General features: G+C 39.9%; 2 protein-coding genes across 12 annotated transcripts; one reads left to right on the top strand and one right to left on the bottom strand.

Annotated features, from left to right (window-relative positions):
• Positions 1–15,726: 15,726 nt before the first annotated feature.
• On the top strand, positions 15,727–38,584 carry ptrh2 (peptidyl-tRNA hydrolase 2). Of its 7 annotated transcripts, XM_020709072.2 has the most exons (4): positions 35,343–35,534; positions 36,410–37,063; positions 37,152–37,294; positions 37,909–38,584. In XM_020709072.2, exon 4 carries the CDS (start codon positions 37,917–37,919, stop codon positions 38,430–38,432), a length of 516 nt encoding a protein of 171 aa, XP_020564731.1. In that variant the 5' UTR covers positions 35,343–35,534; positions 36,410–37,063; positions 37,152–37,294; positions 37,909–37,916; the 3' UTR covers positions 38,433–38,584. The 7 variants fall into 7 exon arrangements, with proteins under 7 accessions (XP_020564732.1, XP_004076679.1, XP_020564731.1 ...); XM_023962704.1 differs by having other exon boundaries at positions 36,410–37,294; XM_020709071.2 differs by lacking the exons at positions 36,410–37,063; positions 37,152–37,294 and adding an exon at positions 35,866–35,975.
• Positions 38,585–39,480: 896 nt separating this feature from the next.
• cltc (clathrin heavy chain) lies at positions 39,481–70,405 on the bottom strand. 5 transcript variants are annotated; one of them, XM_023962699.1, is made up of 33 exons: positions 70,319–70,400; positions 70,110–70,235; positions 61,980–62,187; positions 61,604–61,606; positions 57,848–58,116; positions 57,504–57,665; positions 57,287–57,400; positions 56,807–56,980; positions 53,653–53,850; positions 53,318–53,518; positions 52,919–53,071; positions 52,688–52,810; positions 52,467–52,604; positions 52,210–52,374; positions 51,933–52,113; positions 51,569–51,732; positions 48,881–49,006; positions 48,662–48,804; positions 47,783–48,017; positions 47,566–47,688; positions 47,331–47,476; positions 47,038–47,221; positions 46,769–46,961; positions 46,188–46,345; positions 45,839–46,111; positions 45,435–45,752; positions 45,068–45,199; positions 44,870–44,980; positions 44,618–44,788; positions 44,276–44,497; positions 42,230–42,250; positions 41,259–41,334; positions 39,481–40,657 (listed from the first exon to the last, which is right to left on the bottom strand). In XM_023962699.1, exons 2-33 carry the CDS (start codon positions 70,149–70,151, stop codon positions 40,530–40,532), a joined length of 5,055 nt encoding a protein of 1,684 aa, XP_023818467.1. In that variant the 5' UTR covers positions 70,152–70,235; positions 70,319–70,400; the 3' UTR covers positions 39,481–40,529. The 5 variants fall into 5 exon arrangements, with proteins under 5 accessions (XP_023818467.1, XP_023818466.1, XP_023818469.1 ...); XM_023962698.1 differs by having other exon boundaries at positions 70,110–70,405; XM_023962701.1 differs by lacking the exon at positions 42,230–42,250 and having other exon boundaries at positions 70,110–70,405.
• Positions 70,406–72,089: the final 1,684 nt, after the last annotated feature.

The following is a 72,089-nucleotide window of genomic DNA, read 5'->3' as shown; positions in this document are numbered from 1 at the left end:
AAAGATGTACATGGATCTTTTTGTCTGCATCAGAATGGAGCAGAGCAGGGAGTTTATGGCCCACCCAGCGCATTTTCAGCATAACAAAGAAGCTCTTTTCCAAGTGGCATTTGTTTCATCGGCCCCTGATTTACAATGATTTGAATAAAGAAATACAATTTTTAACTTAATTTTCTATATATTTCTCCTTTATCAGAAAAATGCCACAAGAACATGCTAAAACACACAAAAAAAAACACAATTTCATTGGAGTGGGTCTTTACATTCCATGCAATGGTGCACATTGACATTTTGACATCTATTGCTGTGGCTTTGTTTTCATTGATTGAAAGAAAGGATGGGGATACAGTCCTTTGCATCTCATAAAAATAACAATTTAAAAAAAGGCAAGCTAAAAAAATACACCACCATAGCACCTTTGTTTCCTGGAACAATTGCATTTATGCAAAAGTACTTTAATACTAACTATTGCATGAACTACCTCCATCAATTTATCTCAAATTCCTGTTTTGTTTAGGGATGCTGAGGTCTATTCCAGCTACTCAGGGCGAAAGTAAGGAACCACCCTGGACAGTTTGACAGTACAACACAGGGTCACACACTGACAGACTCACACATAACAATGAATTGTGTCCTTCCAAATCTTTGAATGTTCAGCTGGACAAACAGCTAAACGGTGAGTTATTACCACTCGGGGGCAGTCTGGTTCTCCTCCTGTGTTTTTCTTTTACTTTGCTCTGTTCTGGAAATAGCTAAAGTGATCAATTTTTAAGCAAAGCTAAATGCTAAGACAACATAGACTGTCCAGTAAATTTATTGTCAGTTATTTCCACCTTTACCTCCTGCTTCTCCAACTGGATCAAAAGGGATTTTCCCCCAAAGCGTAGTTTCATTTCAGACAGTTCTGACTGTACGTCAACCCATCTGAGCTGTTGGATCAACTTAATCCTTTATTTTACCCTCCCACAAAGGTAAATTTGAAAGTGACATCAGCTGTTTATTTTACCAAATGAATGTGCTGCAGGCGTTTCCTAAAGTATACTGGAGTGTTCAGCATCAAGCGATCGCTGGCAATGTGAGCGGTGGTACCCAAATAAAGAGCAAACACAAATGTTATTCATGGTGGAAAGTTAGCAAAGGTTTGCAGAGCTTTATAAGCCATCCTGAGGCCGTTCAACAAAAGAAAAGACAAGAAAAATCCCCCCCCCCCCCAAAAAAAACAGGTCGGGAGCTAACTCGGATATTGGATGCAACAGTGATTTATTGCAACAAGGAGTGAGCCATCTTTGTAACCCTTAATATTAACTTTATACCTGAAGTTTTGTCAGTGAGCCACTAAAACCACTTTGAAGTGCAGATCCTCAGTCATGCAGTCCAGCTAAGTGTGAGTCACAAGCCAAACAAAGGACCCAGGTTTCTGTTGGTTTGTGTATCAAGGTGCCCTCTTTGTTCTTGAATAAAAGTAAGGCATGTCCCTGTCAACGCTAGTTGGTGATCAAATGCAATGCCTGCGGTGTCACGACTACACACAAACCCGTCCTGTTGGATACCCAGCCATAGGATGACTTCCCTTCTCTCACATGGTCTTTCAACACAATGGATTTGTGATCAGACTGCACTTATGAAGTCACCTAATCCTGATAAGTCAGGCAAAGGTGTGTGAATGCGAGTGTAATGTGAGGATCCAGTGCGGAAGTCGCACTGTCAGACCCGCTCAGAGCTTACAGTGATGGCTGGCTGTAATTAAAGCTGTGCTCCTGGTAATTGCCAACAGTCAAAACTTAATTTCAGGGGGTTTGCTGAGGAAAAATCTGTATATTCTCCACAAGCCTCCCCTTGTAACCTATAATTTAGAATGCCTAGAAGAAACGCAATACAAAAAAGTACTAAATGTTCCCTTATTTAGATGAGCCACCAGTTTACTTTTTGAAGAAACACAACTGCAAGTCACAGGTTACAAGTATGTGGAGCTACATTCGTTGTTTCTCTTTATTTACCAGCAACTGCACTCGTGTTAGCAGAAAAACCTGCATTTGTGGAAATATTGGGAAGAATGACACACAACCCCAAACACTATTGTGTCAACAGCGACATGCTCACTTTCAATTATAATGACTTTAATTCTTTGTTTTTGTTGATTTAACTTTGAGTGCAACAATTTTCATGCAACCCATAATGACTTAATGGCAACAACCATTACTTAAAGTCATTTAATGGTAGATGGCTTAGATGAGCTCTCTACTAAAATATTTACAGGATTCCCAGCTTTCAGAAGTCACAAGCATTGCGAACTATGTCTCCGTTAAAAAAAGAGGATTTGGTGGAGGGCCCTGATGACAGCTGCCAGGAGAAAACAAATAGGCCAAGTGGAGAAGAAAGCTGTTGCCTCTTTTAATTGTGATCCAAACTTTTAAATGATCTGCAACTTTCAATCTCAGGATTTGTGTTTGAGTGCAAAGATCTTTCCCCCTGAATTCCCAGCTTCAGTGATTTATTTCTCTCCAAATTTCCTTCGTGATTTTATTGTTTGCATAAAATTTATTATAAGTATCCACTCGCTACATTGTCTCTAAAAGCAGCTGGATACATGGCAGCTGGATAATACATTTGAAAAGTGTTCTCTTTTTTCCCCTTGAAGTCTCTCTTTTATCTTTCTCTATTAACCACTCCTGAAGCACAGACAATGATCTCCTGTAGACCCAGCTGGTTGAAAACACAAAAAAGGCCACAGACCAGCAAACGGACATGCCAGGAAACAGGAGGGCTGCCACTTCCACTCTGGGTTCATCAATTGGGAAGAGTTGCATGTAAGTAGACCTGCATCCCCCTCTGCTGGTGGCTCTGTAGCACCATCGCAGTTTCACTTTTCCTGCTCACCCTCAGGGATTTCAAACAAAAACCACGCCAAGAAGTTTCAAAATAGCTAAACAGTATCATTCATTCATCTCCTAATACGTTTTTTTTTTTCCCCTTTTGGGGTCACCGGGCTGCCAGAGCCTAACCTGGCCCCTCGCGGGCGAAGGCAGGGGACACCCTGGACAGGTCGCCAGTCTGTGGCGACGCTAAACAGTATCAATACCTAAATACATACTCACAGACTAGTAATTGATACCCACTGATCACGTGTTCCTTTCAGTTTCACTATGACTCTATTTGCTTGAATTTTCCTGTTAATGCATAACAAGACAGACAGACAGACAGACAGACAGACAGACAGACAGACAGACAGACAGACAGACAGACAGACAGACAGACAGACAGACAGACAGACAGACAGACAGACAGACAGACAGACAGACAGACAGACAGACAGACAGACAGACAGACAGACAGACAGACAGACAGACAGACAGACAGACAGACAGACAGACAGACAGACAGACAGACAGACAGACAGACAGACAGACAGACAGACAGACAGACAGACAGACAGACAGACAGACAGACAGACAGACAGACAGACAGACAGACAGACAGACAGACAGACAGACAGACAGGACAGACAGACAGACAGACAGACAGACAGACAGACAGACAGACAGACAGACAGACAGACAGACAGACAGACAGACAGACAGACAGACAGACAGACAGACAGACAGACAGACAGACAGACAGACAGACAGACAGACAGACAGACAGACAGATAGATAGATAGATAGATAGATAGATAGATAGATAGATAGATAGATAGATAGATAGATAGATAGATAGATAGATAGATAGATAGATATAGATAGATAGATATCTTGAAATGGTGGTTTTAATGCACCAGATAATGTTAAATCATCATAATCTTCCACTAAATCAAAGTAAAAAATGGTTAAACATCTTTGACCTTAAGACCTAATCGCTTCATTTTGATAAACATATCAGTAATTCCCTGATGATTTGATGTAAACTAGAGTCGAGAGGTTCAAGACACAAAAGCAAGTTTACAGTAAAATGCTTTGTTTTGCCAAAACAGGCCGTATTGTATTAAAATATAAAGTTTCTGTGCAGCACTGAAACCTTATATCTTAATACATCATGACCTATTCATTGTGTAACCAACAAAGGATTTTGAGGGGCGTGTGCTCTGAGCTTGCTTGACCTAATTACAATCCCAATCACAGTCCCACTTTCTAAAATAGGAGTGTTGCAGAAGCTGGTATTTCTTCATTCACACTGTGTAACTCTGATTTCTATAGATCATTTCGATGTTTTTGGAGGCTGCTGAATATTTTCTGGGAACATGAATCACCTGAATGTGCACAAGAAAGAAATAAGTGGATTTTATTAAGCTAAGCTGTACTCTTATCTATTTGCAAAACTGTCACTAAAATTGATTTTCCACAAGTATCAATCTTTCTAGAATGTTTTGGTGATAAGATGAGGAAAATATTATTTCCCTACATAAATGTCAAGGCAAGTTTTTAATTTGTATCTTATCTATAAATCATTTAATGTTTCATTTTTTGTGTGTGAGGGTCAGGGAGGTTGTGAGCATTGTGTGTTAAAACATTCCTCATTGGCCAGGCTTATTACCAGGCAATCAGAGAATATTTAAATTATTGCTCCCCCTACATCACCTACTGTAAGGAAGTTTGGGGGAATAATTACAATTTTCATTACATCCCTTATACATTTTTCTCTGCAGAGGGAAGATTGTTACACAAACCCAGGCCAGAGCAGCCCATTCCCCCTGCTTTGATTAATACTATATTGTATAAATATTGTTATCCTAAAAATGTAGATTTTCTATCATTGTTTTTATTCCGCAATAGGTACCATTTGCATGCAACTATTAACTATTAACCTGTTTAACTTAAATTTCCTGAAAATCATTCCTCAAATAGATCCTGAAGATTTGTAGTAACTTTTAATTAAATGTGGCATTTGCAAAAGGAAGTGCTCCATCCCCACTGCTGTTCGTCATGGGTCTGAACCCCTACAACAGATACAAGGCAAGACTGCGTATGGACACTAACTAAGGAATGGAGTACTTTGGTATGTGACAAATGGTAACCAGCTGCCAGGATAGCAGCCACATGTAAATATTTTCAAAGCTTATGTCAGGTTTTCAGAAGTCGGCCTAATTAAATGATAAGGATCCGGTCTGTCAACGGCTATAGCTTGCCAGTAATCAAGTGGGATCATAAAATGACCAAAAAAGACTAAAACCACTAATGTTAAAACTAGTTAGTCTCATGTGGTGCATTAAGGGTCTAACAATAAAAAATCTGAGGTCCACCCTCCACAAAGAAACAAGAAAGACCCATCACAAAATTTCCAGTTGGGCTGGCCTGGTAGGACTCTACATCTCACACAGCAGTAAATTGGAAGAGAGCAAGAGGGAAATGGAAAAACCATGGGACTGGGACGTTCCACTAACAAATATAAGAGAGGGCTGACCTGATCCTACCAGTGACTTGAAATAACTGTTCAGAAGGTGGATCATGCGGCACATGGTGTGGATTCACCAGACCAGGACAAGTGTGGAACCTGTGCATTGATGACCCCAATACAGAGGTGTTATTTGTGGCAAAGCATCTTAACCAAGAGGCTGTCAGCAGGCAAGTGATAGTTTGAAGTCTCAAGAGGTCCTCCCAAGGATGGTGGGAAATAAAATGACATGGTGCTAGCCAACTGACTGGACATTAGCTGTGTTTCCATTGACTATGGAATGGCGCAAATTGGATTTGCGATAATAAATCTGCCTGGAAACACGACCAAAAAAAACCTCACATTTATCGAAAAAAAGTTTTGGTGCTTGAAGGAGGTGGTCTCTGAGGCATTTCGAAATTGACTTATTTTGCAAAACTGCAACAGAAACCCTTTTCCAATTCTGTGAGTCTGATAGCGACGGCATTACGCTTCTAGGTAGAAACTGGCTGCTGTGGGTGCTGCACAGCGAGAGCCACAAAAGGTCCTACAGCATCACACAGCTCATCAAAAGTTGAGCAGCAGAATCCACAGCTCCTCTAGAAAATCATCAAACACTATTTCCTAAAATGGTTTAATCCGTACCAACTTCCAATTGTAAGGAGTTTGCCACTACATGACCTGAATAAGACGCCGTCGTTTCCTTTGATAGATGATTATGAGCACTAGTGCTGTGACAGAAATTTAAATGTACTAAATGTACTAATCTACTGAAAATCAAAGTATTGCTCACATCCGTTGCGATGTTTTTGGATGACTTATCGCGTGAGTTGGTTTGTGTTTAATTGCATAATTATGATTTAATGAAAAGAGTGTAATTGCAAAATTGTGTTTTTTGACATTTCTAGAATTTCGATGTTTTGTGCATATGTGGTATGGACACAGCTACTGAGGAGATGAAAAGTAGTACAAGAAAGTAGTTATAGATGCAGTCATCCTGAGTAACACTAACGCGTCTTAGCAAGAACAAACAAGAAATCTCAAGTTCTGATAGAAGAACGGGAGAAATGATATTGAAAAAATGTATTTGGAAGAGCTGGGTGACACAGTCTGCTTGTTTTGTTTTTGGTTTTCACTTTTTGATCGTGTGTGGATCAGCTGTGGCTTCTCCTTGCTGCTCCGCCCACTCACCTGTGCTTCCTGCTGGAGTTAACAGCTGCACCTTGTTAGTTGATAAAGTTTTCTGCCTATTTAAGTCACCTTGATTTATGTCTCTGTGTGGGAGCCTTTTGCATGCTGTTTTGTTATCATTTCGTTTGGCAGACGTGACTCCTTGGTTTTTCCATGTCAGACGCTTCAGTTTGCTTAGGCTTGTGAAGTTCCATTGCCACAAGCAGATGAAGCCTTTTCACCCGATGGTGGGATTGCCTCACCTGCCCAGGACTTGCGTGGCTACATGCCGGGACTGTTGAAGCTCCATGGCCGCCTGACACGTCTGGAGCAGCCTTTACCCTCACCCCGACAAACAAGACTTGGTTCTCCTGAACAGTTTGATGGCATGGATGAGGATTGCCAGTTGTGTCAGCTTTAGTTTGATTTCAAACCCAGTGAATTTCCATCAGAGAGTAGCAAAGTGGCCTATGCCCTACATTTTTTGATGGGCAGAGCAAAACGATGGGGTTGGGTGAGTGGGATCGGGCAATGCCTCATTGCAGTTCCTTCAGTGCTTTTGTCACATGGCTTTTGACGATTTTTAACCCATCTACGCCTCACTGAGAAGCTGCTTCTTAACTCCTTCGGCTGTCCCAGGGGTCCAGCACTGTTTTCGGATTATCCAGTAGAGTTCCGCACACTTGCTGTCAGCACTCGTAGGCCTAACGAGGCGCTTGTGGACGTGTTCCACCAGCGAGGGAAAAAATGAGCTACCAGCGAGGGAGGTTCCTGCAGATATGGAAGCTCCGAGTTATCTTGCCACTCAGACCGACGCATGAGGGAGAGGACCCAGGAACAATCAGTTCCTGGTTTTAGCACACGTCACCAACGTCAGCGGTCGACGCCACCTGACCTTACCCATTGTCGACCCGATGACTGGGCCCCGTCCTCTGAGCCTCCTCCAGAACCCATGCAGGTGGGCTTGGGGCACCGTCAATCTTGAAGGTCCATCCAGTGTTCCATATCAGCAAGTTGAAGCCAGTGAGGGAGAGCCCTCCTCACACAGCTGACATGAAACCACCCCCACCACATTACGTAGACTGTGTGCCTGTCTATACCATCAACCAGCTTCTTACCACCTGACGAATGGGGCGGGGCATACAATACCTTTTTGATTGGGTGTGTTAAGGACCAGAACACAGTCAGTGGGTGCCTGACAGTGGTTGGACAAGGACATAATTGGACAGTTTCATAAGGACAATCCCAACCAGCCTAGCTGTCCGTATGGTAGCTGGATAGCTGGACGTTTGTTTTACTTTTTGATCGTGTGCGGGTCTGTTGCGGCTTCTATGTGCTGCTCCGCCCACTCACCTGTGCTTCCTGCTGGAGTCCACAGCTGGATCTTGTTAGTTGATTAAGTTGTCTGCCTATTTAAGTCACCTTGATCTATGTCTCTGTGTTGGAGCGTTTTGCATGCTGTTTTGTTGTCGTTTCGTTTTGCAGAAGCGACTCCTTGGTTTTTTGACCATCAGACCCTTAATAATGGCCAAACGGAAGAACAGATTTATTTGTTTCTGTGATTAAAACCACAGTGGTTTGTACTATCTCAAAGAGCTCTCAGTTACGGGTGAGAGAAAGGGGCGGTGGGGTTGCTCCGCGTCAACGCAACTACTGCTGCTGTGCAGAAACTATGTTCTAGAAAACGACACTAGTTTATTGATTTCTGTCTTAAAACGGCATATACAAAATTAAAAGACCACTGGGGACGCTTTGAAATATCTCAAAAGTGGAGCTTTAAAGAGGGTTGTTAATGATTGGGAACACGCGTTATGTAAGATGGTGTGAAAGCACTCAGGGTTGCTTCGGGTTTTTTGTAACCCTTTGAAATGAATGAGTTTTTAAAATGCACATTAAAAATACACAATAAAAAAAACTTTTTATTAATTATTTTTTTATTTTCACAAAGATATCAGAGAAAAGCAGCTTAAATTTAAGTAAGGATTTTTGTAATAAAGTAGCAGAAGAGATGTGCTTGTTTTTGTACTTCTTTTACAATCAAAAAATGGCACATTGTATAAATCTATTTCCAAAGGACAGTTGCTGAAGAAATTACTTTTATCCCTCCGCATAATTTACTTTCTTTGTTTTCTCTGTCTTATTGCTTCCTTTATTATCTGTACAGTTTTTATACAGTCTGGATGGAGCCATGGAAGCAGAAACCCACAGTTGGTTTCCCAAGTACCACTGAGAGCAATGGCTGGGAAGGAAGAGCCAATCTTATTGCAGAGTTATATAAGCTGGAGTGCCTTAAAGGTTTGATTGAAAGCCTCATATTTCATTTACTCTATTTCTGTTTACATAAAGCTTTAAATGCTTTCTTTTAAGTCACATTCAGCATATCTTGATGTGTGAATGGCTGAGATTATGTAGATTCATGGTGGAAAAGCTCTTTGCACATGATGTTTTGTTTATTTCGCTGTTTTCAGGTCTGAAGAAACAGTAAAGGAAATATATATATTTTTTAAAGCTAAACAATCGATCTTGTGGAAAGCAGAACTTGACAGTAGGCCCTAACATTTCCTTGAAAAAACCAATATCTGTCAAGCTGTTTACAGAATGTTCAGCAGCAGCACAGAGCACCAAGGTCTGTCGTGAACTCAGTGACACCGCGGCATGCAGTACCACGGTTTCCGCCACTAGATGGCGGTATCTTCCCACGAAACTTCCCAGTGAGCGTGAGCAGGGTCACCAAGGGAAGAGTGTAAAAATACTCTCAGGTTACATGTCGGATCATCAAAGTTAAACTTTCAAAACAAGCAGAACGGAGGACAAGCACCGCAAAGTGTTCCAGTCCAGGGGTCACCAGAGTGTGACAGAGCGGACTCCCCGGTGCCAGATGGACCCTGAGCTCTGAAGACAGATGTTTGAAGTCCCTGATCTGATAAGCTGAACAGAACCAAACACCCAATTCAATTTAAGTGTGCAGAGGTGATGGTGGTGGCAGAGGCTGCATGGGAGTGGGGGCACAGGGAGGAGGGGGCATGGTTCGCTGTGCGTAAAGACGAGAACATGACGCACAGAAAAGACAAAACAGGGAAAGGTGTTGGTAACAGGGACTGACAGAGAAAGTAAGAGTAGGGGGGAACTGGAGCAGAAGACAAAAACGAAAGAAAGAACTCCGATCGGGGTCGGGAGAGTGTTTTTATCCTCATGCGCACTCAGTCAGAGGGGTCACTGAGTGCGATTGTTCTAGGTCTGTCTGTCAAAACAGCTCGTCTAGTACCACAACAGCTATTCATCTCCACCCCACTTCTGCAGACACATTCTAACACATGTGCAAATGCAAAACGCACAAGAAGCTGCAAAAGCTTCTCTTTTCCCCGGAGCCCCGATCAACCAGCAGCAGGCAGCAGCATCAACAGCGCCTTTAAAGACCTGCGTCACTGCACCTCCATCACCCACTCTGTTTTGACTCATAAACATGCAGAGACAAGTAGGAAAGGACAGGTCTGCGCAACTTCTTCCACAGAGAAGCAAGAAATTCTACCTTACCAGGTACAGGAGGAAGGTGTGAAGGCCGGTGCCGAGACCCACGGAGGAGAGGATGCCCAGGCCAGCCCAATACGCGCACCATAGTGTCTTCTTCTCCGCGAAGCGCACATACTGCAGAGGCCAGAGAGAGGGACGGTCAACCACATGGCAGAGACACATGCACGGAGCGCGAGGGAAGCAGGAGGGGGGGCACAGAGGGTGGGAGGGACAGAGAGAGCGAGAAGGTACAAGAGTGAAAGCGTGCAGAACGCAGGGCACTTGAAAGGGTGAAAGAGGGCAAGCGCGCGCTTGAGGAAGAGAGAAAGAGAAACCTTCTGCGTCGGAGCTTGTTGTTGTTGAGGTTAGGGGATCTAGCCGAAGGGTAGGAGCGTTCAGTTCTCCGAGAAGAAAAGCACTATTATTCTTTTTTTTTGGTGGCAACTACTAGCTCTTACACAACTCGCAAAGCTGAGGGGAGCCAAGACTCATCCATCTCCCTCCACTGCTGCGCCACTATCCCTCCATCACTCCTTTTACACCTCCTCCCCAGAGCCAGGGCAGGTTGTTTTTTGGAGGAATCATTGAGTGTACAGATTACGGGAACAGGGGAGGGGTCTCTGGAAGGGGGGGGGGGGGGGGGTCTCTTTCCGGAAAAAAAAAATCAATTTCCCAGGAAACCCAGCAAAACAAAAACAGTTCGCCCTGCCTGAGTGTTGCCAGGGTGCTGGGAAGTGTGGGGCCAGCCACGAGCAATTGTTACGCACTTACTGAGAAGTGATTACACAACTCTAGCCTCCCTATATAACACAGGGAAAACAGTTTCCTGGCAGCAGAGTTCAAAACAGAACAGATAAAACACTAACAAAGAGGAGGCAGGTTTAATTTTCTACAATTGGCCAGGAAACACAAAAAAAGATAACAATTGATAACAAAAAAGCTTTAAAGATAGATAATTAATGAAGCTCATGTGATGTGGGCACACACATGCAGGCATGTTTGTAGGCCTCTGTCATAACCACTTTACATAGCAATGAAATTTAAGCCACTTTGCTTGATCTCAGGACCTAAGAAGACTTAGTGGAGGGTTTTGAAGCAATTAAATCTAATGGAATAAGCAAGAACAGGGATCATCCCCCAAACCACAACCGCACCATAAAAAAACCCCATGACATTCAGTGTTCCAAAATGCAAAGTGAAACTTAAGAACCCCCCCCACCCCTAAGTCTTAAATTTTGAGCAATTTGCTGGCTCATCTGGATTGGGTTGACATGCAGTTCTGTCACCTTTTGGTGGACTCCTTCAATACGGTAGGCAATAGAGAGGAGGACGAGGAGGATCAGCAAGCCAAGCGCTGTCTGTCGATGCTGCCAGAGCCTAAAGGAAAGGAGAATCAGAATGTGAAGGGGCAGGCGTAAAAAAAAAGCAAGGAAAGGAGTGGTGTGGGAGAAGAAAAGTTTCCTCAGAGAGAAAAAAAAGAAGAGTATTGTGTCAGGAAAATTAGTAAGTCGAAGAAAAGGATTTCACTTTTCAGAAAACAGGGAGAAAGAAAGACATTTGAGAAGTGGTCCCTCTTTCAAACTGCTGTTGAAGAACAGGGTGTCCCTAATGTGAGAAATAGAGGAGACCGCACCACTTGCTTCAGAAGTGATATGAAATTTATCACAGTGTTAAAGCTGATCTGACGCAGACTTTCTCCAAGGTTCTGCTTCGCTGAGCAAAGACAATGGAAAAAAAGGAAAGACTTTTTTCAAACCAATATAAGGTAATATTCTCAAAAATTGCCTGAAGTTAGAAGAAGTTAGGATCTCTCTGGGCTTCAGCTACTTGAAACTGGTTGGCAAGGTGAGCAGAGGAGCTAAAGGTTGTACTACAGTAAGAAATGTTACTTTTAGATTAGAGCAGATTTAGATTGATTTCAAGCAGAAACGTAACAACAGAAAAAAAATACACTAATTTCCCAACAATAAATATAACCAAATAAAGATATGCAGACGATAATTTGAAAACAGTGTTTACATTGCAATTGGATTGACTGACAAAAAATAAGTACACTTTACATAATAGAAAGTGAACTTGCATTGAAAGTCCACAATGCTCACTGAAATGAGTTGAAACATTCAAAAGTAACAATAAATTAAAATTTATTGAAAATTTAATAATCAAAATCAGCCATTATTTTTGAGTTGTTGATTAACAGAATTATTTAAAAAAAACTAATGAAATAGGGCTGGACAAAAACTATGGTTCCCATAACTTAATATTTTGTTGTACATCCTTTTGAGGCAATCACTGCAATGAAACGGTTTCTGTATTTGTCAATGAACCTTCTGCACCTGTCCACAGGTATTTTGGCCCCCTTCCCATGACCAAACTGCTCCAGTTGACTCAGGTTTGACGGGTGTCTTCTCCAAATGGCATGTTTCAGCTCCTTCCACAGATTTTCAATGGGATTCAGATCTGGGCTCATAGAAGGTCATTTCAGAATAGTCCAACGCTTTTCTCTTAGCCATTCTTGGGGGCTTTTGGCTGTGTGTTTTGGATCGTTGTCCTGTTGGAAGACCCATGACCTGGGACTGAGACCAAGCTTTCTGACACTATGCAGCACATTTCTATCCAGAATGCCTTGATAATCTTGAGATTTCATTTTACCTTGCACGACTTCAAGACACCCTGTGCCAGATGCAGCAAAGCAGCCCCAAAGCAGAACTGAGCCTCCTCCATGTTTCACAGTAGGGACAGTGTTCTTTTCCTTGTATGCTTCATTTTTCAGTCTATTAACATAGAGCTGATGTGCCTTACCAAAAAGCTCCAGTTTTGTCTCATCTGTTCCCAGAAGCTTTGTGGCTTGTCAACATGCATTTTTGCAAATTCCAGTCTGGCTTTTGATGATTTCCTTTCAACAGTGGTGTCCTCCTTGGTCTTCTCCCATGAAGTCCACTCTGGCTCAAACAACGACGAATGGTGCGATCTGACACTGATGTACTTTGATCTAGGAGTTCACCTTTAATGTCTTTGGAGGTTGTTCTGGGCTCTTTGGAGACAGTTTGAACTATCCGTCTCCTCAATTTGTCATCAATGTTCCTCTTCCGGCCACGTCCAGGGAGGTTGGCTGCTGTCCCGTGGGTCTTAAACTTCTGAATAATATGTGCCACTGTTGTCACAGGAACTTCAAGCTGCTTAGAGATGGTTTGATAGCCTTTACCTTTACGACGTTTGTCTATAATTTTGTTTCTAATATCCTGGGACAATTCTCTCCTTGTCTTTCTGTTGTCCATGTTCAGTGTGGTTCACACCTTTTCACCAAACAGCAACGTGACTATTTGTCTCCTTTTAAATAGGCAGACTGACTGATTATGGGTTTGAAAACAGCTGTGATGGCAATTAAAGGACATACCTGAGTTCATCATGACCCCCTGGGCAATTAGTTCTCAGTCTTTTATGGAGGTACTATGATTTTTGTCCAGCCCTATTTCACTAGTTTGTTTTTTAAAATAATTCTGTTAATCAACAACTCAAAAGCAATGGCTGATTTTGATTATTTAATTTTCAATAACTTTTAATTTACTGTTACTTTTGAATGTTTCAAGTCATTTCAGTGAGCATTGTGGACTTTCTTTCTTTAACTGAGGGGTACCAATCATTTTGTCCACCAAAATACATATACATATATATAAATTTTCAACAAATCTGCAAGCTAGTATATTGTAAAATTAAAAGTTCTTTGTATTTTTTTTATGTGTAAATATTAGTGCAAATTCGAAACCCCATGCACCGACACACAAAAACCTTTTGTTGTGATTCTCACATCTGAATTTTAAATTCACAACATTCCCTTAATTTTTTATTTCTTCTTGTGCAACAAACAGTTTTTGAATAGTGGAAGGGAGTTTTCCATTGCTAAGTTGTGCTGTTTGAAATTTTACATGGTCATACATTTTAAAAAGGTTAGACTGATTGATGATTTGTTGATGACTCATTCATCTGTATGTTCAAGATAACCAACTTTAATTCTACTGTTGTTTATTTGAAGTATAAACAGAGAATGCAGTGAATTTTTGAAATTATTACCCCAAATGTCCATACAGTAAGGAATATATGGTTCAACTAAAGCACAATATAATAAATATCTAGAATTATATTTCAAAGAATTATTCAAATAAAGATTTTAGTATAGTTTAAAAAAAAAGGTAAGTTTTGAAAAAACACAGGGAACAGTTTAAAAAGGATATCTAACTTATTAGTATAGATATCATTTTATGTAACGGGGAAAAAAACCAATGAATAATCATATTTCAAAACAATAAAAAAAGGAAAATTGTTCCAAGTATTTCTTGTAACAAAAAGGCTGTCTCTGTTGTAAAGAATAGATGTCAAAGTCCCACTTTGATCATCTTTTGATCTATTTTCAAAGTGTTCCCAATTATCTTTTATTTATGATCATGCTGTCTTTTGTCAAAGTCAAAAAACCTGTCTCGTTTACTAGGACATGGTTTCTGCAGAGCAGCAGGAATTCATTAGAAATTCCCTTCTGTAGTGTCGACGGGACCAGCACAGACTAAGTCAAACCCCATTTCCCTATATCCTTCTGTTTACACGCTCTCCTGCTCGATTACAGCCCCTCTCAACCTCAACCTTATCAGCGGTGCAACAAAAATGGTGAGCAATATTGGAGATATCCAGTCATACAGTTTAGATCCAGATTCCAGCTCAGACGAGGAAAACATAGACATACATGGATCTATTTGTCTGCAAGTGGATGCATCAGAATGGAGTGGAGCAGCGAGCTTGTGGCTTGTTGTTGTAGGTCACATCTATAAGGTTTTTCCTACAAAACTTTTTTGTCTGCTCCTGCCTCAAAAAAATTTGAATAAAGAAATACTCAGTAATGCAATTTTCATCTTAAATTTCTTTTAAAATGACATCCAACTTTAAAAAAGACCCACAAGAACATGTTAAAAACACTATAAACACAATTTTCATTGAGTGGGTCATTATCATCATCAACATTTAAACCTCTTTCAACAACTAATGAGCAATCCTGAAAGTGCTCGTCATCTGTGATGTACTCACGTGTATTCTGGAGCTGCAGCTAAGACAGCATGTGTTTCAATGTTGGGTAAAGAGCTGGTTCCCTCTGTCAGTACGCTGCTCATAGTGCTTGTGGCTCACCACATCCTCTTGTAGTTTGAGAGTAAACACGTTGTCCTGACACACTTAACCACAAGGGCCCCACTGAGAGTACACGCTGACCTTCTTCTGGGCCCTTGGTGTCAACATAGATTATCATAAACGTTGAACACATATTGTGCAGCTTGTGCTATAGAGGTAAACCTTTACATAGTCTGGTTAGTTGCTTTTGCTGTATGGATGAGGTGAGAGCGTGTTATGAAGTGGGAGGAACCTTTTCTAATCTTTACGTACGGCAAAGCTGAGGCCTTCTTAAGAAATGCATGAGAACAAAACGTGTGATTTCTCCTGAGTGGCGCTGGAAGCACGAGGCTGAAAAGTGAGAGTGAATGTTTATCAAGATGATAAAACAGAGACATTCAAGGTCAGCTTTTGTCTGGTGCTGCTTGTACCTTTTTGTGCTGAGCAGGATACAAAGATTAAACGAAAACACATTCTTGCGTCTGTCTTTCAGCATTTTTGCAGACGAACAATTACAAAATTTGCATCATTGTTAAACAAACTCAGCTCAGCAGCTGTCAGCTTTAGAGAACCTCAAAAATGTAAATATGTAAACTGTTTTTTCTTGTATAGGTTTACTTTTCAGAAGATTTGTCGTTTGAGAGTTTTGTAATGAAACCGAATCTCTGAAGCCTTTGCCAGCCTTGCTGGGATCACAAGGAAACCAGAGGAAACATCTGCTGGAGCGTGGGTGAGTGCCATTCTGCAGAACAAAGGCAGTATTTGCTTACATCTGAACCTCATCCTCACCTCCCCATCCACCCTCTCAGGGTGACGAGCAGTTCCATGAAGAAGTAACGGAGTGTAAGAACTGGTTTCTTCCACAGCCACAGTTCCTCCCGCTCCTCCCTGTCTCTCTGCTTCATCTCTTCCAGCGAAGCTTCTACACCTAACCATCCACCCAAACACAAACACACGGACAGAATATTCACCAAAAGACATTTTCTGAAACACTTGACCACTTATGGATAAATACAAATGTGGAAAAGTCCAGTTTTTGTGCTTCTATTTCCTCTGAATTTGGTGTTCCTCAAACATTTCAGCCCTGTAAAACTCATAACATCAAACAATTGACAGAAGATTCTAATTTTGGAATGAATGTGTTTTTTTAACTCCCCAAAGATTCAAAATATAATTTTTATAACTATATATAAAAAAATAAAAAAACGCCCCTCTAACCCTCCGTGGGTGGTTTCTCCTCCAAACTCGGGTCCTCTACCAGAGGCCTGGGAGCTTGAGGGTCCTGCAGTATCTTAGCTGTTCCTAGCACTGCGTTTTCTGGAGTGAGAGGCCTGAGGTCTTTCCAGGTATCTGTTGTAGCCACTCCTCCAGCTTGGGGGTTACTGCCCCGAGTGCTCCAATTACCACAGGCACCACTGTCACCTTCACTTTCCATGCTTTCTCCAGTTCTTCTCTGAGTCCCTGGTATTTCTCCAGTTTCTCATGTTCCTTCTTCCTGATGTTCCCATCGCTTGGCACTGCCACATCCACCACAACGGCTTTCCTCTGTTCTTTATCCACCACTACAATGTCTGGTAGGTTCACCATTACCATCCTATCAGTCTGGATCTGGAAGTCCCACAGGATCTTTGCCCTCTCATTCTCTACTACCTTTGGAGGTGTTTCCCATTTTGACCTTGGGGTTTCCAGTCCATATTCTGCACACATGTTCCTGTATATTATTCCAGCCACTTGATTGTGGCGCTCCATGTATGCTTTCCCTGCCAGCATCTTACACCCTGCAGTTATGTGCTGGATTGTTTCAGGCGCCTCTTTGCACAGCCTACACCTTGGGCCTTGTCTGGTGTGGTAGATCTGAGCCTCTATCGCTCTGGTGCTCACGGCTTGTTCCTGAGCTGCCAGGATGAGCGCTTCGGTGCTGTCCTGTAGGCCAGCCCTTTCTAGCCATTGGCAGGACTTCTTGATATCAGCCACTTCAGTTATGGTCCGGTGGTACATCCCATGCAGGGGTTTGTCCTCCCATGAGGATCTGTCCTCCAGCACTGTATCCTCTGCTCTCCATTGCCTGAGACATTCACTGAGCACACTGTCAGTTGGGGCCTTGAGCTTGATGTATTCATGCATCTTGGATGTTTCATCCTGGATAGTGGCTTCTAAGCTCACTAGTCCTCGGCCTCCTTCCTTGCGGCTAGCATACAGTCTCAGGGTGCTGGATTTGGGATGGAACCCTCCATGCATGGTGAGGAGCTTTCGTGTTTTAACATCCGTGGTCTGTATCTCTTCCTTTGGCCATCTTATTATTCCTGCAGGGTATCTGATAACTGGCAGCGCGTAGCTGTTTATTGCCCGGTTCTTATTTTTGCCATTGAGCTGGCTTCTCAGGACTTGCCTTACTCGTTGGAGGTATTTAGCTGTTGCAGCTTTCCTTGTTGCCTGCTCCAGGTTGCCATTTGCATGCAGAATTCCAAGGTACTTGTAACTGTCCTCAATGTCTGCTATTGTTCCTTCTGGGAGTGAGACCCCTCCTGTGTGGACTACCCTGCCTCTCTTTGGCTACGTTCACACTGCAGGCTGAAACGACCCAATTCCGAATTTTTTGCCCCTAAGCGGCCCAATTCCGATCTTTTCATGACAGTCTGAATGACACAGATCCGATCTTTTCAATTGCGACCCAGGCCCCGTGGGTTTGCCGTCCTGATTCCGAATTGTAGCCGTTCTTTTCAATTGCGACCGCCGTCTGACCGGCCAGGCGACTTGATTCCGAACTGTACGTCATCGACAGACAACAAACGTCATCATTTTACGTTGAAGTAGGCGGGAACGAGAACATAAACATCAACCATGGTGGACGATGCTGCTGAGACCAGTCAGTGGAAGGGAAGCAGGTCACGGATTGGATTAATATTTGGGCTGATCGCTCTTTTCAGGCCAAACTCCAGGGCTCTTATCGCAACTGGGCGGTTTTTGAAAAAATTTCCAGCTAAATGGCAGAGCGTGGTGTTGAACCTTTCCCGCGATAACTTTTTTTTCTTTCTCCCCGGCTTTTCCGACCGTGCTCAGAAGCGCGGGGGACCCGAAGCGATCCTCCTCCTCCTCCCTGTTCTGGGGCCTCATTTATAAAACTTTGCGTAGGATTTGCGTCAGAAGTGGCGTACGGATGAAACATAGGACGTGCGTACGCAAAGAAATATTCGGATTTATAAAACCGTGCACACGCACATCCTACGCATCTTTCCCTTAATAAATCACAACCGATTCTAAATGCAGCGCAGCTTTTTGCGGCTTCGTGACACGCCCATATTTGTCCATAAATAGTCCGTGAAACGCCCACAAATGAATATTCATTGATTGCAAAATCATGGCAAACACCGAGAGGAAATCAAAAAAACGTATCTTCACTCAATGTGAAGTAGAAGTTATTGTTGGCGAGGTGGAAAAGAGGAGAAAAGTGTTGTTTGGAGGGCACAGTGTGGGCATTACTGATGCCAAAAAGGCACGTGAGCGGCAAACGGTGGCAGACGCCATAAATGCTGTAGCCTCACAACCATCCGAGGTTGTGAGGCTACAGCGCCCCATCGGGGGGGGGGGGGGGGGGGGGGGGGGGGGGGGGACCGGAGCGCTAGATGCATGCGCCGGGGGGACCGGAGCGCCAGGGGGGGGGGGACCGGAGCGCTAGATGCATGCGCCGGGGGGACCGGAGCGCCAGATGCATGCGCCGGGGGGACCGGAGCGCCAGATGCACCGGGTGACACGCGTGGTTCCTCCGAGTGCTCCTCTGTAACGCCGGGCCCAAAAGCCCGCAGAGGTCCAACAGGACGGCTGGAGGAAGTCAGAACCGGCTCATAAGCCACTCGTCCTCGTTTGCCAGCAAGTCTTGTTGCTGTCTAAAGATGCGTTCACTCCGAATTCTTCCATTTGCCACATCTTCTAAGAGCGCAAGATCAGCCATTGTGCGTCATTACGCATTGTGATGGGGCATTCTATTTCCATCCATTTAATTACATCTGACAAGCTACAGATGTCGGCAATAATCCATGTGGAAATGGGAAATTGTTCAGCGCAAATGTAATTTCTTGTTGCTTTCTGAATGGTTGAGACATACGCCATACATTGTTTTTTTCAAAAATAAAACTAACTAAAGGCATATGCATGAATACCATAATTCCGTAGCTTATGAAGAAATGTTTTAATATGAAGACAAATTTCCCCAGTGGACAATTAGTACATCTGTCCGTCCGTCCGCACGCCCGCACCTATCTGCTCCGCCAGACGGACACATTGACGAGAATATCAGTTTTGTACATTATTTCGTTCTGTTAACTATATTATTTATGAGGATGAATTGCACACCATGCCAATATTGCAGAACATATTTCACTTTTCTTTCTGCAAATATGTGTTCATTTGAATTTCTTTTGTAATTTTCGTTTGATCTTTTTTGTTTGTTTCACTGCTGATCGATCAAACGGGTGTTCGTGTAGGCTGTCAATTTTGAGACTTGCTTTGTGAAGTCTTCATGTTATTTCTGAGAGGCAGTATTGTCATTTTCACTTTCACGTGTTTCTTCCATCTGCCGACGGTGTCGCCGTTTCTCATTTAACCCGTTTTTGTGCGTACGCCTGGGTCAGAGCTTGCGTGGAGGACCGCACATTTTCCCGTCAAGTTTGCTTTTTATAAATCTCAACTATTGCGTAGAGAGTGGCGTACGCCTTCTTTTGTGCGTACGCAACGTTTATAAATGAGGCCCCTGATCCTTAGATTCTCCAGAACGGGTAAATAAAGAGTCCATAGCATTTAATCTGGGGGAAACCTTCTTTTATTACCGTCCTCCGTAACACACAACATGAATGCGCGCCCACGCTGCCCCCCCCCCCCCCTATTCTCTATCGCGGCACGCGCTTGCACACACGCCGGCGCGCGGCTCCAACACAAACACATTCCTATTCCACAACAGTGGGTACAGACGATCCCGACTCCAATGCCTTCTTAAAATGAGAAGATTGTAATTGTGCTGCTCCTTCGTGAAAATAAATTTAATATTACAAAAAGAGCTCCGCTTTTGACAACACTGTTGTTGACATCCATTGTTAACGTTGGCTCCACAAACAACAAGTGACGTCGTTCACCGTTGAGTATTCTTCTGGCTTCTGCACATGCGGGTCTCGTTTGGGTCGTGTCACGGTCACAATGGAGATCACAAAAGTTCGGATTTACTTGGAAATGTGAACGGTCTAGCAAACAATTCGGATTTTTTCAAAAAATCCAAATTGAGCATTAAGCCCTGCAGTGTGAACGTAGCCTTTGTCACCATCCGGCTGCATTTCTCGAGCCCGAATGACATCCCAATGTCAGTACTGTAGATCCTGGTGGTGTGGATCAGGGAGTCAATGTCACGCTCGCTCTTAGCATATAGCTTGATGTCATCCATGTAGGGGAGGTGACTGATGTTGGCCCCATTTCTGAGCCGGTATCCATAGCCAGTCTTGTTGATTATTTGGCTGAAGGGGTTCAGACCTATGCAGAACAGCTGTGGGGACAGAGCATCACCTTGGTATTTCCCACATTTGATGGACACTTGTACAAGTGGCTTCCTATTGGCTTCAAGGGTGGTTTTCCACAGCTTTATTTAGTTTCCTATGAAGGCTCTTAAAGTCCTGTTGAAGTTGTAGAGCTCCAAGCATTCAGTGATCCACCATTCAATGACATACCAATTCAGAGAAATGGTTTATAGAGAGAGAGAGAGAGAGAGAGAGAGAGAGAGAGAGAGAGAGAGAGAGAGAGAGAGAGAGAGAGAGAGAGAGAGAGTAAGTTTATATTGGCATGTGTGTTTGGGAAAAAAGGACATTTTTTACCTGCTTTTAAGTTTAATCCATAAAAAAAAAAATTTAATCCACACGTTTTTAACATGATGCAACTGTATTATAAACAACAGATGACAAACAATGCTAGCATTATTTCTATAAATTGAGCGGCCATTTGAATATATATATATATATTTATATAATAGATTATTATCACCATACATTTTTGAAAAATTAGTAATTTGAAATGAGCATGAAAAGCCCTTCTACTGCCCCTAGTGGAATGATGATGAACTACAGGGGAGAAAACATGAACCCCAATGTTTTTTTTTGGAAAATTTTGATCATAATAATAAGATAAGGGTCTCGTTATTATGTGTGTGTACAAATGTTTATAAATGACTTTGTGCAAATTATTTAGTGGATTTTACGGTTTATTCTTGACAAAATATGGCCTTGATTAAATCCTCTGCAGAATCTAGCTCCAAGTTTGTGTATATAATATGAGAAATTTATTTAAAATTTGTATCACGCCGCTTTGAGGTTTGTAACAAACTGTAAGGCCTCGACCCATCATTGTGAACTGTACTCTCGAGTGGGATGGTCTTCTCTGTCAAGGAGGTTCACACACTGGTGCATTTTTATTTATAAATCTCTTCTTGGACTTTTACCTTCCTACACATGCAGCTTGATCAAGCTGAGGACTGTGGAATCATACGGACTGCGTTCAAATGACCATTGCTCGCTGTTCCATTTGCTCATACAGAACTGGGAAAAAAAGCTTTTGTCTTTTCTGCCCCCTCCACATGGAACACTCTTCAAAAGAGCTGGAAATTATAAGAAATCATTCCTCTGAATATTTTTAAATCCAGGCTGAGATTGGAAGGGAAAGTCACTTTTAACATTACCTGTTTTACATAAGCCGTCATTTTTATTTATTTTTTGTTTTAAATGTTGACTTTTTTATTGTAAATGTAATTTATTGTTTCCCCTAGCCAGGACTACCTTAAAAAAGAGATTCTTAATCTCAATTGGACAATTCCTGGCTAAAAAAAGGTTAAATAAAAAATAAAAAAATGAGCAAATGGTAAAATCAGAGCTTTGAGGCTGATTGCTGCTGCGATTCCTTCAGGGCGTTAGCAGCAGCTATTCTTTTAGCACAGTACTGGAGTAATCCAACTAGATTTGTCCAAAAAGTTTAAATCATTCAAATAAGCCAACAGGAAAGTGGAGGATCTCTCTGTGATCGCAGTCACTTCTTCTGCTCCTGGTTTTCATTGGTCTCACAGACTGACAATGATAAGAGTAATTGAATCGGTGTAGAAGCTGCAGATGTTTTTTTCTTGTCGACAATGTTGGCCTTGCTTGGTAGCGTGTGTGCAGTCATCAAATCACAGAAATTCCTCTGAAACTTTTTTTGCTTTAGATACTTTAAGGAAAAGATCAGTATTTCTAAAAACAGTTAAAACATCCAAACAAAAACTAAAGTATTTCAAATGTTGGGATTGATCAGGATGACGTGCTGCTCTGAATGACCTGCAGAACCTCAGAATCTTCCAGAGCAACTCCTGTTTTCCTGCCCAGCCAGTTCAAGTTTCCGTCTGGCTTTGCAGGCTGTGGTTCTTTTCTTTAGTCACAACAATTTTGGCAAATCTTTCTTTTCCCTGCTGGTGTTTGTTGTTCAGAACCTCCAGCTTTAGTGCCACAGAGACTGTTGTTCTGGAGTTTGTTTAAATTCTGGCACGGCCGTAGTTCAGGGGTGTTTCTGGGAAGGGCAAAGAAAATCTCTAAAATCCTCGTGCGGATTAATTTGCTATATTGATCCATAAAGTTTGCATAATAACTGAAAGATAAGCAATCAATTTGTTGTTTTAACCTCCAAAAGAGTGAGTAAAGTTTGAATTTAAGAGGGTTCAAAGAAGGTAATTGAGATAAAAAGAGTCAGACCGATGCCGTCTTTGTGCCGCAGGAGGCCATACTTTTGTAACTGAGCAGAAATGTGAAGGGGGGCCCTGCAGACTGTAGCTGTTAGGATGCAGCTACAACTCCAAAAGATCTGTTAGAATTGTTCAAAATATTATTTGTCAATTGTGACTTTTGACGTTTGATTTTTTGAAAGGAATTTTGGGCAAAATGAATCTTTATCATGACTTTTGCTGCGGCTGCTGTGTCAGTATTTCAGTGAATACCTCCTTATCCTCTCACCACATGCCGTCAGTGAAAGTCCTCTCAGCACAAAGTCATAAACAGACTCTTTAACAGTTGTCTTTGAAGACACTGAGTATTTTCAGATGTCTCATGAGAGACAAGTCTTGATTTTTGTTGTTTTTGCTGCTTTGTTGGATTCAGTATTATTGTCTTTCTGTTTCTGCCCCCCACCCTTCACTTTCCTATCGCCCTGGTTTTATGAATATTAACATTTATCCTTTTGCAAATTGTGCATCAGTATGTTTAGATCCAGATTCTTGGATTTTTACTCCATCCATTAAGTTTCGGTTGAGTCCCGTTGGAGTTTTTGTCACATTTGATCAGAGCTTTTTCATTTTCCAGTCCAGTTTAGGTTTTTTGGTTAAAACGCTATCGTATCCTTGACAACACCCCAATTTCTATGATCCTGTTGACCAACAAGAGCTCAAGTAAAAAAGATTGTTTTACCTTTAATCAAGCAAATGCATCAACATCTATTTCTACACTCAGTTTAGTAAAAAAAATACCACTGCTAAAACAGCCCCCCTAAAAAAAAAGTCAAAAATTCTTTACATTTAAAAAAGAATCTTTAAATAAGCAAAAAAAAAAAAAAATCTGCCAATGGGATAACACTACAAAAGAGGTATAGGCCAAAAATAAGAAAAGAACACTATTACTACAAATTAGTAAAATGATCTGTCCACGCAGCAAGAAATCTTTATTTTAACAAGAAATCAGAGAATAAGAAAACACAAAGGCATTCTAAAAAGGGGGAATTAAGCTTTGCAAGGATTAAATAGTTTGCAGTGAAAAAAACCTCCTACCAGGAATAGTTATTTTTCATTAAAAAATTCTTGTTCTGAGACATGTTTTCTCAAAATTATATTTTTCTTTTAAAAACTTTCTTGATAAGATTATCTTTCTTGCAACACAAAAATAAGACTTTTTTTTTTCTGGACACTAGGGTCTTTTTTTACTTTCTTAAGATCAGGAATGAATAACCAGAAATTCTGATGTTTTCATTTATTTACTGTTTTTGGAAGTTGATACTAAGCTGTACCATGATGACAAAAGCAGTTGTTTTTTTCTGTGAGGACATCAAAGCATTTCCATGAATATGAATGTTTTTGCACTAAAGTTTCAAAGATTTTCGATCAATTTTTCAAATGAGAAACAGCCCTCTCATTTACATTTTTTGACAAAATACATATTCAATGTATTCAGTGTGTCATGTATTTTATAAGTACAAATACTGTATATCTATTTATTAAGAGTACTTATGATGGCATCATTTTACTAGTGTATATGGATGTATGTACGTCAAAGTTCCCTTAAACTTTTAATTTTCCAATTTGTCATGATTGATCATCCAAGGTTTTACACATCTATGTACAGATATTTCTTCTGTTTATTTATCTTAATTTTTTTTGTATTTTAGGGTCTGAATGCTTGAAATAAACCTATTTAATTCTAATTCAGAAAATTCAATAAATCTCACTTCGGAGTACAAAATAAAAAATAGTGAAAATCTGCTAAGCAAAAGTCTTCTAAGATTTTTTTAACAGCCTTTCATATGTTCTTTTTGGGCCACAACGATGACCAAAGCAGGTGGTCATTGCTGCTTCAAACACTAATTTTTTTACACCAAACTGACACACCAACTGAATATCAGCTTCCTTTTATTAAAAAAAACACTCCACTTAACGGTATCATGTTTTTACATAAATCAAGTAAAAAGAATGTTGTGAATGTTTCCAAACAATGGCTGCAGCTTTAAATATGAAAAATTTGTGGATTTTGTAAAATCACATCTAGGACATTTTTTGAGTCAGACCTTTAACAGGGCATGCCATGTTTCATTTGTTTACCAGGCAAACCTTATTTTAAAATAAATCAACACTTTTCACAAATATATGTCTTATTATATCACAGGCTGAGTTGCTCTTTAATTTTATTAAGACCCAACACACCTGAAGTGTGTCTTCGACCTCTGAATCAGGCAGATAAGAAGGAAATCTTCATCCAGACAGAGTCAACTTCACGAGAAACATTCAGCTAAATTTTCTCATCTAGTTTATGTTACATGCAGCTCAGCTTTAAATTATGGTTACCTGTCTGTTCCTGAACACCAGGGCGCCCCTGTGGAAGCTCACTCTCGGCCTTAGTCTCCGTCATTTTTTCATCCGGAGGTGATCCTGCTGAGACAGAAAGCAGCAACACGAGTCCAGATCAAACCCAGACTCCCATACAGCAAAGCACAAGAACCCAAAACACTCCAGGCAGGTATTTTCCTGCTCCTGCATCCTTCATCTCACTGGTAACGCGATCGGGCCTGTGCTTGACTGATTAAGCTCAGTACTCGACTGATCTGAGCACTGCTGCTAAATGCAAGTCAGGGCAGTTTTTCTGTGTGCACTTTGTCTTGAGAGTTTATCTACCTTTAAATAAAAAAATCTCCACCATGGAAGGAGAATAACAACATGTTTGTACATTAAATTGACCATAAACCCCTGCTGCCATCATTTCCCAAAAATCTACCACTTTGTTTCACTTGATGCCTTTCTGCCCTTAAAACAAGATTTAAACAAACTCTGGGCGGCTGAAAAAATGATTTAACGGTCACACGAATTACTTGTGAAATGAAGTGGCTTCGAACCAGCAACCAGCATTTTTTTCTTTGGGGTTTAGGGGTAAATTCTCTGTGACTTAAAACCTGTTTCATGTTTAAGAACAAGCAATAGATTTATGCCTTCATATGGATCAGGCTCCTTACCAATGGTTTAACTGCAGGATGTTTTCAATAACTTATTTAAGCAAAATTTTAACAAAAAAAAACAAAAAACACGCAGTCATCCTTAACTGAAATCCTATATGTTTTAGTATTAAAATTACTTTCAAAATCTTTCCACAATAAATACATGATGAATCTCAGTAAATCTCCTCATTTGACTCAAACATGCCCATCATATCCAAACCTGTTGATGATGCATTCACTGACAGTGGTCCAGTGCCGACAGATCAGTCTCATCTCCACTTCAACCTGGGGCTGGGCACGAAAACCCAGTAAATCCAGTTCAGATTCATGAGGTCTGATGTGATTTAGGATCAGCTCGGACTGTGATTTACAGGATATTCATTCAGAAAATCCAATAATCTTGATTAGGAAAAGGTTTTCGCATAACTACTGATTTAAATCAAACGAAGATGGAATTTGGAAAAAATGGAGAAGCCCTTTTTTTTTAAAACCATAGTTTCAAGAAACGTTTTGACGTCCCACTCTGATCATCTTTTGATCAATTTTCAAAGCGTTCCCAGTCTTTTAAATTATGATTTAACGCTTTTAGCCAAAATTTTAAAAAGAACTGTGTCATTTTCTAGCACTTACTTTCTGCAGAGCGGCAGGAGTTCATTAGAAATTCACCTCTGAGTTGTGAGCGGGACTGTTGCCGCAGAGCAATCCCGTCCCCATTCCCCCGCCTGTTGCTGAAAGCTCCAAGCTTTCCACACTCTCTCTCTAGCTTACAACCACTCTCACCCCCACCCTAACATTACCTGTGTGACAAATACGGTGAGCAATAGTGGAGCTATCCACATTGCAAAACAGAACCCTTATAAAAATAAGTAAAAGAATTCTACCCCCATTGGCAGATTTTCTTTCATTGTGCCAAAAAAAATAATAATCTGACAATGGGGTAAGAAAAATGTTCTGACCAAGAGTTTATGGTTTAAGAAAAAAAGTCTAGATGATTTCCTAAACCAAGATGATTTTGTTATTGAAAAACTTTCTTAATAAGATTATATTTTATTCAAGACAAAAAATAACACTTTTTCTTAAAACAAGGGTCTTTTTACTTTCATAACCCTTGTGATGTCCTATGACCCCACCCTTACATTGACGTGTTCTCCCTGCCATGACAAAGGTGGATAAAGGTGGAAAGATTTCATGTAATCCATGGAAACCAGTGAGGTTCACAAATTATTGAAGAAAAAAGGTTCAGAGCACTGTCTAGTGGGTCTAGATGACCCAACTCCCAATGTTAAAGTGCCTAGGATAGCACAAGGGCTAGTGGGTCTGGATGACCCAACTCCCAATGTTAAAGTGCCTAGGATAGCACAAGGGCTAGTGGGTCTGGATGACCCAACTCCCAATGTTAAAGTGCCTAGGATAGCACAAGGGTTAAGATTCAGTCTTTGCATTGCAGCTGTACAGTTTTGACCCAGATACCAGACGTCCATGGATCTAGTCGTCTAAAGTCTGTCAGTAAGCAGGGAGTTTGAGGCTCACCAATTTGGAAGCATTTCTATTGCATAATTAAAAATAAAAGTCAATACCAGAAATGCTTTTTCATTTTCACAATGAAACTGTGTTTGTTGACTCAAAAATAAAATGAAAAAGCAATCCGCCAAACGTCTTTTTCTTTTTCTTCTTCAACTCTGCTTATTCTGTCATGTAATTAAAATGATAAAGAAAATGGTATTTGACATTTCATTTTCAAAAAGTTCTCTGGTAAATGTGTAGCAATATTCAATTAGAAATATATAATTTGACAATTAAAATGGATTAACAGAAATGCTTTTTCATTTCCACAATGTAACTGCATCAAATGACTTAAACAATAAAATTAAAAATCTATCCTTCAAAATGCTTTTACATTTTCTACTCAAACATTTCTTATTCTGTGACGTAATTAAAAAAAAAAAACATTTGGCGGATTGCTTTTTCGTTTTCATTTTGAGTCAATTGATGAAAATGAAAAAGCCTTTCTGGTATTGACTTTTATTTTTAATTATGTAACAGAAATGCTTCCATACACCAAGCATATTTTCTACGCAGCTACAAGCTTTTCCCAACAACATTATTTCATCTGCTCTCAACTCACAATTTGAATAAAGACATTCTCAGAAATGCAGTTTTAAGCTTAATTTTCTTTAAATATGTCCTCCATCATCAGAAAAAGAACATGTTTAAGAACAATTTTCTGAGACTAGGTCTTCAAAGGTAAATTGATTCACTTTTTAACTAATCTGATCTTGTAATTCATTTGCGTCGATGACACATTTATTCTTAACTCACACATTGAAAACTGAAATAACCTGACATTTTATCCTACAACATTTTAACATAATTTTAATAACTGACTTTATTGCAGCAATGTCTTTAAAACTAAGATGCCTTACAAAAGCTGATTAAAAACCAAAAAACATGTTCTGCTTTCAGTGTCTGCATAGGGTCCTTTAAATGCAGTTTAGTAGTTTTTGAGGCAGCAACTGACACACCAGGAACAACATTCATCTTCATCCTTCCAGAACAGAAGGCCTACAAGTGTTGAAAAAAAATAAAATAATGTTTTTTCTCATCAAAGGCCTGCAACTATGTGAGTGTGTCGCTGCACGACCTCTGGGTGCTCAGGAATCTGTCAGTGAGCTTTGAGACGGTGATTCTGACGCTGAGGTATGCAGCTCGCCATCTGGAGGAATTGTCAGGTCCTCATGCAGACATTGAACCCAATCCTTCCATCCTGTACCCTGCGTTCGGGCCTCTGGTTCCTGTTTTAAACCTCACACGGCCTGCAGTTTCTGATTCGACTTGTCGTTTTCTTCAGTGGAGGATGATGCACCGCTAAAACCTGCAAGAGTCTTGCTTAACACTTTCTGGGACTTTTCCATGAGCTTAGATTTGAGACATAATTGGGAGTACTCAGTGAGTCAACAGTAGTGATCCTGAAGGATACACACAATATCTCTGAAGCTCGAGTATCACTCATGTAATGTAGCCTCAGCTCTCTCTGGGAACTGCAAACACAAGCTTTTCAACACAAATCTCACCACACATTCACAAACATGTTCAAAATACCCTATAATTTGTTCTCTGGAGAAAACAGAATTCTATGCAGGAAGAGACTTGAACTCTTGAATTCTCACATCCTGAAGCAAAAAAATAGGAAATTGGTGGAAAACATGTGCTTGCGCTGTATCTGCAGACTGTGTACTTGATGGTAAAACAGCTGATCTGATTATTAATTAGATTCAGTTGTATTTTTCCACACAGTAAACCGTTTCATAATCCCTCCGCTGCCAGGGTGACATACAGAAGCTCAGTGCTGCTCCAGCTCTGGATTGCGCAATCTCTTCTTCCAAAACAACCCAGGCTGGAGCGAGGGACAATGAGGAGTTACGCACGCGTTGGGATGAGAAACTGAATACGCTGTAATCAGCTTTCACATTTCAAACAGAGATGACCACACAGAGACAAATGGAGAGCGCTTTTGAAAGAAAAAGGTTTAAACAAAGTAGGCCTGTCATGGAACACCGCTGTCTTTGTTTTGCATCGTGCAAAAAGAGTAAACTCACCGTCTTGCTGATGTTTCATCCACAAGGTGCTCTGAGCTCAACTCAAACCCTGTGTTGGAGCCCCAGTAGCAATGTAGGGCAACAGGACTCTACCCATCATAACTTGGGTGCAGGGTGTGGGGATGAAGGGGGCCAGTGAGCGACAGAGCACTTACATGGGACTGCTGGGGAAAGTGGGGCTGGCGAAAAATAAAACGACAGAAACATTCAAAGATTTCATCTTTTGCCCAGTAAAACCCCAGGAGGGGCAGTCTAATTAAAAGGTCTATAAATAGGTAGATCATTTTCTGGAGCACCCTTCAAACAACATTTGGGCAAAGGGGGTTCAGCTAACTCCCTAAATGACCATGGGGCTTGGGATTTTTCAGGTCATCACCGCAGAAGTCCTCAGCCGTGCGTCACCATGTTTGAATATTTTAGAGCACTTCTTGTTCTCCAGCAGGTCACTGTAACCTCGGGGGTGGAGGCCGAGTCTGGCAACATGTTTTTAAGTTCCTGGAGGTGAAGAAGAAAAAACAAAATAAGAAACAACTTGTGGGGGCAGCAACAATGGAGACCAACATTCGAATAAAAACAATGTTCTTTTGCGATCTAAATCAGAGCGTAACCCTTGTGCTATGTTAGGCACTTTAACATTGAGAGTTGGGTCATCTAGACCCACTGACTAGACAGTGCTCTGAACCTTTTTTCTTCAATGATTTGTGATCTTCACTGGTGTCCATGGATTACATGGAATCTTTCCACCTTTATCCACCTTTGTCATGGTAGGAATAACACGTCAATGCAAGGTTGGGGTCATCTAAGATAGCACAAGGGTTAAATGGGACGTTGTCTTGAGTTTTTGTGGAGTTTGGGAGGAAACAGAATAGCAAAAGGCAGATGAAGAAAAACTTCCCAAATCTTCACCTGTAATATTGCTGACAGCATAGAATCCAGAAGCTAAAGTCCTGTTTTTAGAAAATTCTGTGGTATAGAATAAACAGGACTAAAACATATCTGCAGGTCTAGTCATTTCAGTCCAAATGTCTGAGTTCTGCAAACCAGTTATAAACTTAAATTAGATTGAGCTGGTAAAGCCACTGCCCTCGTCATATGAGACTGAGAATACTAACCCAATTACATGGTGACAGATGACACCTCACACTTTAATGAACAGGAACCCCTGAATGAGCTCATCTGACTGACGTCACACAGTCTTCTCTGCTTATACTGTCATGTTTGCACATTTTTCATACACACACAATCCCTCATGACAGGTGACACTCATGAAATCTCTTCAACAAAGAATCAATCTGTTGCTACACTCACTGGCCACTTTATCAGGCACACTTGTCTAACTGTAGCAGCAACTTAATAGGCAGGTAGACATGGTCCAGACAATCTGCCGTAGTTCAAACCGATCATCAGAATGGAGAAGAAAGGTGACTGGAGTGGAACTTTGAAAGTGGTAGGGTTGTTGGTGCCAGATGGGCTGGTCTGACTATTTTAAAAACTGATGATCTACCAGGATTTTCGCCCACAACCATCTCTAGGGTGTACAGAGAATGGTGTGAAAAAGAGAAAATATTCATTGAGCGGCAGTTCTGTGGGTGGAAATGTCTTGTTGATGCCAGACTGGTTCCAGCTGACAGAAAGACAACAGGAATTTAAAGAACCACTGGTTACAACCGAGGTCTGCAGAAGAGCATCTCTGAACGCACAACATGTCCAACCTTTAGGCCGATTGTCTACAGTAGCAGAAGACCACACTAGCTGCCACTCCTGTCAGCTAAGAACAGGAAACTGAGGCTGCAATTCCCACAGGCTCACCAAAATTGGGCAATAGAAGATTGGAGAAACATTGTCTGGTCTGATGAGTCTTCATTTCTGCTGTGGTGTGCGGACGGTAGGGTCAGAATTTAACAATTCAGGCTGATCGTGGTGGTGTAATGGAGTGGGGGGATATTTTCTTGGCACACTTTGGACACCTTAGTATCAATTTAGGATGGTTACAACCCCACAACCTACCCGAGTTTTGTTTCTGACCACGTCCATCCCTTCTTCTGATGGCAACTTCCTGCAGGATAAGGCACCATGTCATAAAGCTGGAATAATCTGACTGATTTCTTGAAAATGACAATGAGATCACTGGACTCAAATGGCCTCCATTGTCACCAGATCTCAATCCAATAGTTCACCTTTGGGCGGAACAGGAGATTGGCATCATGGATGTCCAACTGACAAATCTGCAGCAACTGTGTGATGCTGTCATGTCATGTCAATATAAACCGAACTATCTAAGGAATGTTTCCAGTACCTTGTTGAATCTATGCCACTAAGGATTAAGGCAGTTCTGATGGCAATATAGGGTCCAACCTGGTACTAGGAAGAGTGGCCGCCGGCCGGTGAGTGAATGTCATCAAGAAACATCTGGGGCATAGAGCGTAGGCAGCTTGGAACATGACATCTGATGTGAAAAAACATCAAACAGAAGATAAGAAAAATAGAACATAAATTAAATGTGTAAACATCTTTATTCTAAAAAATAAATCTGTAAGTTTTGGTCTTACATGGTTCTCTGTTCTACAACAGGGGGCAGCATTGGTTCAAATTTACTGTTGATCGTCATGCTGGGCCAAACTGAGGTCCTTTATAGGTTAGCAACATGAACTGATCCTTGGAGCTTCAGACGCAGCGCTTGGTTCCTGTTTCACCGTGTGAAAGTGGCTGAGCAGGAACCCAGGGTCCTGCATGGGAGGACATTCTGCTAGATCTATTTTAGTGACTGAAGCTGACCGCACACTGTACTGTGACGCAACCAAGTCCATCCAAGGAAGGGACGAACTTGAAACCATACCAGAAAAAATAACTTAAACAAAGTTTTCTGATTGATCAGAAAAGTTTGACCATGACTTTTATTTAACTTCTTTCAATAAATAAGGAGCAGCTCTTATTAAGCATCAAATTTAGGAACTTTCCACCAAACATCTGTACCAGGCTTTGGCACTGTACAAAATGTGCGCAGAATGAACTGGAAAAAAAAAACATTTAACAACCAAAAGGATAAATGAATCAAACAATTATTTGTTTATACAGCTTTTTTACACCTGGATGTAGCACAACATTTAAAAAAAAGAAATAAAATAAATGCCGAACCTCTAACACCACTACCCACCAATAATGCAAAAAGATCCTGATCCTCCCAAAAACAGGTAAAAACTAGCAATCATGACAGATATGTCTGCTTCACACAGCGATTCCCTTTGGCACCAGCAACTACAACAGTCATCGCAACCAAGCAATGACCTCCCCAAACGAGCCTGATGGAGAACAGGAAGAAATACAAATACCTGCTTAATCGGCAGGGGGTAAGAGGTCAGGAAAGAGACAAACAAACTCAGAAACACTGGAACATGTGTTTAAAGCCAAAACCCATCTGTGAAGCTCTGTTTCCTTCCTAACTTGAGTTTAATCTTTTACTATCACAGCTCTGTGAGAGCTTTTTAGAGCCACTGAGGTCAACCCTCCCAACTTCAAGGAATAAATCTATAAAAAGTTAGAACATGTAGGTACAGGCATCAATAATGAGTTGATCCTTTTCAATAATTATTTTCACTTCAATGTGTAGTTCAAGGTTTCTAAACAATAAATAAGAATGAACTGTGGGAATATTTGATTAAATCAGTTGATTTATCCAATTCAAAAATCCGACCAGCATCAACTGTAGTGGAACCTTTGTCATAAACTTAACTGTTTGACCCAGTGGCTGACAATAGACTATAATGACTGAAAAAACACCTGGACTAAAACTTTTTTTATCCTGTTGGAGCTTGTGTCATGGTAGTGTTGCGTTTGTGCTCCTCTGATGTTATTTTGGCTTCCTCTTGTGGTAGCTTTGGGTATGTCGATCCTGATGTCACAGAAACTGCTGGTGGCCCAATGTTACAGGAGAATTGTTGCACTCAGAAATGCCTTTCAAGAAATTAAAAAAGGTAGAGGGTTTCCAGAACGACATCTAAGCTGCGGATGTATTGAGCGCTTTTAATGATGAATATGTATAACCAGTACCATTGATGATACTGAAGGGAATGAATACACATGTCCGCATGTGAAAAAGCTCACCATCAAATCTTAGCGTCTTTATTGGTTCAAGAGGAAAATGGATCATGTAGATTAGAATAGAAGAAGACAAACAAATACAAAGCACAATATACTTGGTCATAGATGAATTATAAGAACAAGAGCCAGGACACAACTGCAAGATCCTCACCCTGTGGGGTCGAAATGATCACAAGAACAGTGAGCAAAAATCCCAGAACCACACGGGCGACCTAGTCAATGACCACCAGAGAGCTGGACCAAAGTAACAAAGGCTACCATCAGTAACACACTACACCGCCAGGGAATCAAACCCTGCAGAGCCAGACGTAACCCCCTGCTAAAGCCGGTACATGTGCAGGCCCATCTAAAGTTTGCTAAAGAGCATTTGGATGATCCAGAAGAGGATTGGGAGAATGTCCAATGGTCAGTTTAAACCCCAATAGAACTTTTTGGTGAGAACTCTACTCATCTGGTTTGGAGGAGAAAGAAGGCTACATTTCATCCAAAGAACACCATACCTGTAAAGCATGGGGGTGAAAACATCATGCTTTGGGGCTGTTTTTCAGCAGGACGACTGATCCTTGTATAGCAAATAATGAATGGGGCCATATATCATCAGATTTTGAGTGAAAACCTTTTTTCCTCAGCAAGGGCATTGAAGATGAAACATGGCTGGATCTTTCAGCATGACAACCATCCCAAACACACTGCCCAGGTGACAAAGGAGAGGCTTCATAAAAAGCATTTCAATGTCTTGGAGTGGCCTAGCCAGTCTCCAGATCTCAACCTCATAGTAAGTCTTTGTTGCTCAGTGGCAGCCCCAAAACATCACTGCTCTAGAGGAGATCTGTATGGAGGAATGGGCCAAAATACCAGCAACAGAAAACCTTGTGAAGACTTGCAGAAAAATGTTGATTGCTGCAATTGCTAACAATGGGTATATCACAAAGTACTGACTTGAACTTTTTTTATGGACCACATAATTATTTTCTACCATAATTTACAAAAAAATTATATAAAAAAAATATTTAACATTTGTTGTCTTTAATAGTTGAGGTATACCTATGATGAAAATTACAGACCTCTCATCTTTTTAAGTGGGAGAACTTGCACAATTGGTGGGTGACTGAATACTTTTTTGCTCAACTGTAAGTCCAGATACCCACATTTTGAAATAAGACACAATGTTGCTTTTTTTAAGAATGTAAAAGGGCAGAAAAAAGTGTTCTTCTTTCCCTTCCCTTTCATTTCCCATTTATAATAACTTGAGTACAGTTTTGTTTTTGTAGTGTTATTGAAATGAAAAGAAATGAAGGAAAAAATAAATTAAACATTAAAAAGTTGTTCAGAAACACAAATAAAAGTTAAAAGTTTAAAGATATAAATGTATTTATGTTTAACTGTTTTTGTTTGCATTTTACAGTTTTTTCATGTATTCCTTTCTGCATGTGTTTTTCTGTCTTTACATGTCCCTCTACAACTAATTGACAATAAAAAAACTGTTAAATAGTTAGAATCATTACTGTTGTATTTCATCTTGTCATCCATTTGTAAAGCTACTTATAATGAAACTATTGATTTTTACTGTTTATGAGTTTTATTGTTCTCGTGGTTTGACTTTTTAACTTTTTAATTAGGTTGTTTTCGTGTTACTTTTGTCAAAAAAAAAACATTACACGTTGCAGGCCGGTAGGTGGCGATGTATACTGTGAGGCGCTGTTTGTCGACCATCGATGACAGAAGAAGAAGACGCGTATAGAGCCAGCTCATGTGCTCTCAGTTTGTGGTGAACATAAACGATCTTGCTGGAGTGAGACTTTTAATTATATATATATTTTCAGCTGATTTACTAAATTTAAGTTCTTTGAGTTATTTTGTCGCAAAGCAAATGCTGACGAAGTGATTCTCTTTCTAATCTCGGTAAGTTAGCTGTGCTTCCTGATGCTATGAGGCCATGTAGCCCCGGTCTTCGAGCCGGTCCCACCGCGTTATGTGTCCCCCCCTTCAGGCTTTCCGTAAACACAGAATCAGAAACGTTCCGGAGTCATCAAAATGTTTTAATTTGAAATAAAATGGTTGTATGAGTTCTAGAATTAACCGGAAATAACACAGTTATCACTGGGCGAAGCCAAAGACTAAGAGCGTGATGTGTGAGAAAATATTTCCAGCTAACATGAAATGAAAGGTGTAAAAACACTGGAGACCAGCCATGTGTTGTTGTTCGGTTTATTGACAGCGGCACTGTCTCTAGGCTGTCTAGGAAAAGACAGGAAGCAGAGCTGGAGGCAGCAGAGATGAAGATGCTGAGCTTCTCTTTGGGAGAGACCAGGATGGATAGGAGCAGAAATGAGGACATTGGAGGTACAGCTTATGTTAGCGGTTTTGGAGAGGAAGTCAGAGACTGAGATTGTTCAGGCATGTCCAGAGGAGAGACAGTGAATCTATTAGTAGAAGGATTCTGAGGCTAGAGGAAGAGCAAATAGGAGGTTTATGGATGCAGTGAAGGAAGACACTAAGGTAGCTGGTGTTAGAGGATGCAGAAGACTGTTAGATGGAAGAAGCTGATTCGCTGTGGCGACCCCAGACGGGAAAAACCCAAAGGAAAATAGGATTAAATAATTTGACTGGAGGAAGGCTAAGAAAACATATTTCTTTGTTTGATAAGGATGTTTATAGTGTGGTAAACATGAGTTTTATTCATGAAAAAAGTGGAGTAACATTTAAAAATAAAAATAATGTTCATGGTGTTGCTTGTATTATCAATGCTCATTTGATTCCTATATTGTATGTCAAAGGTGTGCTTCACCCTGGATGGGTTGATCATCCATCGCAGAGCCACATACACGGACGGCCTCGCACGCTCTTCTAAAAAACATTTTAATCTTTTTTGGTTTTTCAGCTGCTCCCTTTATGGGTGATCATCCACCTCCATCTAAAATGTTTCTTCATCTTCTTCATTCACTCCAGCTACCTTCATGTTGTCCTTCACTACACCTCTTTGGTCATCCTCTCTTTCCTGGTTTCTCCAACCTCAACATTCCTTAACCATCATCATCATCATCATCATCACTGTTCCTCTTCTTACCGTGTCCAAACCCTCTAAATCATTTAACTCCAAAACATCTGTCATAATCTGTTCCATTGATGGATTAATTCCTGATCCTCTCCATCCTGGTTTCTCAAAGAAAACCTCAAGATCTTCATCTTTGCGACCTCCAGATCTGCCTCCAGTCTCTAAACTAACAACATGGCTGCTCTCACCACAGTCTTCCACACCTTTCCATTTATTCTTGATGACACCCTTTAGTCACACATCCCACCTCTAACCTTCCTCCAACTGTTCCAACCTGCTTGCAGACGCGTCTTCACCCCTTTCCAACACCATCTGCTGTTCTGGACTGTTGACTCTAAGAACTTAAAGTCCTCCACCTTCTCCACCTCAGCTCAATGTAACCTCACCGTTCCACTTCATATCCTCTCATTCACACGCAGATATTAAGCCTTGCTGCAGCTGACTTTGATTCATCTCCTATCCAGGGCAAGCCTTCCCCTCTCTAGATGTTCCTCCACCTTCCCCCACTACAAATCACAATGTCATCTGCGAACATTATAGTCCACACGTATTCCTGTCTGATCTCATCTCTAAATCTGTCCATCATACAGCAAACAGCTGATCCTTGGTACAGTCCCACATCCACCTCCAGAACATCTTACCACTGTCTTCCAGCTCTCATAGGGGTCCTGAACAACTCCAACGTTCTTCTCTGTCACTCCAGATTTTGTGGGGACCTGTGGTTCTCTTTCTCTGCATGAAACCAAACTGTTGTTTACAAATGTTGACCTCTGACCTCATCCGAGCTTCCACTCCTCTATCCCATAACTTCATTGTGACTCATCAGCTCTATTCCTATTGTTTCCAAAATCTTCATATCTCCATTCTTCTTAAACTCTGCTCCTCCATTCCTCAGACCTCCTCTCACCCTCCTAGATCTCTTTAAACAGTCCTGTCAGATTTTGATGAAACTTTTTAATAATGAAAAAGAAGAACTAAAACCTAAAGTATAAAACACAAGTCTATAAAAACAAAAAATAGTGTCTGTATCTTTACATTAGCTACATCAATTATCTAAAATGTTTGTGAATAATTTGTAAGAAAATAAAATAAAAGTTACTGTTATAAATCCACTTTAGTTAACTTTTTTTTTATGACTTTGGTGTACAAATTCAATAGTTTGTTGGTCTTTCGTCCTTTTACTTTTGTTGGAGTCAACATGAACTCAAACTGTGTTCACAGGTTCAACTATGGATTTGCTCACTGGTCCGCTGGGCGCCGGCGTTTCAGCCGGTCTGGGTTGCGGACTCCTCCTTGGATGGCTTCTTCGAGCCCGGTTAGCCCCAGCATCCCGGAGCTTCATAAAAGCTGTGGAGAGCGGTGCGGTGGAAGCAAGCGTGATGGGAGAGGGGGGCGAGTTTAAGATGGTGCTGGTGGTTCGGAATGACCTGAAGATGGGCAAAGGGAAGGTGGCCGCTCAGTGCTCTCACGCTGCTGTGTCAGCATACAAACAGGTCCAGCGCCGGGACCCGGAGCTGCTCAAACAATGGGAGTACTGCGGCCAGCCCAAGGTGGTGGTGAAGGCACCCGATGAGGAAACCCTGGTTGAGTTGCTGAGTCGCGCCAGAGCAGCGGGTCTCACAGTCAGCCTCATTCAGGATGCAGGAAGGACTCAAATCGCTCCTGGGTCTCGCACCGTACTGGGGGTCGGTCCAGGTCCGGCTCATCTGGTTGACAGCATCACTGGGGATCTGAAACTTTACTGAAGTTTTCTTCCTGAATTTTTTTTTTCCAATAAAAAATACATTTCAGAAGAAATTGGCTTGTTTTTATGAAGTTTTGTGCTAAATGTCTTCATAGGCAGAGTGTAACAATAAACTCTTGACTCTGGTTGTTAAATATTAAAACATTTTAATGCTTTAAGTGTTTGGTGCTGAGCTTTAAAACAAAGGTACCTGAACATGTGGACAGAGTGGGCTTGGCATGTTTCTATGTTGATAAGGTGACATTACATACATCCATTTTGGGGGTCACCAGAGCCTGCTGCTGAGAGTAGGTGGGGTACACTGAGAACAGTTCAGTCTGTTACAGCTGCACACACACACAGAGAGGGAATTAAGAGTTACCAATGAACCCATAAAGCAGGTTTTCGGACTGTGGAAGGAACTAAAGTCTCCCAAGGAAACCCACACATGCACAAGGAGAACATGCAAACTCCACACACAACTGCTGGGATTTGATCCAGGACCTTCTCGCTGAGAGGAAAGAGCACTACCCCGTTAAATTAAACAATTTATAAGTAACTGGTTATTTCATCATGTACAAAAAAAATTAGATTTGAAATTCAATTAAGCTGTTTTTTTGTGGGGCAGGTCATTTCTGACCCGTAGGACTATCCTATGGGATCAAGATGAACATTGACGTGTTTTCCCTACCATGACAAAGGTGGAGAGGATTGTAATCCATGGAAATCATTGAAAAAAGTTCAGCGCACCCTCTTGTGGGGTCTAGATGACCCCACTCTCAATGTCAAAGTGCCTAGGACAGCAAAAGGGTTAAATAATCTTTTCTTTCTCTAAATAATTTCTTTGACTTGTTTAAAAAGCACATCAAACTAATATAAATTAAAAAACATGTTGCTAATTTTTTTTTCCTGCCTCCAAAACACCAATATTCTCACAAACGTGTAGCTAATCCATCATTGAGGAACCAGAAGGTGGCACTGGTACATTCTTCCACCAATGAATAGAAACTGGGAAGACTAAAGTGTAATCAGGCGTTTTTGTTGTTGAAAGAAAACATTTTACACAGCAGTTGACAAACAAGAAGCTTTTATTTTTTTAAGTGAAAAACAGAGCGGCTCTTTCATTTATTCTGATCCTGATAATGCACAATCAAATATCATAAGTGCACAATTTAATCCAAGATAAATTTGATAATATAAGGAGTTAATGTTTGATTTCTTTTATACAAGCAAGCCTTTAATAAAAACTTCAACCCCACCCTCCACATGTGTTTATATTCAGGACGAGCAGGTCAACTGTATAAGTTAGATGCTGGTGAGCACACAGCGGGACCAGAACGTTTCAACATCATCTCTTGCAGTCAGTAACGGCGTGTTAGTTGCACGCAGGCAGATGTTCAGTCCCTCCTGAGGTGGAATGGTTTTCTGTTAAAGCAACGTGGAAACTTTCTCTAAAAAGATCAACAAGGGAACCTTTGCTGAAAATAAACGTTTCTGTAAATTTTGTTTCAAATATTCTTCCAAAACGAGCTGTGAGAGAGAGCTTAGGAGACGTAGTGTTTCACAACCGTGGTCAACGAAGCGGCAGTTGGTTTGATGGTGGTGCTGTAGAAAGGACCTTGACAGCAGTTTCTGTGTCGGAATATACAACGATTAAATGCATTTTACAGGGGGACAGAAAAAGCTGCTCACATACATGAAAGAAGTTCTACAATAATTTCTTCTAACAGAGTGCAAATCAGATGCTTCACAACAGACCTGTTTTTTTTTTTTGTTTTCACTTGACAAGAGATCTGGCTCCTCCCACAAGCCCCTCATTCAACAGAAACCACTTCCCACTCAAAAAAAAAAGAAGGAAATTTTAATCTAGTTATTATGGAATGTGAGAAAATTATTTGATTTTTTAATCTTTTTGACAAAAATATAGCTGAGTCCTTCATGACAAGTTTAAAAAAAAAAAAAAAAGGTTTGGAAAAGAAAAGGTTTTCAGCGATAAACTCCAGCTCCGTACAGAACCTGGAGAGACAATCATGATGTGGAGAAGGACTGTGGGAGATGGATGGATGCAGCTCCAGACTGGATGTGGACAGAAAAGGTGTGGGGGGGGGGGTCAGGGTCTTTACATGCCGTAGCCGAAGCCTGGCTGAGCTGCCGGTTGAGTAAATCCTGGCTGGAAGCCGTAGCCATACGGCTGAGGAGGGGCCACGGGTACGCTGGGACCCGCCGTCAGCATCAGCTGCGGCGTTCCTGCAACACAGAAGAAAAGCTTTAGGAAATAATCTCTGACTACTTCTTTAAAGTCCCACTTCCATCATGTTTTGATCTATCGTGTAAGCGTTTCCAGTCGTCTTTTAATTATGATTATCCTATTTTTAGACAAAAATAAAAAATATATATATATCGTTTGTCGTTTTTCTAGGACAAAGTTTCTGCACTAGCTTACACCCCCAACCTCACATTAGCGGTGCAACAAAAATGGTGAGTAATATCAAAAAACATTAATAAAAGCTGTACCTCCAATAATAAAAACAATCCCTAAAACTTTCATGAAATTTCAGCTTTTGTCCTTTTCGAACAATATGTAATGCTGAAATGTATTTAAGGCTGTACAGAAAAACTTAATGGTATTTAAATTTTCTAGTGATCATCAGGGGGGAAAAACAGTTAATAGAAAAAAATGTCAATGAATGTTCTCATCCAACCAGGTGACATCAGTCTGATGACAGATCTGACGGATGAAGCCACTTGGATGAGTGGCGAGACGTTTCAGTGGAAGACACCTTTAAGTCCAGATGCCATGACTCAACTTTAACACAACAGAAAGAAGTGAAAACAGGGTTTTTGTTACCGTAGACAATTGGTTGCGTCTCTGTTGCCTGCTCCTCCTCTTTCCTCAGCGACTCTGAGGTTTCAAGTTTATCGACCTGCATAACGGTAAATAAATCTACAATTAGGAACAAAGGCTATGCAGAAGTTTGGAGGACTGATGTCACATTCCAACAATTCAACGCCGTGAAACCGGGTCCATTATTACAAAAGTGTCCTGCATCTGTTTAGATGTTTGCATGAAGTGGCCTGATTTTTATTGTTTAAACTGTTGTGTCAATTTTCTTAAACTAAAAGGAGGCTTTCTTAGAATATCAGGAGATGGGTGGGGAGCAGATTTCTAAACATGTTTTAGCCCTTTATGAAAAAGAAGTATTCTACTAAATACCTCAAATGTCACCAGACAACTGTTCAAATCTCTGAAAATTATTTAAATATGCAGGCAGAAACTGAGATGAGCAAACAAATGATTGGCAGCACCAACATATGGGACATTTCTGAAACAAAAATTAGACAGGCAGCAGAATGTCATCTTTAAATGAGCATTCATCATTCGGTTAGTCCGGAGCCTATTTTCAAACTACACAGACTACAAGATATCAATTTCCTGTCAGCAGGGGGGTTTCAGAACTCCAGCAGTGCGATGCAGAAGAAACCAGACAAATCTTAGAGATGTACTAACACATGCTCCAACATCAAATAACACACGACCACTTCAAACAACTGGAGTCAAAGGTTTGTAGCCACATATCATTTCAGCCTTGAACTTGGGGTTAACACAGTTCCTCTTGAAAGTAAAATTTGTTTTGGTGGATTTTCTTCAAAACTCTTCAAGTGAAAAACCTCAACTTCTCTGTTTTTACAACAGATTATTTCAATCAGAGTTGAAGGTTTGGTTGAGGGTTATGTGCCTGGACATCACTGTTATAAGTCAATCCATGCACATTCAGGTTCTGCCGAGCTCAATACCAGATCAAAAGTTCGAGTTTTCACCTCATTTTCTACTGCATCAACCTGGAAGAGAAAATGTGAAAGTAGAGTGAGATTCACTGAGGATCTCATTGAGGTTTGACTGGTTTTTAGTAATTTCTGTCAAACTCCAAAAGGTCAAGTGTCCATGTTTAAACCTCTCCAGAAGCTCAATACAACACCACTCCATGTATCGCAGTAAGTTCATAAACACAGCAAAACTGTTTTTCAAATAAAAAATATGAAATAGAAAAAATCTTTTAATACATTTGATTTTTAATGTTACCAGAACTTGACGAGAACCATTATTGGCTTGTTTGGATCCATTATTCTCAATTTACTCTTTGGCGAGTCAAATTTTAGAAGTGAAAACCAAAATAGGAATGTGAAGCACTTAACCTAAAACTAAAGCACTTTTCAGTTAAAAAATGAAGCAAATATTGATTTAAGCCTGTGTGTGAAACCTGTACTAAAAGAGCAACAGCTTCCATATGTGGATTAATATTGGGACCGTCACTTAAATGGAAGATTCTGAAGTTTACTTTGACAATATAGTGCAGAGAATCATCAAATGTTAATTACTTATTAAAGAAATATATATATATACACACACAGTGGTCCCTAAGGATATCAAGATTAAACTTTCACGGTCTCGCCGGTTTTGGACTTTCTTCAAGCTTTTTTTATTCTTTTGTGTTCTGCGTCCTGATTGAGTGTAGACCATGTCAATCAATCGTCTGTACAAAATGAGTTCAGCTCACCAGAGTTACATTAGACTTTGATTGCGTTTTCATCCTGTAATCCTGGACTTATTTTCTAGGAAGGTTTGAACTTTGAGAGTAGGCCTGCACAATATACCGCAAATTTATCGTTATCGCAATATCCAGCTCTGCAATATGCATATCGCAAAAGACGGCGAATATCGCAATAAATCGCAAACCCAAAATGTGTTAAAACAATCTTCTAGCAGCTTGAAGCATTTAACGAATCAAATAAATCCCTTTATGCTTTGACCAATCAGATGGACGCCTTCCCATTGTTGACCAATCAGATGGAGGCCTATTATGTTAACCCTGGTCCTGAAGAGCCTCAACCCTGCCTGTTTTCCAGCTCTCCTTAACCAGCTTGCTGTTGATTGGCTGACTCAAGTGATTTCACATCCTGATTGACTGAACACACCTGATTTTGGTTATCATTATCGAGCAGTCTAGGGAGAATTGGAAAACAGACAGGGTTGAGGCTCTTGAGGACCAGGGTTAGCCACCCTGACGTTTGTCCCCCGTGTCGATGAGGGTCATTTGGAGTATAATTTTTAAACTGTTGCAATGAAATGGGAATGATGTTTTTGTTTATTTTTCTATTTGTTTATTTACCGCAAATTTATCGTTATCGCAATATTGATCACTAATATCGCATATCGCAAGTTTTCCTCATATCGTGCAGCCCTATTTGAGAGTTTAAAGAAAATGGTGTGAAAACGTTCATGTATGTTTAAGGAAAGTGTTCATGTATTGGAACGTAAATGTAAATCTGAATTTATTACGTTTCTTTTAACCGGCAGGGAACACTGATGTATTTTGTTACTTTAGCAAGATTGTAGTGCAGTTACCATAGAAACAAAGTACCTTAACACTGCCATCTAACTATGAAGAGAATCTAAAGTGCTCTGAATTCTTAAATTTTAAAGTTTCCAACTGCTACTAACATTCACGAGAGCGTGGTGCACCAAACCTCCACCGACCAACCTAACATTATCAGAAAGTTAGCAAGTAGGAGGCGTGCTGCTCAGATAAATTAGCCAGGGGGATTTGCACACTGAGGGTGATACGCTGACCTCGAACGAAAAGGTTTCCAAGACAAAGAATGACTGAATGGATCCAGCCCACGTCAGTTTTTGGAAACAAAGAATGCATCTCACACTTGAGGATGTCGGCGTAATTCTGGAGTTGAGTTAAGAATATGATTGCTATCAAGTTTTGCCTCATTATTATTTTTTGTGATACTTTTTGATAACTACTGTGCTAAAGCTCTTAAAATGCACTACCATGAACTGCTCCTGTCTTCACCAACCTTGGACAGATACTCCCTCATGACCTGGATGAAGTATGGCATAGAAAAGTCCATGATGTTGTGTCTCCAGGATGTCTCCAGCACCACATCTGGTCGTAGCAGGTCGTAGCAGGAGAACAGGCAGGCTGCAAAACACTCCCTCTTATTCTCCTGAAGGAACCAGGAGAGCAGCTCTTCTGCCAGCTCTATGTCCTTGGACTCTGATGCATACTGCATGGCATCCTGTCAAGTGGAGAAAAAAAAAAAACACCACAAATTTGCTTGTTAATGTTATTCTTTTAACACAATCCTTGCCATTTTTACTGATGACTTTTTCCCTAAAAACCAAAGAGGACAGAGCACCTTGTAAAGCTTGTCTTTCTTGCACAGCTCCACGCTCTGTTTCCAGCGGTTGTTGCCTTTGAAAAGGTAGGCAGCAATTCTTCTGAACTCAATTAGCTCGTGTTTCTCCAAACGTTGGGCCAAAGAGATGTTGTCAAAGTTGTCGTAGGCATCTATTGATGTTCTGAGTGCCTGATGTAAGAAACATGGAAATAGAAGTAAGCAAACGTTTATACCCACCCACATTGACATGCTAAGGCTGAAGACGCTCACCTGATAGTCCTCCTCTGAGATGAAGAGGTTGTTAAGTGCTTCGTTGACTGATTTGTTGTTGTGGTTCTGTACGGACCGCAGGTAAGGCTTGACCAGAGGCAACTGCTTCACCTTTAAACAAAGTGAAACAACCAAATCTTAAAATCAAGAAGACGACATGCATCTTTCAGTCACACGAGCAGGAGAACGAGTGGTTACCTTGGTGAAGAAGATGACAGCGCGCGAGTGGTCCAGTCTGGGCGAGAGCACCAAGAGCAAATCATTCAGTAACAAAGGCTTGAACTCCAGGTAGAACTGAATAGCTTTGTAGTACAACTCCACATTGGCCACCTGCAAAAGAGGAAGTGGAGGAATTTATTACACAGAAAATGGAAGACGTGTCAAGGCTTTACTTCTCCTCGTATGTTGACAAATCTTCAATAAAATAAATGAAAGCCACAAAAAAATAAGATTTTTAGTTAACTGGTATTTCAAGATTCCATTGGTAGAATAAGAATTAAGCAGCTTTCTAAATAGCCATCTTCTATATTGACCAATAAAACTCTATAAATGAGTGAAAATGTACTTTGGTGATGATGTCTTTGAACTGGCCCTCCTTCCAGGCATCCGTTGGGTGGTTCATCATGGTAATGATGGCATTGTCGTACTCCTCGTACTTGTCGTACAGGAACACCAGTTCAGCCCACAAATGAGCGTGCTCTGCTGCCCTTAGGACCTTCGGGATGTTAACTCTGGACCAGAAGAGCTCCAGGTGCTCCCTCATCTTTTGTGGCTTGAACTTGGAGTAAAGGATGGCGAGCTCCGTGAACATACCCATGTGGGCTCGCTCAAGGCCGAGAGCAGCCTCTAGCATGGTGATCAACTCTTCGAAGTAGCCACGGTCCTGAGAGACAAGAATGTGTGCTAAATTCTCAAAAGGGATGAACAGAAATTCTAGAAGTGGGAAATCCAGAAGAAAACCCCTCTAACCTGGTAGTAGTTGATTAGTTCCTCCAACTCGTCAGCATGAACCACAATGTGCAGGCCGCACATTTGAGCCAGTCTAAATTCCTGTCCATCCACACAGGCGAAGCACACCTCTTTCCAGGTGCGAGTGCTGTTGGCCTTGCGAGCACCATCTACAGCAGCCTGGTACTCTCCCAGGTGCACCAGGGTTGAAGCCAGGCGGCCAAAGTTGGACACATTGTTGTAAAGCAGTTTAGCCGCCTCATACATTTTTTCATCGTAGCAGCGGTCGCCAACCTGAACAATGGCAGCGTGGAGAAACAATGGTTTAGTTCTGACGCAACAGCTCAATAGGGTTTTAACTAAGACTGACCTGTTGGATGTGAGCGTTGTTGGGTCCATTGATAAATTCTTCAAGTTCAGCCAGACGATTGGTTTTGGCCAAGGCAAAGATCAGCTCTGTCTCTACGTAAGACTCGCGAGCCTTCTTTCGAGCCATTTGAAGGAATTTCACCAAGTCTTCCCAATTACCTGGAGAAAAAATTACACATACACCTTATGAAGGAAAAACTGAACTTGACTTTTTTGACTTAATAATTTACTATGGCAAATATTTTCCTTTTAAACCCTTTAACGTCAGAGAACACCACCTAAATAACATATGGTTTACATTATGAAATCAACGTAAACCAGCCGATTCTGTCAGCTAGAAAAAGGGTTTTGCGCCGTCGTTCAACACTTTATGGGTTGCATTACGGTGCAAAACCTCTTTTCTCCGCTTCACTATCCACTGGAATTACATTAATTGCGTAAACCTTTGAAGAGTTACGGTAGTTGAAAGAATGTATACACTAATGTCCATCCTCAGCACCGAAGTATGCAGGCCTACTTGACTTCTTCCTACAAAATATCTCAGCCAGGCCTCTTCCATTCAAGGTCAACAAGTCTCCTTACCACTCTTGTCAGCTGCCTGTACGACCTCCATGTAAGCAGATGGGTCATCAGCTTTAATGTAGGAGTCAATGGCCTCTTTAACTAGCTCCTTCTGTAGCTGAGCCTTAGCCAGTTGGCTCCATACGGCCGGCTCGTTGCAACGTTCTGCAAACTCGTATGCTCGGTCCAGGTTGCCAATATGCTCAATGAGCACCTGAGAGGAAGAAACCACAAAGGTAAGACTCGCTTTGTTCTTGAAGTCACAAAGACGAGTGCAAAAAGAGACAGACCTGCACAGCAGAGGTGTTGACGTCAAACTTCTTGAAGATGGCAAAGGCTTCCTCAAAGAGTTCGTTGCTAATGGCGATGTTTGCAATGTCAGGAGCATCATAGTTGTCTAGCCTGCTGATGTACTCCATCACACGGGTGCGGTCAGCTTTAATTGCAGTCAGGATCAGCAGGTTCTGCAGATTTCTAAGAAAAGGCGAAATAAAATTGCTTATGAGCACACTCAACTGCTGGTTATCCAAAAATGCAGGAGAATTTCCTGATCAACAGTTTGTGCAGCATCAGCATCAGATACCTGTGTTCACTGAAGACAGAATTGTCCAGCACAATCTTCTCCAGTAATTCAATGAGCTCATTGGGCAAGTCGGCAGTCATGAAGGCCTTAACGGTGACAGATACCTCCTCTGGGTCCTGGGTCTCCGACAGCGCTGTTTGCACCACCTGCGAGCACAAATGCAGACAAAGAAGAGCTCAGAGAAGAATGAGGAAGGAATAATGAAAGAAGGCAAAATGGTTTGACTTGGCTGTACCTGATCGATGAGTGGTCGTCTGTAGGGGTTGGTCTCGAGCAGCACACTGGCCCACAGATCCGGGTCTTTGCGTTTGACCAGGTAGCGAGACAAACTCTTGAAGAGGGAGTTCTCATTGCAGACCTGCAGAGATGAAAAGAAAATTCACAGAAATGCCATCAGTTAAAGAAGAAAAAAAAGTCAAAATGAGAAACTAGAGGGAGAAATGCATCCTCACATTAATGAGCTCCTGGTCGCACGTTCCTCGCTCATAAGCCACACAGGCCAGGTGAGGGTCTCTCTTCTCGCAGTACTTCCCTACCACACGGCTGTCATAGTAAGGGTTTTCCCGAAGGAAGCGTTCAGGGTTGTTATTGCTATCAATGTAGATTTTAGCAAGGGCATTATGGGTAGCAGGCTCTTCACAGCCTTCATGGATGCGAGACTCCAGCCAAGGCAGCAGCAGCTTCAGCCTGGAAGGGAATTTTGTTTTTGGGGATCAGCAGATCAGATCAGTTGTAAACAAAATAAAATACAAGATCAAAACTAGGGATTCACAATAATATTGTTTCCGATATATACTGACCCATAATGAACAATTATGACTCCATCCCGATAATTCGGATAAGTAAAAAATTAGTCAATAACATTGGACTTGTAATTAAAACCTGCATACTTTGACAAGTAGTAGTTTTTGTAATTCCCCCTGACAACACTTTCATCAAGTCTCCTCTTCAAGTCTTATTTAAGTCCTAATATTTGTTCTGACAATTGTAAAAGGCTTTTACTGCACAGAACTATGGCAAAGCATGAAAAAGCCAACAACGTGCGTTTGTGCAATCTTTTGATTAGTATCTTTACAGGTAACAATAGTACTGCAAGTGTATTTTACCAAATTAGAGCTATACACTTACGTTTTACTTAGAAATGATTTTTTTTCCTCAGGTATTCTTTATTTTTTTATTTTTCCTCAGGTATAATCAGATCATAAAAACTCATTATCATGCATCACTAATAAAAATAATAATTGTATCGGTAAAAACCAAACCAAAATAAAGCTTTTTTCCTCCCCAAATAAATTTGTAAATGATAATATATAATTTAAATAATAACTCACCTATTTCTCTTTTCTACTTCAGCAACTAACTCATCTGTGGAAAACTGGCCTCTGACAACCAAGATCAGGCTTTTAATGACATCCTCAGAGCAGTCCACATCCAAAAGACCTCCAATTACAACAGGCAGACGGCTGGGATTCACCTAAAAGACAAAGTCTTGCAGTGAATATTCGTCGTGGCTGTTTAGCGTGGCTGCAGACAACGAAATCAATTCTTACCTTTTGTACGTAAATCTCAATGTACTTCTGCAGGTTGTTGCGGTACAGATAGAGGACCAGGTCGTGGACGAAGTCAAAACGGTCACAAACGATGATGAGCGGCAGCTGGTCAGTCAGTTTGGCCTCCTGCACAGAACAAAAGAAATTGAAATACCGTACTTTAAAAGTCTACGCTAGGGTTGGGCGATGTCCCTTAAATTGGCCGTTGACGATGTTTGCTGTCAACCATCGGGATGGACGATGACATCGTCGGGGGGGGGGGGGGGGGGGGGGGTATTTACACATTTTTCGTTCTTATATAACTGCTATTCGTTTTTTTGCTTTTTTCATTTTATTTCCCAACTAATGACTAATCCGCGATGATCCAGTATAAACTGAGGGAAGTGACTTTAACAAAAAAGTAACAAACAAAATAGAAAAGAAGTAATCCGCTCCTGCACTTCACTAGTGAAGTGGACCGGCGGAGCGCGGATTTACAGCTTTGTGTTTTAGGGGAAGGGGGGGGGGGTACATGAGCGGTATGTGTGGGAGATTTAAGACTGCGATCCGTCCCGCAGCTCTAGGGGTACAAGCATCCGAACTCAGAACCGGGTCTAAAAGTGTGTGTCTGAGCACAGCTCGGATCGTCAGCACACACAGCGGTTTGAGCTTCAAAGCAGAAATGTCGCTCAGTCCTTAGAAAACATTCAAACAATCACGCGGATTTGTGTTTCCAGTCGTGTCCCGACTAAATAAAGGCTGATGTTATTCTTACATGTTTACGTGCAGCCAGCATGCAGCGCCACCCAAAGCTAATGTTGTTAGCCCGTGTTAGCATACTGCTAATCCTGGCTTCGTTCAGAAAAAGCACTGACCACACGGATTAAAATTCAAATGATGAGCGAACAGGTGTTTCATAATAACCGTAACATTATTAAAAGCAGGTTTAGAAGATCGTCTCGTATATTACCGAGCTGGCATGTCAATGTATATAGCCGCTCGGCGCTGTTTAACAATGTTTTGTATTGAATTGTTACATACAATAAAGTTTGAAAAAAAAAAAAGCCGCTCGGCGGAGTTTATATCCTTCCGTTTTTCAAACCCTACTGCGCATGTGCGAATGATTTATTCCGACCGAAAGTGTGACCTTAGTGAACGTTTTTATATTCTGAAAACATTTTTTCTGGGCCCATGTACACGGTTGGATTCTAATCTGACCATTGATCCCATCAAGATATTTTGTACATGTAACCGCGGCTTATGGTGTCGACGCGCAACGTGGCGGGGGCGTGGCATCACGATGGTGGTCTCTCCATCGGGATGTCAGTCACCCATCACGATGGACGATGATATCGTCCATCGGCACAACCCTAGTCTACGCCACCAAAGTTGGATACAAATGTTTAGCTTTATTCTACTATGAGCTGTGTCCGAATTCCCTTCATGCTCCCCAATACAAAACCATACAGTGAAGGATTATCTAGTGTCATGGAAAGCAATTCAGACACCATGCTCACCACTTTATTTTTTTCTTTTAAACGGCAGATATGATGTCAACAATTTCCTGAAGTAAAACCCTAATGTGAACATTTTATGAAGACTATGAATTTACGTGTTCTGATGACGAAGACATGAATGGTTTAGAAAAAGAAATGAAAATACATTTTTTTCACATGAAAAATAGTTCTAACGCAATACATTGTGCTCTATATTCACCAATCTAGTGAGCATCAATGCACACTGTTTTTATGCAGATACTTCTGGGAAATATCTAAGGTGCTGGATTTTGGAATTGTAGATTCAGACAACCCGAAAAAATGGTGAATGTACTATGTAACGCACCAAGTAGTGAGAAGTGAAGGAATTCTGACACATTCAAAGTGATATTGTTTATTTTGGCTATGACATGACAAAAATCTTCTAGAAACATGATTTCTATCAGAAAACTAAACACTGTAAGCCATCCTTAACTCAAGCATGTCACATCTGTTAAGAGATCCAGAGGAAAAAAACAAAGATCTGGCACTAGAATGAACGACAGTTTCTATAAGATAAAGTAGCAGCATGAGACTGATTTAACTCGCAGTCAAAAACCAGAACCCATCCAGTAATCATCTTACAATCCAAAGAGCAGGGACTTTTCCCTTAGCAGGTCATCTCATGATGAACAAACTTCACTAACTACACACTCACACATAACTGTACATGTGAATTCTTAGAAACCTAATCTATTCATAAGGTCAAGCACAGAACATCAATTCCAAAAACTAATTTTAAAAACTACTGGCAGCATCATAAGCGTATCTGTGAGTTTATCTACAAACAGCTTCCATTAAAATCCCAGCCTCAATCTTGTTTTATGTTGGGGCAAAAGGGTATAGAGAAAATAGAGGGGAGGGACTGTACTGTGAGGTTGGACACATTTACCCGATTCATGTCCTTCCATTCAGAAGGTAAACAAAAATAGAAAGGCACATAATTTCACTTAGTTTAAGCTCATTCCTATAACCATTACAGAAACCATAGGGGTTTGGACTTTGGAATTAACAAGTGATGGGGAAAATCAATTCAGACTAACCAACAATAAGATCAATATGGCACATCAGAAACGCATTTTTAAATTCCCACAAGAGTCTCCTTGAAGACATGCAGCAGTGTGGATGAATGAGAGAAAAAGCGAGGAGAATAAATCAAAGTGAAGTTCTTTACCTTGAGGAAGTTCTTAACACGCTCCGGGTCATAGCAGTTGCTCTCTCGACAGATCCTCTCCACCTCTTTGATTTGGCCCGTCTTGCAGGCAGCCTGAATGTATTTGAAATGAACGTCGGGATCCTGGCTGAAGTTTACAATGGAGCCCAGGAAGTAAAACAAACCTAAGGGGCACAAAAATACTCAAAATATTCAACCACGTTCTGAACAACAGGTTTAAAAACTGTGACATGAAATTTACTAGGTAATACTTTCTCATGTAAATCAAAAGGGACAAGATCAGCCTAATATTAGTGGCATTTAAATGACTAAAGTTAAGAGTTTTCTGGCTTTCAGGAGTCCAGTATCAAGTCTGGATTCTCACCTTCAAAGCTCTTAAAAGACTCAAACAGTTCAATGAGGGCTAGCGTGGTCAGCTGTTCGTGGTACTTGGAGGCCACCTGGACACAGATCTGCAGGTTCTGGCGAATGTTTGCAGAAAGCATGGCCCTGAGGCACTCCAAAGAGTCTTCTACTGAAAGCGAGCCGAAGTAGTTCACCAGCCACTGAGGGGGATGGAGGGCGTCAGAAAGTGGATGAGATGGATTTCATAACAAGGATAGTCTTAGCTCAACTGAATTCAGTTGGTAAAAGGAACATACTTCTGGGTTGAGAAGGTGCGTGTGCACCACAGCACGTTTGATGTCATACAGGTCTGTGTAGTGTTCCAGAGCTCTTTGCAGCAGTCCAGCTTTCTCACACAGCTGGGCAATGTGAGCACGGTCGTAATTGGTAAACATCTGGTTGCCTAAGATGGCGTCAGCAACCTGAAGCCAGAAGAAAAAGTATTAAATAACAATAATAAAAAAAGTTAATCATATTAAACTCTTCAAGGTCAAGCATAGGCAGATTGGTCCACCTGAGGAGCATGCATGAGATTCATCTCCAACAAGCGAGTCTGCAGCGGTCCTTCTGAGGGTCTGTTGTTCTTGAGAGCATCAAGGAGGAAAGAGGTGCATTGCTGGATCAGGTTGTACTCCATGAACACGTCCACAATCTGAAAAAACAGAAACAGGGTGAAGAACCTATTGGAATGTCCTGATGGACAGTAAAATATTCTTCCTTGTGTATTATTCTTACCTGTGTGATGTCAGCCAAAGGTTCCTCATCTTGGACCAGCATCTGCGCAAACTGCAGACCTTGTTCTGGATTGATCCGCATGACATTCCTGAGCAGAAAGATCCAATCCGGGGTGTAGCCAACCTGAAACAGAAAACAAACCTTTTCAGAAATGCAATTTCACCTTCAGGTCCACTGAAAAACAACTGCTTTTAAGCTTTTTGAAACCTCTGAAAGAATATAGCGTCGTACCTTCTTTGCATACAGGACAATCTTGGGGAACTGACCCGTTTCTGCAAAGCACTGAATAACCTTGTTGGGGACGTTGGCCCTCAAGTAGACACTAAGAGCCAAGGTGGGATCCACTGCCTTCACTAGATCACCCAGCTCCTCAGAACATTCCAACTAAGACACAAGACCAGCAACATTAGTTATGTTTACTAAAATAAAAACAACACAAAACATCTGAAATCGCCAAACTTACACCTATAATATATGATGAAGTTCTCTACTGTTGAGAGCTACAGTTTACAACCATGGTTTGTTACGGAAGTTAAAACATTCCAGGGATATCAGATGATCTCACAAGTAACAGAATTAGGCGACTCATGTAAACAAACAGCCAACTCAGGAAGTGTTTCTGTCTGATACCTTGTCCTCTTTGAGCCACTTTTCCAAAAGCTGCTTTCTTCCCTGCTGGAGGACAGGCCTACAGAGCTCCAGGGACTCAAACTTGTTCAGCTGGCCCTGGTCCAACAGGATACCAAAGTACTGCAGCAAGGGAGAGGTCTGGCCTGGCTGAGTGGGAACACCCTGAAAACGGCGAATGGTGTCTGGGGTACGCAGGATTCCCTGAAAGGAAATTAACAGGATTTTAACTGAGTGTCAGCACAAATAATACAAAAAACTATATAAAATGTTGTAGAAAACTTTTAGTCACAGTTTTTCAAGGGGTAGTGCTGGATTTAATGCTCAAAATAAAATACCTTTGGTGCATTAGCAGCAACTTTGGCAGCTTCAGCATAGTTGCCAGCAGCAAATAAGTTGTTGAACTTGCGTGCAAAGAGCTCCTCAGCTCCTGCCAGGTTGTTGCGAACAGCTAAACGGAGAGCAAGGTCTGGATTCTGCAGCACATTGGTGATGTATGGAATGATGTTTTCCTCTTCCACACAGACAGACAGCACCTGTGTAAGTAGATAAAAAGGTTGGATTTAGTTAAGGGAAACTAACCAAAACATCTCTTAATTGATTATATTAACTGAAAAGGTTGAGTACTTGTACATTACTGCTGATCAAAATCTTTTAACCCATTATCAATGTGAGTGATACACAAAAGCACTCATCCAGATAGATGAAACACATTTTTAGCAATAGTATTAGAGCCAGTATTACAAAGACATTGACGGACACAAATCTGCAAAGAATCAAAGGATGACTTCAGAAGGTTTTTCATAGTAAAGCAAGAAAAAGGTTGTCAAGAAAAATGCACTTAACACAGCTGTCTTTTGCCCAACTATTGACAACAGGCAAAACATTTTGTAACACTGGACCTCGGCCAAATTAAAATGGTGGAGCAAAACACTAAGAAATCTTGACAAAAAAATGAGTTTTCGTAACTCTAAACTAGTAGGAGTAACGGTAGGCCATAATTTCTCAGCAAAAGTGAGCCATGGATCAATTATTCAATTCCTCTCTCTCATGTTCAATAGTTCTCAGGGATAATCTATCCTACTTTATTCTTTATATTCCATCATGTGCCTCCTTATTATATGAACCACAAATACAAATGAAAGGAAATTAACAGCCTTATTTTTTCTGTTTTATTATGCATCATGTTGGAAATAATTAAGTCAGCAAAGAAGGAATGTTAAGTGATAATGGCCAACAAAGTATGCATTATCAGAAAACACTGTGGAAGCCTGAACAATCCAACGCAAAGTGCATTAATTTCTGATAATCCACACTTCAAAGGTCATCAACCTGCTAATACCATGGTCACTTAAATAAATAAATATTCAGTTTTTAGTACTTAATTCTTGTTATTTTTTCGGTTTGGTTCAATCTTTTCACAAAAAGCGGTCTATTTTTTATGTGGTTTGGCGCGTTGTCGTGACATCAGAAGCAAAGGAAAGTGATATATATGCTGGTCGTCACAATATATTTAATAGGCATCAGTTCAGAAAGAAAGTTCACCTCTTACTGCTTGTTTTTCTCCAGATGATGAAGCTAAAGTTTGTTTTAAAGAACCCAGCGCAGTAAAATACAACATTTAAGGTATGCGACACGAACTTCTTTTTTAAGTGTGCGTTATCACTTTTTAATGCACACCCAGCAGCCAATCAGAATCGAGTATTCAGCCGGACAAAGGTGTTATTAATGTTTTTTAACCCCAGAAAATAACTGCTTTCTGGCCTTTGCATGCAAGGGCTGAAACTTAATTCTATGTAGAATAAATCCCTTTTTTTTTTACATTGTTAATAAATGTAACACAGGGCTTTCAACAGCAATCTGACAACTAAGCAGTGTGTAGAGGGGGCCAGGACCGAAGACAATGCAGTAAATGCTGATTATAAAGCTAGAGGAAAAAAGTCCTGATGCAAACACACAACGAAGTTCTCACTGGTGTCTCTTACAGCGACGACATGGAAACCATTAAGAGAAAGAGTACAAGCACTAAGAGGATTAAAGGCACCAGCCTGTGCCTTCATTCTCATGTCATGTGCTTTTTAAAGAGGTGCAGCCTAATTTCTCTTTATGAATCATAAGTTTTGTTCATTTCTTTCCATCCAATTTGCATGCAGCAATTCAGCATTACATCTCCTGCAAGTACTATTATTTCATGCGTTTATCAGCAATTTGAAATCTTTATTGTAAAACTCAAGACTACAGCAAGAGAATGCATGAAGTACACAGATAAAATGTCATTTAGCTGATGTAAACAACCATGCTGTCTGCACAACTAGAAGAAAGCAATACATTTGAAATTAAACCGAAACCTGGGAAAATAGGCATTAATCAAAAAATACATTTAAAATAATAGAGGAATTTAAAAATGTACGCGCTCTTCCAAAAAAACGGTATAAAAAAATTACAACAAAATGAGATTGAGCCATAAATTTACCAAGATAAAAACACAATTTTAAAATGACGTTTGACTGGAATTAAAGAAAGCTTTTGCACTTTTAAATCAAATTAATCAGCTTTACCTCCAGGATTAAGAAAACTATAAAGCCCCGCAGTAATATGATAAATCAGTATCATATTACTCTCTGTTTGTAACTAATCCCCTTCACTAGCATCACTGAGGAGCCTGATCAGAAACCAATTTACTCTCAGATAACTGCCCCTGTGTGCCTGTGTGCACATGTGACATTTTACACACACTGCCCCTGTACAAAACTAGATCCGGCTCACCTCAGATCAGCTTTCCTTTCTTCCTTCAATTATTCATGTGTGTGGCCTGGGTGAAACATTAATCATCAGCTGCTGTCTCGGTTCGCCTTTCTGCGTCAGGATTTCAAAACCACCAAGACACAACCCTCTCAGCTCTCCATGTGAAACCCTAAACCTCTGCAACAGCATCGCTGTGGCAGACAAGGACTTGTTGCTTTTCCCGGCTGATGGCCACTCTACTGTTTGATGTGTTGATCACCAACATTCAGTAAATAGTGTGAAATATTGCACATGTTAATACTGGGTGACTCTTTATGATTAAGGATGTTTTATGAAGAACAGTCAAGCTATAGTGATCCCTCAATATAATCGTAGTCTAGCTGTTTCACAGATTTTTTTGGGTGCAATTACACATGATTTGTTTTTAAAGTGCAACATTTTCCATTTTCTGCATCCTGATTGGCTGTGGACCTCTAAGCCTTCTCTCCTGTACAGTACGTTTTGTTTGTTTTCCCTGAAAGTTGGAATTTTGAGAGTTTAAACAAGAGAAAATAAGTAGGAAATATCTTAGAAAAGTGTATAAAGTGTGCAGTGAGGGGTTTTACTGCCTTAAAACATCTATAATTGTAAAAATAAATAAGGATGACTACTTTGCAGATTTTGTCAATAGTGGGTTATTTTTGGATGTAAATCCCACAATAAACAAGGGACAGCTGTAAAGACATTTATTTCAAAATCCATTCTTACCTGTCCCTTCCGGTTGACTCCAATAATTCCTGAGGTGGGCTCATGGGAAGCAGTGACAAAGATGGTCTCGCCACTGATGCGGTTCATGTATATGCAGGTTCCCGTTTCCAAATCATACAGGTGGATGTAGCCATATTTGGTAATGAGAAAAACCACATCATGCTTGGAGCTGATCTGAAAATGAAAATTTGAAAAAATGTCACAATATTTTAAAAACTTAATGAGCAAAGATAAGACATTTTTAGTGCATTGAAAAAGGCTTAGTGTCCTGTTTAAGTGTTGAGTAATAAAATATTGTTAATGAAATAAAACAGGGGAAAACCTGGATCTGTTTATTAAAGATGTACATTTTTCTTTAAATACAAAGGTATCTGATTGGGACTCTATCGGCAGATGCTCAAAATAAATGACTCCGAATCGGATCGGGCCCATGACAACCTGATCCGTGTTAATGGCGTCTGCTCAACAATAAAATAATACCTGCATGGCCACAGGAAAGTCATTCTGGGCTTCTGGAGGGAAGAAGACATCTACTGCTTTTTTAGGAAATGGCTGGTTACCGGTTGGTGGAGTGCCTACTTCAATGATGTGCAACTGAATGAGTAAGAAAAAAAAAGCTCGTTAGGACAGTCTTCTTGAAATACTACCAACAACCAATTATGTTAATTCCTCTCTGAAGGTTACCAAAATCCGTTACCTTTCCTCCAGCTTGGCCTCGGACAGCGAAGCAGAATAAAGTTGACTCTTCAGCATTTCCTTCCATCTTGAATTGCGCAAAACTGGCAGCATGGCCTTCAATGGGCTGAGAAACCTTTCTGTCTACAGAGTACAGCTGCATGGCCCCCACCACTCGGTTTTGCTAAACATTAACATAAATTAACAGGCAGAGTTCTAAGTCAAATGTAAAGGCATACAGACATGCAGGTGCACATCAAAAGAGGGTCATTACAAATGAGAGCCACCGCTTACAGACATTTCTCAAATGGATGTCTTTAAAAAGTAAACAAGTGCTTGTCAGAAACTCATTCATAGCAGCTTTACCTGAGCTGAAATGCCAATGAGCAGAAGCCATTTCTGCTTTGCGTCGGTGCGGTAGTTGATAATCTGGCAGCCCGCCAGGCTGGAATGGCGGTCAAAGACCTTCACAGGCTGCGAGTCTCCTTCCATGCTCCAGTGGTAGACAGCCGTGTCAGTCACGAGAGCTACTGTGTTTAAGGAGATCCACTTCCAGAAAGTAACATCGTCTGTCATGGTGTGCGCCTTCATTTTGCTCTTCATCTCAATGTTAAAGATCTGAAGGGTTTTTGCAGCTAAAGGGGAGAAAATGAGGGCAGAAGCCAAACCAAAAGAAAAGTTAGTTTCTGACCAGAATGTCTGCACATAATCTTTCCAGAAAATTAAACCCGTGAAATGTCATTGGCCAGAAAGGGTTTGAATTAAAATATCAAGCAATTCTGATATGAAACAAAGACTGACAGACGAGGGATGCCGAACATGCTGTGGGTGTGCGTCATTTTTGTGAGGTGAAACCAGCATAGAAAAAAATGGAAAGAAATTAAAGCTGTGCAGGCTCTTATCTTTATAAGTGGGCGTAAAAAAGCATCTTTTCATGTCTTATAGTACCATATTTTACTTAAAACTGCTCACACCAGTTTCAATGCTCATGATTAGGACAGTCAAATTTTAACTCACAGGGTCAGCTTTGGGGGAAAACAAACACTGGCCAAAAATGCAAAGGAAAATACTAAGAGCTAATTCACCAGTTTAGAAAAAAACGTTTTGGCAAAATATGAAAAGATTTGAAAAGTCCATCAAAGGTACTTAGCTTAGAAAGAGGTCTTATTCAAGTTCTATTTTCTTTTTTTTTTTAGCCGATATCTTGTATAATGTGCTGACAAAAACCTAAAGAAACAAAATTGACTTACCTGTGTTTTTATTTTTATTTAGTGAGGTTAATTTGGTGAGCTAAAGCTTTATTAAGAAGCAGTGTGACCGCTTTATGTGTTAATTATTCAATAAATATGAGCAATGTGTGGCAAAGCTATGACGTGAGTTAACAAGATTATTTCGGTATCAGTTAGCCAGGGGATTAAAATACAAAAAAGCTGCCTGACAAAAGGATCCGTAGAAGTTGTGGAAAGGGAAGAGAAAGGACACCAAATGTTTTAATGAATCAAAAGTAGCCGTTGAAGGTGTGCATGTTTCCAGTGACCATCGGCAGTTTGGAGTTACTCCGAGAGGCTAATGTAAGATTTTACATTAATACTGACTGAGAAAGAGCCCTTGAAAGAGATCAAAGAGGATAAAGGGAAAGATCACACCAATAATAAAATGTGCAAATCAAGCTGAAGAAAAACACTACAACCAAAGTCAGAGGGATATGAAGCTGTCTTTAATTATAGTTTCTGCTCCTTTATTTGTATTTTTCTACACAAGTACACAGCTTATTGGATGTCTGAAGATTCTCAGTCATTTAGGTTATGTTATCACATTCTGTTTTTCCAGCTCAACTGGACTTTAAAGTTTGATCAATACGACGTTTTGCTGATCCAAAATAGATAAAAAAAAAGTTACTTGGAGAAAAGTGAAGAAGCTATTTAAAGAATCTTGAAAGTTTCTTAAATGATTAACCCGTTTCTTCGCCATATGGAAAAAATCTTTGACATTCAAGAAAGTTCCTTAAATTGTGCAAGCCAAGATTTTAGTTTTGCCTGAAACTAGGGCTGGGCGATATGGCCTAAAAATAAAATCTCAGATTTTCTTTATTTTTTTAATTCGATTTCCGATTTCCCCCCCCCACACTACTTAAGGAAAGCAATAAGTACAAACGGCAGACAACTTAAAGCCAGTGTTGCTTTTATTTAATCAATCGCAAGACAAATGCAACCCCCCATTTCTGGGATGAATAATAAATGAATGAACACACTCTTGGAATCAAAGTTAAGTATAAGATTTTTCTTCTTCTCCCTCCCTTTTTGACTTGTGTTGTTTATATCATTTTTTCTTGTCTTGTTTTATATAATTTTGTTATTCTACAAAGGTTACTTAAAGTCCCAGCTGTGTTTTGAGTCACACTTTGTAGTCTAGACTAAAATGAGACAAACATTCACCTTGAGAGTAGCAGCATTTTCTAAAGGATTAAAAATACAGCTCATATCTGGGGTCTAAGGTTTTAAATAAATTAATAAACCCCGTCTACGATGAAGCAGCAGGAGTCGCGGTCAGACACCCCCCCCCCCCGACTCCGATGGGCTACTGTAGCAGCGTGGGGTCTCTTCCTCCATGTCTGTGGCATAAACCCATACCTGTTCCACACAACAGATGATTTTATTCCTTTCTTGGGAACAAACTTCCCCATCTCACCGGTAGCCATGCTGTCGCATGCCGTTTCGTGTGTTTGTCGCGTGTCATATCGCCGTATGAAACTAACGCTACAGAAGCTCTGGGGAGCCAAAAATACGCCACATAAAAACTCAATTTAGTTATTTTTGAAATCGCCCGTAACAAAAAATTCGAATCAATTCATTCAATCGATTTATCGCCCAGGCCTGCCTGAAACTGTCTTAAATATCAGAATCAAATATAATCTATTTGTTCAACCATTACATCATTTATTTTTGTAGGAAATCTGACAAACTTTTGCTGTTTTTTCATTTTTCCTCTTTACACAAAACATGTATTCTACTGTCCTCCGAAGTTGGCTAAAAGCAGTTAATCAATATAGAGCATTATTCAATTTTTGTCATTTTGATTACTTTAATGGGCTGGAGGTGCCCCAAGTTAATCAAGCGCAACAATCTAGATCAAAATAGTTTTACATTGTGTTTAAAACTAGGTATATCAAATTAAGTATTGCTTTTTTTGTATTTATTATTATACTGGAATATTGTGCTTAAATTGAGCAATATGAAGTCAAACATTTTATCAAAGCTGATACTGTATGTCAACAAATAAAGGATTGATGTAAAATGGAAAACATGCTTCAAATATCTCCAATAAAGAGGTGTGATGTCCAATCAGTCTGGATGGCATGCAAGAACGATCTTTACGGACTCTGATTCGCAACAAGGAATTTCCAAAAGTGAGTGCTACATGTTCAGCCATAATCGAGCGATGAACAAGTTTATTAACACAAGAGTTATTGGAAAGTGAAAGTAAAAGAAGTGACATTTGACAAACAGTGGAAAGCCATTGAAAAAAAAAGAACAGAAATGAGAGCGGACATCCTGTTTCTGAATAAATTACATGCAAATCCTTGGTCAAATTTGTGATTTGTTTTACACTGTGAGGGTGTGCAAAGGGAAGTGTAAACAATTTACAAAAATGTTGAGTGTTTGCATGGACTAAGACTGCATTACTTGAAATTTACCACAAATTATGATAAGAAATGGTTTTAAAAAAATTTAAGTGAAGTTGTAAGTACAGTTTGCAGACCTAAAACTTCATACAAATGGAAAAGTATATCGATTTTTGAGAATGAAAATATAAAATGTAAATGAACATTTTTTTACCCACTTGATTACTGAATTAAGAAGTTCTTAATCACTTAGACACATGATAAAAAATTATGAAATGCCAGCAAGCTGTATGACTGTGAAAGCCAAATCCTGTTTAGGATAGTTGGTAGGATATGAAAGAATTCTTTCACATTTTTTATTTGTAAACATTTAACTCATGGGTTTCAAGAGTTGTATTGACAAATTAAAATACTAAGATCATATATAACTAAAATATTCTTTAAAAATAAACTAAAACAGGATTTCTCTTCCACAATAAAGTACTAAAATTTCAACTCACCGTCTGCAAACATAAGAAAGCAGTAATGGAAAATGTATAAACAGAAAAAGACAAAAACAAAAACAACATAAAAGTCAAAGTACTTATGGATGCTGGACAAAATAAAGAACACTCGTAGCTACACTGGATAAAATTTGAGGCATTCAATTGTGACAGTTGATAATAAAAACTACTGCAGAAAATTAAAGTAGCTGGGTGCACATTTACATCAAAAAGCTAAAAAGCATAATACAGTTGACAAATATTTGATTTATATAGTTTGTTAGGTTCCACTCCCACTAATTTACAAGACCTGAATCCTAACAGCACACCTGTTTCTACATCGTTTTTTCACATAAAAAATTGTGACTTTATATTCACAAATACAAAAACATACCTTTAAGTGCAATGACTTTGCTAGCTGGATTCATGATGGCACTGTCAGCTGAGATGGGCCTGCGGATCGGTGTATTGGGGTCGGCCAAGTCAATGATCACCACCTGAGTCTGCTCACCCACTTTCTCCCTGATGCAGATGAACTTATCAGACTCCATCGTAAGGGTGCTGAAGCCGATGTTGGCCGGATTGATTCCCAAATTCTGGAGCTAAGACAAGGAATAAAAAAAAGAACTGTTAGAGCAGTTGTAGTCAATTTTGAAAACATGTGCTGCCAAAGGTTAACCGGCGATATTACATGCAGCTGCTAAAAACAGAAATGCCATAATTTTCATCAAAAAAAAAAAACCTAATGAGATGTAATTACATTAACCGGTAGAGTCAACTTTCAAGTTTACTTGGGGGAAGGGGAGTACATTTTTGTAAACTATTTCAATAGATTTATATATGTATAAATTATATATATGTTATAAAAATGTTATATATATATGTATAAAAATAAATTACATATTAGTTTCATTGCAACTTTTTTTTTTTATTACAGAAAAATAAAAAATAGATCGTCTGATACTTATCCCCCACCCCCTATTTCATCAGGGATTCCCACAGCAAATAAGCTTTTACAGATGCGCACGGGTGGTTTGGCAGAGAATTTCCTGACAACCTTGAATTTTCAAGGGAGACCAAGATAGGTAGCAGGGCAAAGGGTCTTGTCTAGGGAACGACACTGGATTTGTTTTAGCTCCTTGCATGCTCTTGTATGTGAAATCACTCACTTTATATGAGAGGAAAAAGTAATGAAAGAAATGCAAATCATTCATTAACCTTAAAAATAAATTCTCAAAAATATCGGTTTATAATACCAAGCCTGATCATTATGAACGCAGAATAACAAATAAGTGGTGTGGGTCGGTGACTAAAACAAATCAACTAAAGAATAGATAGAAATGCTATTACTTGAAGCAGAGCTCCTTTGAAAAAAGTACCACAAGAACTGGTAACCAATGATATAAATACATATATGTAGAATAAAGTTCTAGGTGTCTCATTTTTTAAGAATTTATTTGTAAATGTTGGTGGAAAATAAGTATTTGGTCAATAACCAAAGTTCAACTCAGTACTTTTTTTATACTCTTTGTTGGCAATGACAGCATTCTAACTTTTAAAGGGAGTCTTCACAAGGGTTTCCCAAACTGTTGCTGGTATTTTGGCCCATTCATCCATGCAGATCTCCACTAGAGCAGTGATGTTTTGGGACTTTCAACTCCCTCCAAAGATTTTCTACGGGGTTGAGATCTGGAGACTGCGTGGACCACTCCAGGACCTTCAAATGCTTCACTTGCTTGTCTTTGGTCTTGGCCATAGTGTAGTGCAGTGGTCCCCAACCCTTTTTGTCACTGCGGACCGGTACAACGCAAGACACGTTCACCGCGGACCGGGGGGGGTGGGGGTGGGGGGGTGGGGGGGTTGAGGTGCAGCGCAAAGCACGTTTACTGCTGCCTGTTAAAGGCAGATTTTCGGATTTTCCAGGTTTTTTAGCGGGTGCAGGTTCCTCTTCTGTCCCTTCATTGGACCGTTTCCCCTTGTTTTTTGCTCATTTTGGTTGTTTGGGTTTAATTTTAGCGGGGTGTATCACATGATGTTTGGTGTCTCGCGACTTTGACGTGCGTTAAGTGTGACGGATGTAACAGAGAATCCGGTCACTTTTCAAAATAAAACGTTTTTTTGGAGAAAAAGAATAAAATGGAAATTATTTTTTCTTTCTGTTCGTCCCGGTGCCAAAATTTCCCGCGCCGCGGCCCGGTGCCAAGTGTCCCGCGGACCGGTACCGGACCGCGGCGGTTCGGGAACCACTGGTGTAGTGCATCTGTCTGAGGTTGTGGAAAAGTGTCTTTTATATAGATAACCAGTTCAAGCAGGTGCCATTATTACAGGTAACGAGTGGAGGACAGATGATCCTCTTACAGGTTGTGTGTAGGTGACCAAATACTTATTTTTCACCATAATTTACAAATAAATTCTTTACAAATCAGACAATGTGATTTTCTGGATTTTTTTCTCATTTTATCGCAGTTAAGCTACACCTATGATGAAAATTACAGGTCTCTCATCTTTTAAGTGTCTTGCACAATAGGTGGATGACGATACATTTTGCCCCACCGTGTGTCAGTCTTGGCAAAGCTTGTACTTTATTAAAACTTATGTAAAAGGAATGAGAAACTTCACATAGATTTAAAATTGAGTAAAAGGTTACAAAATAAAAACAGCTTGCTCATTATGAGTGTAAGCTGCACTGCTGAGGGCAAACCACTGACAAAAATCAAACTAACTTATGGTTAGAACACTCATTTTAACCATTTTAAAAAAATTATAAATGCCTTTGGGTAAAATTTTAAAATACTTTATACATAGCGCATTTGGAGAATCACTTTCCAGTCTGTTGAAGCCATCAATCTTTTTTTCCCCAGTGACATTACTGATTTTGTTCTAATCAGTGCAAACAACAACAGCTTAAAGTGCAACACCTTTCTATCACTGAGAAGGCACACCTATTCCCGATACCTGTCCCACACACATTCTTGCAGTACAAAACCTGCCTCTCTGGCATGACTGTGAGCGACCCACCAGACTGTTGTTCCACACAATGTAGAAAAAAAGGATCTGAAGTGTTTTTTCCCCCTTTACTGGGAGGGTGACATCATTCATTACATAATGCTCTTGCCACTGTGCACCATATAGGAAGTTTATTACACTTTTTATAAATCTTCTCTAAACTATCAAGGTTACAGCCCATTTTTTTGTTGAAATAATTTCCCACAATTTATGCCATCGCAATTCTTTGACAGAAATTGTATGTTAAAAAAATGAGCCGATTTAAATTTAAAATATTTCCTGTCTTTGGTAATCACAGAAAACTTTTCTAGACAGACTGATGCATTTCTCACTACTACAGGTCCTCTACACTGAAATCAGCAGGAAGTCTTTTCATTAACGAAGGAAAGCATTTCTAAAACAGGAAAGACCTGCATAGTGTAGTAACAATGAACATGTTGACTGTGCTTCAAAATGAATAAAAAAAAAAAAAAGACTGATTGTGAAAGACTAAAAATAAGCTTGGACTGGCAGACCTGTAAGCATGCTTGGCTTGCCGTCTATGGCAGCTGTAAAGTTAAACATTTACCGGTAAATGATAAGTCAATAATCTAAGTGCTTTAGTGCAATACTATTTTGTAAATTTCTGCAACAATTCCACAAATTTCTTCCAACTCCCTGCATTTTTTAATGTAAACAATATCTGTTATTTCATACCCTTTTACTTTCTTGAAAATTACTGCCAATTATCTAGATTGAATTATTTCAGAACGAACTGCAAGGCAGATGTATGAAAGCTAAAAATAAAGAGTTTGCCTTTTTTTTTTTAAATAAAATTTCTTTCTTAAAGACTTTCAGATGATTACTTAAACAGAGTTTGGACCAGGGGCAAGACAAAAAAACAAAACTATTATCTTTTGTTTACCTTTATTCTGCAAATAGCTATAGAGATTTATTTATTTATTTATTTTTAATATTACTATTGTTTTTTGTTATGCCCCAAGTTGCTTTAGCTCATCCACACATACATGAATTTAAGTGGCATCCCGTTAGTGATCCATAAAGTTTAATATAGAGTTTATCCACCCTTGCAGCTGTAACAGCTACAGGTCTTCTGGGAAGCCTACCCATAAGGTTTACTAGTGTTTAGGAGAATGTTTAATGGTTTTTCCAGGAGCACATTTTTGAAATCAGACACTGATGTTGGATGAGAATGCCTGGCTAGCAGTCTATGCTCTAACTCATCCCTAAGGTTTACTATTGCCTGAAGGTCATGACATTGCTTTCTGCAATGGTGCACATTCATGTTGAAAAGGGAGGGGTTCATTGCTCCCACAAATCTGGGAACATGGAACAGTCCAAAATATTTTGATATGCTTTAGAATTCAGAATTTCTCTTACTGGAATTAAGGGGCTGAGCTCCCGAAAACAACTTTAAACCATTACCTCACCTCAACCAAATTTCCCACTTGGGACACTGTAGTCAGACTAGTGCAGTTCACCTGTAAACCCCCAAACTCAGACTAATCCATAAGATTGCCAAATGAAAGTGTAATTTGACCCTCCAGAGAATAAGTCACCAATGCTCGAATCCATTGGCAGTGTGCTCGACATCACTACATTGATCATACACCATACATTAGTATATATATTTTACAGGGTGATAAGACGAAAGGTGAACAACAACTCAGGTGATGTTTGTCTTGGAAAACCCATTCCATGGAGCTCTCTACACACTGTTCTTGAGCTGATCTCAAGGCCACATTAAGCTTGAATGTAGTGAATTATTGTGCACAAAGTTGGCAATATCTACAACTAATCCTAAGCATCTACTGAGCCCATCTGTCAGCTTGTTCAGCCTACCAACGGATTCAATCATTTGGATGAATCAGTGGATAACTTTGGTTATGTATGCAATTTTTTTTTATTTTAAAATGTTTGAAATCCACAAACATCCATCTTGGTCAATTATTTTCAGTGTTATTTTATTTTTTTGTAATTCATTGACTCAATTTTTCTACTAAAACTACTTGACAAAGGCCATTATTTTTTCAAATTCAGCTAAATTTTTGTAAAAAAGAATTTTAATTGATAATGAACTGATCAGTATAACTGCCCCTGTAAACTCAAATGAGTTTTTTATGAGGTTAAACCTTTATATTCTTCTTGTTAACTAAAAGAAGCCTTACTAAGCAGAAAAAGTAAAAGTTGTGGCACACACATTTAAAGTTCAAGGCAGAGGAAAGCATGCACTAGCAAAATGCTGAGGCTTGCAGCAATTCACTGCAATACTTCACAACAGGAAACTGGAAACCTACTGTGGACTAAAACTGAAATAACAGGTCTGCCCAGTACTGCCCCCTCCACTACTACATGCAACTGGTGGAAGACATGTGATCAACCAGAAGGCAAAGAGCAAGAATGGTTGCTTATTATGTTAGATAAAAGAGGAACAGTAGAACGGACAGCATATGTTTTTGCAGTTCATTTATCCCCTCTCCCTACCGGATAATGCTGAGGTAGTTTAAAGACTGCAATTTCCTTTTTCTTGACTTTATCTTACATTTGGACAGAGCTGCAGAATGTCAAGTGTTCAAAGGGTCAGCATCCTCTCCTGCCTGTCACGAGTTATCAGCTGGTCATTTACTCACATAGCTCAAAGTACGACATGGAAACCTTGTAAGTTCCAACAGAATAGTGCACCGGGTTCAACAAACGTCTTTCTTTATTCCAACACAACAAAGAAATGAGAAACAAGTGTAGTTAACAAAATCACAAACTGCAACAAATAGTAAGCAGTGGTATAATTACTTTTCAGAAAACAGGGAACACATTTTCCCAGACTAAAAACCTCTTATTTAAAGCCAACCATAAGCTTTATTTTCAAGATTACTGCTAACTGCACACCTGCCTAACCTCCTTTAAACAACTTCACATTTGCAGATGTAACACAAGCCTTTAATTTAATATTGAAAAAAATAAGGGTTGGCAATGCACAATGAATGATGTCTGTAAATGTGGTAGATATAATGTATAGTCACAAAACTCTCACACCTGATTGAAACTTTTCAACTTTACACATTACATCACATATTCTCACAATGTTTGCTGGGTGTTTAGTACACATAAAACTGACGCCAAAAAAAATAATTATTGTGTAAAATTAAAAAGCATATTTCTAAGCAAATAAAGGAAGGCCAGATAAACATGTAGCTATGACTTGATGCATGAGAACTGTATATGTACACAATCAGTTGGGTTGTTTTCACAACATCTTTACAGTGGGTTTTTGAGGCAGATAGGAAACCTACTTATTAGCTGATTCTTACAAAATACAAAGTATACAACTTTGCTAACAGACAACCCACCATGTTGTCATTATACAAGCTAAATCTAAGCTCTGTACTTAAAGAACAATCTCAGGTTATTTACTGGTTCCTGTAGGAATAAACTTACCAATGCGTTCTAAAGCTGTTTTCATTTAAGATGAGGTATCACACGAAGTTTAACCAATGAACCTATAGCGTAATGCACCAATAGCAGAGCTATGCAGAAATGACAAAGATGAAGCTCAACAAAACACAATGTCAGATATCTTTGCTTATGACCAGAACAGATAGCATTTAATTTCTAAATGATACTTGTGCAATGAAATATTCTGTCCCAACCATCTATACTATATAAATGGATGACATATAAAAGTGCAAGCAATGCAAGTTGACCGGATGACAGACATAAGGTTTTACAGAGAGTAAGAAGAGCGGAAACAGAAGAGGGGACACTGAAAGATAGTTTTTGCTGACTAAGCATTGGCTTTCTACACACACACACACAAAAAAAAAAAGTTCAAGTTGTCACATAACCAAACTTAAGATTTAAATTTGTATATCTTTGATTTTTGGGAATTTATGGATATGTTATAGTCTTACATTAGGGCAAATGTGTTCAAATTTGTAAAACAGAGCACAAAATGTTTTAATTGGTTATTTAAACAGTTTATACTGATTTAAACTGAACAAATGTGAAAAATCATATTAAAACTAAAACTTTTAGTATAAAATGGTGTTGCAGTTTAAGACGGCAATGCTTTAAATAAAATTTGATCCATTAACTTCAACATTCTACATTATTCTGTAGTTAACCATGTCTGTATTACTTTCTGCATCCCCCTCTATGGAAAGAAAGGTGTTAACCAGGGAGTCAAAAATTATTCCACAATTTGTGAGCACAAAAGGCTTTTGCAGAGCTCAGCCTTCATGTTCTGCCCGCAGATTAACACATGACCTGCTGTCAAATTAATACAGCAACCTGTTGCATTCTGCTATAAACTTTAGCTATCTTTTTTTTATGTTGTGCACCTACAACAAAAGCCAAAGTTTGAATACAGAACTGCAGCATCAGAACATTCTTCTTATATCTTCTGTGAATGTCAATTTTATTTTATTTTTTTATTTTATTTCCCTCTTTTTTGTGGCGGGAAGGAGTAGAAACCATTGATGTTTACATACAATTTATTTCCAATTCATAGTAGCAAGTTTAAAAAAAATAATTTAACCAACCAGTTACAATAAAAAAATATTTTAATTTAAAACCATTCAAAAGGTACTCTGAAGGAAGCAAAATTTGGCTTTTATTTTTTTTAACAAGTCTAAACTTACACTTTCATGCAATGTAAAAATCAAAAAAAAAAAAAAAATAGTCCTGAAAATCTTCAGTTGGCCCAAAGAGGCGTTTTGACACGGTTATAGTAAAAGGTGTGGTAGTCTGATAGCAAATGCAAGCTCACAAAGAGGACCAGCAGATAAGGTTAAAAAAAAAGGACGCGATGTTGACTTTCTACAATTAAGTGACACTTTTCTAAGGCAAACGTCTATCTTCAATCCCCCTTACAAGTGCTTAAAGTTAAAGCCTCCATCAATTTCGACTACGTGGATAGTTATCGGAAAGTACCACGACAACCGACGTCTCTAACTTCATTGAACACAATCATTCAAAGAAATTAGACAAATAATTATGAAAACGTGTATTTAAGAAAAATAATGTTAAATTTGACTTGTGAATTCCATTAAATGTTATGAGGTTATATACAAAAGTCGATTTAACTATGATAAATAATAACCTATAGCATAAAGTTTACTTGTATAAACATTCATTTCTGAAAGGCGAACCATTAAGTTAACCGGGACATCGTCGATTTGGTATTTATTACGTATATTGAAAAAGAAAAATCCTATAAAACAGCTGAAAATACTTTCTTAAGAGCAAGAGTAGACCGTAAAGTACATTAACGATACATTTTAGGTTTCAAACTCTGTAAATTAGAGACAGAGGCGAGTCCAAATGTTAGCCTAGGCTACATGCTAGCTAAGGTAAACGTCATCCACCCTATCAAGCTAGTTAGCTTTTAATGGCTAACTTAGCTCGAAAGAGATTTCATCTCCCTAAAAAGGAAGTTTACAAATCTGCCAAGCATCTGACTGTGATAGTAAATGACAAACAAACTTTTGCAGTAAATTTAGGCACTCATTCATCCCCATACCTGCAGGTGCTCCTGAAAGCGAATAGGCAGTATCTGAGCCATGGCGGTTCCTCTGTCACTCTCCTGTAGTTTCTTCTGATGCTAACCAACGGCTTCTCTCAGCCGGCCTTCCAGGGAGCGTCTAGTCTGAAGTCAAATTCTGTATTAATTCTAACCCTTGCGAGAAACCTACTGTCAACGTGATGGCTACTTTTAACGTGTCCTTATACTTATGTCTCTTGAGATCTTCCCCTGGCTAACTACGGGCTGCTGCTACACCGACTCCTTCGACCAGCAATGGCGATGTAGTTCAGCCAGCAGAGAAAACATCCCGGAAGTGGAAATAAGCTCAATAAGGCGGATGGATACCAATACCGACTTCTTAAAAAAGTGCGAAATGTCCTGTAAACCAAATAGAGTTTTTAATTTTATCACATTTTTTAACGTTTTGTACAAAATGTACCATTAAAATTAGAGGTTAACTATGAAACGGTACATGACAACAAATATAGGAATGGAACTAGTTCTTTCTAGTCGCCCTTTGATTTTTGCCACATCATTCGTCTGCGTATTTTCACGTCATTCCCAGCCGAACCCATTGATTGTACACTTGTTCACCGCAGCCAATCAGCTTAGCCTACACCCAGCGAAAATGTAATTCATTTTAAAGCTTTGCATGTGTAGTCATTTTTAGCTTTCAATCAATGTGCATTTTAGCGACAGTTTTACCTCTAACTCCCCTCTATAAACCTGGAAATAATCATGTCACTGCTTTGAAGTTGATTGGGGTTCAAGGACTTGACTGAGGCCAAAAAATAACTTCATGTCCTTAAACTTTTAACATCCTCTAAATTGCTTTGATTGATTTTACAATTATGACTTCCCTTTGCAAAAGTAGTCTACTCAAGTAGTCTATTTAAGTGTATGTATGTAACCAATGTATGTAAACTCAAAATTTTCCAATTTAGTCCAAAGAAGTATTCAGGTAGTATGCTTTTGTAATTATGCTCAGGTTTACTTAATAAAGTAGACTTAAAGTGTAACAACTTTTGCAAAGGGTTTTTTAGAAAATGTGTCTTTCGTTTCACAGTTAGACTTGCCTGAAAGAGTACAGTTTTACTGAAAAATGCAGTAAACAGCATGTTTAAAAAGAAACATGCGGTTTGTGCACACAGTCTAATTAAACAGTTTGATTCAGAGCATTTTTCTATTTCCTGTCAAGCCTCCCCCTTCCCATGATCCACAGTTTGCTACACATTAATAAACTTTATTCTCAATACTCTTGGCAATACTATAACGATAGATTTCGAGGAAGTAATAACCTTGTGATGAAACTCTGAGAGCAGATGTACACAGCAGAGTCAATCTGACGAGTGTACATCCCAGTTTTCGTTTCCCTTTTTTCACAACCACAATTTCTGGGGGCAGAGGATGTAAATTTGTTGCTCAACATTAGCATGAATACCCTTTGGCACTATGATGAGCCAGCAGTTGTGGCCTCTGAAGAAATAGATTGCAGAAAAAAACTGCATGGTTTCTGTCAAGTGTGTATCAAGGATTTAGGAAGGTTTAATGTCCTCCAAAAGTTTGGCCGCTAAAAGTTTTCAAAAGTCTAAAATTTTCAAACCCCATGATCACTTTCTAAAGTTGATTTTTCTAAAATTTAAATTTTCTGTAGCTGTTGTAAAATAAAAAAGTCCTGCATTAGTTTTGTGAAAGTACTTCTTTAAAATGTTTTAGTTAAATTGATTTTGTAAAAGCCAATTCTAGTATTTCAAATGTAACTCTGAACAAAAAATGACATTATCAAGCAAATAATGTTTAATTTTTGGTAACATGATGACTCCAAACGGATACAATTTATTTCAAGTTCAAAATGACCTCATACCCCTAAACAGATGCTAGAAAAAATAAATTCAACCCAAAAAAAAAAAACACAACATACACCACATTTTGATTGACACATGTTTAGTAACTGGTTTTTGTTGCTTTGTTAAATAT

Source organism: Oryzias latipes, chromosome 14, assembly GCF_002234675.1.
Source record: "Oryzias latipes chromosome 14, ASM223467v1".
Classification (NCBI taxonomy): domain Eukaryota; kingdom Metazoa; phylum Chordata; class Actinopteri; order Beloniformes; family Adrianichthyidae; genus Oryzias; species Oryzias latipes.
The sequence above is the reverse complement of the archived record's forward strand: the minus strand, read 5'-3'. Positions and strand labels throughout refer to the sequence as shown.

Excerpts from the sequence above, each read along its gene's own strand:
- cltc (XM_023962698.1), bottom strand. The coding sequence starts at position 70,151 with ATGGCTCAGATACTGCCTATTCGCTTTCAGGAGCACCTGCAG. Across the intron at positions 52,114-52,209 it reads CGCACCTTCTCAACCCAGAA|TGGCTGGTGAACTACTTCGG; the intron begins GTATGTTCCTTT and ends CATCCCCCTCAG. Across the intron at positions 44,498-44,617 it reads AGAAAGACAAGCTTTACAAG|GATGCCATGCAGTATGCATC; the intron begins GTGCTCTGTCCT and ends TCCACTTGACAG.
- ptrh2 (XM_020709071.2), top strand. The coding sequence starts at position 35,909 with ATGAAGATGCTGAGCTTCTCTTTGGGAGAGACCAGGATGGATAGGAGC. Across the intron at positions 35,976-37,908 it reads CAGAAATGAGGACATTGGAG|GTTCAACTATGGATTTGCTC; the intron begins GTACAGCTTATG and ends CTGTGTTCACAG.